The sequence below is a fragment of the Halichoerus grypus genome, chromosome 5, assembly GCF_964656455.1.
Source record: "Halichoerus grypus chromosome 5, mHalGry1.hap1.1, whole genome shotgun sequence".
Classification (NCBI taxonomy): Eukaryota; Metazoa; Chordata; class Mammalia; order Carnivora; family Phocidae; genus Halichoerus; species Halichoerus grypus.
The window spans coordinates 171,304,991-171,375,736 of record NC_135716.1 but is presented as its reverse complement, the minus strand read 5'-3'; positions in this window follow the sequence as shown (position 1 = coordinate 171,375,736).

Here is a 70,746-nt window from a genome sequence, read left to right as displayed (position 1 = left end):
GAGGGAGAGGGAGAAGAAGACTCCCCGCTGAGCAAGGAGCCCAATGCGGGGCTCCATCCCAGGACCTCAAGACCGTGACCTGAGCCGAAGGCAGACACTTAAATGACTGAGCCACCCAGGCGCCCCAATGCTCATTTCTGTTTATTGCACAACAGTCCGTTAAATGGATGTACCACAGTTTGCTCATCCATTCACCTTTGGAGGGACTTCTTGGTTGCTTCCAGTTTTTGGCAATTATGAGTAAAGCTGCTATAAACGTCTGTGTGCAGGTTTTTGTGCTGACAAAAGTTTTCAACTCATTTGGGTAAAAATACCTAGGAGCCCGATTGCTGGATTGTATGATAAACTCCGTTTAGCCTTGTAAGAAACTGCCAGACTGTCTTTCAAAGTAGCTGTACAATTTTATTGTACATCCACCCCATCCACCAGCAATGAATGTGGCTCCACACCCTTACCAGAGTTTGATGTTGGCAGTGTTTCGGGTCTTAGCCGTTCTAATAGGTGTGTGGTGGTGTGTTGTTGTTTTACTTGGCAATTCCCTAATGACTTATGGTGTTGAGCCTCTCTTCGTACGTATGTTTGCCATCTGGATGTCTTCTTTTTGGTGAAGTTTCTCTTCAGATCTTTTGCCCATCTTTTAAATTGGATTTTTTGTTTTCTTATTACTGAGTTTTAGGAGTTCTTTGTATGTTTTGGGTACAAGTCCTTTATCAGATATTTACAAATATTTTCTCCTAATCCATGGCTTGTCTTTTTATTCTCTTGACAGTGTGTCTTTCATAGAGCAGAAGTTTTTAATCTTAATGAAGTCCAGCTGATCAAGTTTTTCGTTCAGGGATCATGCTTTTGGTGTTATATCTAAAAACTCATGGCCAAACCCAAGGTCACCCAGATTTTCTCCTATGTTGTCTTCCAGAAGTATTTTAGTTTTGCATTTTGCATTCGGTTTTGCATTATAGATCTGTGATTCAGTCTAAGTTAATTTTTTTGAAAAGTATAAGATCTATATCCAAATTATTTATTTATTTATTTATTTATTTATTTATTTATTTTGCATGTGGTTGTTCAGTTGTTCCAGCACCATTTGTTGAAAACACTATCTTTTCTCTCCACTTAATTGGCTTTGCTACTTTGTTGAAGATCAGTTAATTATATTTGTGTGGGTCCACGTTTTTGGCTTTCTCTTCTGTTCCAGTGATCTATTTGCTTATTGTTTTGCCAATATCACTGTCTTCAAAATTGGCTACCAATGGGATGATCCACAGCTGACCCTTAGGGTTTAGGCTACACGTGTGTCTTATGTGTTGGTTCTCACCAGTTTGTGTTCTGACAGCAGGACACATGAGCCACAGGAGTGGGGACAGCGGGAGCGGGGACAGATATCTTTAACCCATGTACCCTCCAGTGCTGAAACCAAGGCTCTCACTCCATACCAATTGCCAGCTCCACCCCCAGTGTGTAGCAGTCTTCCAGGAGTGGCTGTTGTCTATCTCCTCCAAGGGATTTAAAACCATTGCTGTGGGGGCGCCTGGGTGGCTCAGTCGTTAAGCGTCTGCCTTTGGCTCAGGTCATGATCCCAGAGTCCTGGGATCGAGCCCCGCATCGGGCTCCCTGCTCGGCGGGAAGCCTGCTTCTCCCTCTCCCACTCCCCCTGCTTGTATTCCCTCTCTCGCTGTGTCTCTCTCTGTCAAATAAATAAATAAAATCTCAAAATTGGGCCTTTATAGTAAGTCTTAAAGTCAGGTAGTGTCAGACTTCTTTGTTCTTCTTATTCAGTACTATGTTGGCTATTCTGGATCTTTTGCCTTTCTATATAAATTTTAGAATCAGTTTGTTGATATCTACATGTAACTTTCTTGAATTTTAATTGGAATTACATTGAATCAATAGATGATCTTGGGAAAAAAATGACATTTTAACAATAGTGGGTATTCTTATTCATGAACATAGACTATCTCTCCAAGATTTTATTTAGATCTTTGATTTCTTTCATCAGACTTTTGCCGTTTTCCTCCTCATACAGATCTTGTATATTTTTTGTTTAGATTTATACCCAAGCATTACATTTTTTGGTGCTAATGGAAATGGTATTGCATTTCTAATTTCAAATACTTTCTAAGGGGGTTGTTTATTGCTGATGTATAGGAGAGCAAGTGACTTTTGTATATTGACTTTGACTCCTAAAACCTTGCTATAACCCATTGACATAATAGTGCCAGGAGTTTTTTGTTGTTGTTGTTGATTCTTTGAGATTTTCAACATAGACAATCATGTCATCTGCAAATAAAGATAGTTTTATTTCTTCTTTCCCAATCTACATACCTTTTCTTTCCTTTTCTTATCTTATTGCATTAGCTAGAGCTTCCAGTATGATGTTGAAAAGGAGTTGTGAGAGGGAACATCCTTGTTACCTTCTTAGGGGGAAAGCATCTAGTTTCTCACCATTAAGTATGGTGTTAGTTGTAGGTATATGGTAGTTCTTCATCAAGCTGAGGGAGTTTCCTTCAATTCCTAGTTTGCTGAGAGTTTTTTGTTCTTTTAAATCATGAATTGATGTTGGATTTTGCCAAATGCTTTTTCTGCCCCTGTAGGGTTTTGAGAAGGTTAAATGAGCTAATGCCTCTGGAGCACCCAGCACATGGGCTAGCATGTGAGAGGTGCTCAATATACATTGTAATTGTAGGGTGATCTGGCACATGAAACAGACAGACTCCAGACCCAAATTGCCTGGGTTCAAATCCTGACTCCACCACTCATCAGCTGTATGACCTCAAATAAGTTACTTAATCTCTCTGTGCCTCAGTTGCTTCCTCTGTAAGAGGGGGTAATAATAGTGTCTCCTTCATAGAAGTGCTTAAAGATTAAATCAATGAGTATTGTAAAATGCTTATTATAAAAGCACCTGGCAAATGATAAATACTGTACAAGTATAGTCCTCTCCTTTTTATTGCAGCCAGATTTCTATACATCAGAGAGGCAGTTGAGAACAGATGGTCAGATGGCCTGGATTTGAGTCCCAGCTTTGTCATTTACTAGGTGTATGACATTGGATAAGTGACAAACTCTTTATGCCTCAATGTTTTTCATTTGTAAAATAGTAACAGTGCCTACTTCATGGAGTTACCAGATGGATTACATGTGTTATATATGTTATATATGTAAAATAGTTAACAGTGCCTACTTCATGGAGTTACCGGATGGATTAAATGTGTTATATATGTTATATATATATGCCTGGCCCAAACCTGTTAATTATTACTATTATTTCCAAGGCCAACTTTTCAAGGCCCAGTCTCTAGCTAGATTGCTCAGAGACTGTGGTGGATGAAGCACATTGACCCAGGATGCATGGTCTGGGGATACAGACTACAGCTGGTGGATAATCTAACCATTAGGGTGGTCTTAGGGTCTGCCCAGGAGGTAGTGAGCTCTCCATCACTGGCGGTGTTCAAGCAGAGGCTAGGAGTTTTGCTAGATTATCTGGAAGTTTCTGTCTAGGCTGAGAATCTGGTAAGTCTTAGTCTGGCTGAGAGAGGAGAGAGCTCAAGGTTCTGAGAATGTGCCTCAGGATATTGGTTGGGGTCAGCTCTGACACCTTTCCCCAGCTTTCATTAGAACCATTCCATTTATATCTGTTTTATATTTTGAGACTTCAGTGACATTTTTTTTGGGGGGGTGATATGGGAGTTCTGCCACTTGGAACCATTTGAAAGTCTTATAGTCAAGCCTGTTGACTGAGGCTCCAAGAGAGGAAGTTATTTACCAACGTCATGCAGCAAGTCAGGGGGGAATAACTGGTCCCAGAATCTGGGATTCCTGATTCCTAGTCAGTGCTCACCGTATCCCAACCTCCTGACTCTTCTTGTTACTGCCACTGTCAGCCCCTGATGGGTGATCTGCCCTGAGCTCTCATTTTGATTGATGACATTGGCCCTGGCTTTGCTTGAGTTCAGTCCCCTGGAGTGGAATCAGCACAGGCTGCTCTCCAAAGCTTTAGGCCAAGGCTTTAAACTAAGCCTCCTACCCTGCCCTGGCTTGCCTGGACTGTGGGCTGCTGCAACATACCCATGGTGATGGCAGGAGGCTACCCCATCCACTAAGGTTGTATTCGTTCATTTATTCACCCAACAAACAAATAGTTACCGAGTTCCTACTATATGCAGGGCATAGTGTTAAGTTCTGGGACTATGGTGTTGTGTAAAATAGACAAGTCCCTGCCCTCATGCATCCCTACAGTCTAGTAGGGAAGGCAGACAAATAATAGTTAATTCCACTTGAATATTGGTTTAGTTAGGGCAGGCTGACTGTTGGAACAAACAACCATAAAATGTCAGTGGCTTAATACAACATGGGATTCCCGGCCAGGTGACTCTCTTCAGCTGCTCTCATTCAAGCAGTGACTCAGGGACCCAGGCTCCTTCCATCTTGTGGCTCTGCCCTCCTGCAGCTCCTCAGCATCCTTTCCATTCATCTGGAAGATGGAGAAATAGAGCCAGCATGCAGGATCATGTGGGAGGTCAAGGCCCGGTCTTCTGCCTTCTTCTCATTGGTCAGAGCTCGGTCACATGGCCCTGACTAACTCCAAAGGAGGCTGGGAAATGTAGTCTAGGTATGTGCCCAGGAAGAAAGGGGAATGTGGTTTGTTGAACACATGGCAGTTTGTGCCATAAGTGTGATCACTTTTATGTTAGGGGTAAGCTGGAGCACCTCAGGAAGGATCCTCAGGGTGGGTGACATCTGACCTGAGATCTGGAGGATGAATAGGAGTTGGCCAGAAGAAGAGGAGGGAGAAAAGTTTTCCTGGTACAGAGAAAGATGAGCATGGTGTGTTTGGGGAACTAAAAGATAGCTAGTCTGGCTAGAGCTGAGTATGGGAGTTGAAGGAGGCAGTGAGTGATGAGGCTGGACGGTGAGACCCAGACATGGATGACTATGGGGTCAGGACAGTGGGAGCCAGGAGAGGGGAATGAGACAGTCAGAGCGGTGACTTAGATAGATCTCTCTTTCTTCTGGGTAGAAGCTGCACTGGAAGGGCAAAAGGCTGAAGGTGGGCAGTTGTAGGGGGGTCTAGGTGGTGCATGATGTGGCTGGACCAGGGCAACGGCTGTGGTATGGGAAGGAGGGGATGCTGAATATTTAGCAGCAAAAATTGACAGCACCTGGTGACCCATCGGATGAAAGGGCCATGTGGAAGGATCGAGGACAGTGCTTAGGTCACACAGTAATTATTGGGCTAGTTCAACCAGAGGGGTTAGCCAAATCTGGTTTGTTATCTGTTTTGTCAATGAAAAGTTTTATCAGAATACGGTTCTGTCCATTTACTTATGTATTGTCTGTGGCTGGTTCTACACTATGATGGCAGTTAAGTAGTTGTGACAGAGACTGAATGACCCCCAAAGCCTAAAATATTTATTATCCAGCCCTTTATGGTTAAGTTTGCAGACTCCTGAGCCAAGTAGTTGCTCAATGCAGTAAATAAAAAGAAAAAAAAAAAGTCAGTTAAAACAGTATCATTGTTTTCATTCATTCATTCATTCATTCATTCAGCTTCTATTTCCTGGCTCCTCTTTGAGGGTGTCCTGCCCACCTGTGTCCAAATAGCTGGTCTGTGAAGTTGGCGTGGTTGCTGTGGGCAGCAGTATGAGCCTGCGGCGGAGTCTGCAGCACATCTGGACGCTGCTGCACTGCTGGCCCAGGTGTGGGGCCTGCCTGAGCCAGGCTGCCTTCTGGGGCTCGGCCGTTCAGCCTGGTGGGTCTTCTGGGGTAATCCCATTTACACAGAGCTTTTCTCAGGCATGGTGTCCCTTGAGCTCAGCATTACCACAACTCCATTGTGCAGAGCGAGATACCGAGGCATGGAGATGGGAGAAGCTCAAGGCCAAGGGAAGAAGTAGGCAGACCTCTTCTCGGTTGGAGCTGAAGATCTAGCAGGGATGACTTGTGGGCTTATTTGCTGTTCCCCCAAAGACCCAGGGAGCAGGGCAGGAGTGGCTGCTGGACCCGAGACCCCAGACCTACCAGCCCCCTGGCACCTCCTCTGCCGTGGTCCCCACCGGGGGTTACAGATGTGAGCTGGACAGTGTGGGAATGCAGCTTTGCAGCAGAGTAATTAGTTTATTCCTGAGGTCAGCAGTATAAATAGTAGAAAAATGTATTTCCTGTTCCAAGCCAAATAAGCAAGTGGCAGCCAGTTGGCTGGGTGCCACCGATGGGATTTCAGCCATGCGTGTGCCTTGCCTTTGGCCACGAGTTTGGGCGGGAGAGCAGAGGAGGAATGTTCCTTCGCAGGCCCGATCCTGCCGGTGACTGGTGACTTACTGGGAAGGCTCCGGTGGCCCGCCATCTACCCAGGTGGTGCCAGGTCTCTGCTGTGATCATGGGGCCCGGCCCGGGTGGGAGGACATCCCAAGGGGCAGCACCAGCTCTGTGCCCGTGACCACGCCATGTGCCTGGCACGTGGCTGACGATCAGGAGATGTTACTGAATGAAGCAATGAATGGGAACGTGCCCAACCTTTGAATGGAAGGGAAGTGGATGTGGGAGCAGAGGTCACGTGGATGGCAGAGGAGACAGAACCATTGTCTCCTTCCCAGGGATTGTGGAAGAAATCAGAAGTTGAAGTCTGGGGTCATTCCATTTGGTGCTGAGATAACCAGATGGTGGGCTCCCCCTTATGGAAAGTGCTCACTGTCCACATGGATTTTTTTTTTTTTTAGGTATTTGGATGCTTTTTCTGTAATATGTATATCTGTAACCCCTCTGCTTTTTGTTCATTTACTTTTTCATTCATTCATTTTTGCAGAGGTATTGCATGGTGTTTAAGAAGTGAGGGAGACAAGGAGGAAGATGCCCATGTCTTTGCTCATGTCAAGCCCACACTGTGATCTCTCTGACCACCCTCCCTTTGCTTGGCTGCCTCTTGCTCATCATTCAAGCTGTAGCATATAGGTCGCGTCTACTAAAAGGCTCCTTGACTGCCCAGACTGGCCCCCTTCTCTGTGCCTCCCGGCCCTCTGGGTGGCCCCTGGCAGCCTCCATCACTCTGGTAGGTTCCTGTTTACTCGTCTGGATCCTTGAGGGAAGGGTGTCTCTGATTCTCCACTGTGTCCCTGGAGTGGGGTCTGACTTAAGGTAGAAGCTCAATAAATAGCTGTGATATTAGGGAAGGAAAGACAGATCTCACACTCTCAATCCGTAGCTTTATCCCTCCTTAAAATCCTTTCTAATGACATAAATACCACCATTTCTTCATTATAGGGATAGACTTTTCTCATCATCCTGAATATGGCTCACCAAGGTTTTTTTCTAAAGGGCACTCACCTCTATAGGCAAATCTTTCTTAATCCTCTTCCTCCTTCACATTTTTCACCCAGTGAGTGAAAAGCACAGAGAGAGTGAGCAACTCACCTAGGCTCACAATGCAAAACAGGAGTGCAGTTGGAAGCTGGGTGGGTCCCTGGGAGTCATTCTTGTTGTGATAGCTGGCAATCTGGGGAGCCCCTGCAGAGGAGTGAGGCGTGGTGGGTGGGCACTCTGAATCCTGCCTGGGGGTGGGGGCTCTGGGGACTCTTGTCTATGGTGACATTATCCTTCTGTTGCCTGGCATGTGGGGCCCCAGGGAGTCTGTTGCCACTGACTCCCTGGGGCCCCACTTCCCACTTGTGAACAGCTCAAGCCAAGGAGGGGACCCAGGCCTAAGCAGAGATGTTCTGAAAAGTTTGTGGAGCCACCTGAGCCCCGGGTGAGGGATCCTTCCCCTGCCTTGTTCGTCTGCTGCCCAGGCAGCACTTCACTCCCCCTGTAACCGGTAGGCTGCCTCTCTTGCTCAGCCCCTTCCAGAATCCGACCCGGAACCCCCAGTGACTTCCCACAGTCCTCCCACCATGGCACTTGGACAGCGTTCCCTTCTAGAATCCTCTCTCTGGCATCCACCCAGCATTTTGTCCTGGGTTGGAGAACCTACAAACGTTCATTCGCACTGGCTTGGTGAGGGAAGGCTCACTACCATTCCCATGTGTGGGGTCCCCACCAGGCTTTCTCCCATGACCATTAAAATGAGGGCAAATATCAGTTTGCCTCTTCTGTTTCTTTTATTCACAAGATATATGGTTCTCTTCGCACCTGAGTAGGTCTGTGGCGACTGAAATATAGAGTAATTGAAACCACCCTCAGTTTTGTCTCCCTGATGTCTCCTTCCCATCTCCGTCTGGCTTGGGACCACGTGCTGCGGAGGAATCGAGCTGCTATAAATTATGGTTGGGGCCTGGACGGAGGCAAAAGCAAACAGGGACCGCAGGCGGTGCTCACTGCAGCACCCTGGTCCCAGGCCTGTCCAGTCTGGTCAGGAGGGCTTGGGAGGGGGGGCAGGCTCCTGCACCCTCCTTCCCCACCTCTCTCTTCTTGGTGGCGGCCGCAGCAGTGAACCCAGGGTGCGTGGCTCTGAGCCAGGCGTGGGGCCCGGCCAGGTGCGCTTGTCCGCTGGCTTTGGGAGCCCTGGAGGGCAGCGATTTCCCCGTGGCCACCTCGGTCTCTCGTCAGCTGCAGCAACAGACATATCCCCCCCGCCCCCCAGCCCCGAGCCCCAGACCCGTCCCCGCGCCAGGGTGCCCCTCACTTTCAGACCAGGGGAAGTGCTGAGCTGAGCCCACGGCCAGGGGCGACACAGACACAGTCCCCGCTGTCTGGCATCTCCTGATCCAGGAGGAATTCGCCCGGAGAGCAGGGCTCAGGCAGCTGGTGTGCTGTGTTCTTAGCTGTAACCGAGACGCAGCTGGTTGGCACGGGCTGGGGCCCTCCGATTGGGCCGCTGTGTTTGGAAGCTCCAAATCCTCGGCTCTCCTCGAACAACGAGGAATTCAGGACGCTGATCCCGCTGAGGATGAAAAGGCCACGGGCTCCCAGACACCTCCCCCCCCCAGGGGTGTTTGGCTGAAACTGTCACTGGACCTGGAGACACAGCGGCTGGGTGGGGCGGGGAGGGAGGGGGTGCAGGGGGCACATCTCCGGCCGGCGTAGCCCCGGGGGGTGGGCAGATCTGGGAGAGGGCAACAGCTACAGAGCGCCTACTACCGGCCAGGCAGCCTTAGCTGGATGTTATGCCTTCCTAATCTCACTTAATCCTTGGAGCTTCCTTTCGAAGTAGGTTTTATTAACTTGCTTTCCACGGAGGAAACTGAGGCCAGGAGGGGCTGTGGCTGGCCTGAAGGCTCTGGGGTGGTAGGGAACTGTCTAGGGGCCAGCCCAGTCTCCCTGCAAGAATTTCCTTTAACACAGACTTGATATGCATCCCCCCCCCCCGCCGCCCCCCGGCACTACCTCCCCAGGATCTCCAAGGATTGTGACAAATTGAAAATCCTATTAGAGTTAAATTAATGGGCTTTTCTTGTGGGGCAGCGGGCTGGAACGGCGGCAGAGGGCTGAGAGCATTCACTGCCGAGGGTGCGGGCAGAGGGCCGTGGTGGGCCCGCTGTCCAGAGCCCCCCTCCTGTCCTCTATTAACCAGTTCTTCTCTCCGGCTGAGCGGCCTTTTATCTGGGAAGGGGCAAAGGCGCTTTGAACCTTGGAATGAAATTCTGCTGGGGCCCGGGACAAAGGACGGGGCCCAGAGACTGCTACCGCCTCCTCCCCTGCCCGACCTGGAAACATCTGAGGGCTCTGGGGCCAGGGGTGGTGGTCTCAGGTCCATGACCCCAAGGGCAGGGGGCATGTGCCCGGCAGGGATGGAGAGAGCTTTGTGCTTTTCCAGGCTGTGAGAAGGCTCAGCGGGTGAGTCCCGGAGCGTTGGGGCTGCCGGGAGCTGGCATCCAGGGGATTCTGGAGAATTCTCGCCGCCCCCCCGCCCCCACCTGCACTGCTTCTCCAGAACTTCAGGTGCGCCCTAGTCCTTATTCGTGTGTTGAGCTCCAAGTGTGGCCGGGCACCTACACGGGGGACAGCTGTGGACCAGACAGACTCTGTCCCGTCTCACTAGGGGGGAAGTCAATAAATCATACACGTCCGGTTTGGATCAGTGTGATGAAGGAAGATGGAGCCGGTCAGGGAGTGAGTGATGAGAACAGTCCGGAAGGGCCCCCCGAGGAGGTGGACACGTTTGTAGGACAGTGAGCCATGCAGGCGGGCAGGCGGGCAGGAGTCGGTTCTGGGCAGAGGGGGCAGCAGGTGCAAAAGCTTCAAGGCCAGAGCATGGCTGGGGAGCTTGAGGAAGCACAAGGAGCCGAAGTGGCCAGAGTGAAGGTGATGGGGCAACAGGAGAGAGGCGATCAGGAGGCAGGCCTTCCCTTCAGATCTCAGCGGTCAGGACGGGCGGGAAGCTTCATCTGAATTCCCCTTTCAGCAGCAACAGTGGCAGGGCGAGGGAGGGAACTCAGGGTTACACGGCCAGATGGTGGCACGACTGGGACCAGAAATGGCTTTTACTACTACTCCACAGCCCAAATGGAATGGTAACAATGAAAACTATAATGAGTGTGATTTATTGAGTGTGTACTCACCCCTGGCTCTTTGCTAAGCCACTTTTGTATACTTTGGCCCGTATATTGTTTATTTTACATGTATTAACCTTGGGAAACTATGATACACCCATTGACCGGATGCTGCAGCTGAGGATCGAAGAAGTGGGTGGCTTGCCGAGGCCAGCGGGGTGGATTGGGGCCAGCCTTCCTGATTTCAGACCACCGCTTGTGTCATCCCAGGCTCCTGCAATGTCTCACCTGAGATGGTACTGCAGAGGCCCTGGGGGGCATTCATATGGCCACAGTTTCCATGTCCCTGACCAGGCCGTGAACTCCTGGAGGGCAGAATGTGGGTTGCCCTCATCTCTGACCCTGGTCCCCAGCACCAACCCCTTTGCTGGCTGCTGGAATGAAGTGTTGGGGCTCGGATGGGATGGCCGCCTCGCAGAGCCCAGCGCACACCGATCTGACCTCTCTGGTCTCCCTTCTAGCACTGCTTCTGGCTGGTGCTGCCCCCTCTTGTCTGCGGGAGTGGGAGCTGCAGGGGACGGCGAGGGCCAGAGCTGCGTTCTCCTGTCCATCTCTGCGATGCCCAGAGCCAAGCCCGGGGCCTGGCTCACACTCAGTGCCCAGTGTTGGTTCGAATGATGGGGTCATGAGTTGTGTGAGTCCTGGGAGGGGTTAGGTGTGGAGTGAGAAAGGAGGGATGGAGGGGAACAGAGAAACCAGCAGGGAGGACCAGAGAGAGAGGGCCCCAAGCTGCAGGTGGGACTCACACCAAGACGGAGGGAATGCAGACGACAACCGTCGGTGATGGAGGCAGGAAAGGTGAAGGAGGCAGAGAGGCAGGGAGACAGGAAGGCAGGCAGCAGCCATTGCTGTCTGGGGGACGGGGTTTCTGGACAGGGGGTCTGCACGCTGGCCTATTCAGTGGGACCTGGGCGTGGACAGGATGTGGGTCAGAATGGGCAGGTTGGGAAGAACACTGAGCAAGCAGTGAAGGGGGCTTGTCTGTAGAAGAGGGCGGGTGGGCTGGAGGGCCAGAGAGCCAGGAGTTTGAGCTTCATGGTCACCAGTCCCTATACCTCATCTTCCCAGTTTGTGAGGGCCTCTGGGTGGGGAGTGTGGCCCCAGGCCTCTGGTTCCCCCGCAGATCGAGTGCTAGGCTGAATGTAGGGTGGTGGTGACAGGGTTGAGGACACAAAAGGCCTAGGAACCATTTTGATCCCTTCTGACCATGGCCCCGATGTACAACATGGCCACTAGGGTCAGAGGAATCGTGTCCCCATTGCCTGATGCCCTCATTCCACCTCCTTTCTCTACCCTGTTGTTACTTCTCGGGTTCCAAACTTCACATTTCTCATGTGGGCCCTTACAAGTGTCCCCAGGGACATCCTGCAGCCTGCAGCATTCCCCAATCCAGTCTCTACTCTGCAGATAGAAGGATCTTCCTAAAGCACAATCTGACCGTATCACCTCCCTGCCTAAAACCTTTAATGACTCCCTAGTACGCACAGGTCCTTTGTGGCCTGGCCCTGCCTCCCTGCAGCCCCAGTCAGACCTTTGTCCCTCTCCAACCTTCACTCTGGCTACACCAAATTGCAGTTCAACTTTGTCTTAGCTTGTCTTTCCTTCCACAGGATGGCCTTTGCTTACCGTGTGCACTGAGGAACTTCTAGCTGCACTTTAAAACGGGGTTCCAGTGTGTCTCTCTCCAGGAAGGCTTCTCCCACCCATATTCCCGAGGCTGGCCTCAGCACCTGCCTGGGTTCCGCAGCCATCTATCCTCCCCCGTGTGGCACTTAGCAGCCTACTTGGTAATCACGGTGGCACATGTCCCTTCCCGTGGTGGCTGCAGAGCCTGGGGAGGCCAGGCCGCAGGTTATTTACTGTGTATCTACAAAGCCCAGTACAAGGGGGTGTGTGAATGAAGGAGGACTGGTGGGCCGTGGAGTCAGGCAGGGACTTCTGGGCCTGCCCGGGAGGCCTGGGGGCCTGGAGCTCCCACGCTGGGCACCAGGATGGGGCGAGACAGGAACTCGGCTGTCCCCTGGTGAGGTTATTTTGGTCGTGGCAAATAAACCCTTTTGGAAAATGTGACCGGCTTTTGATCCTCGTGTCTTCACTCCTGACGCTCTCCTTTCCTTTCAGCGCGTAACGAAGGCAGTGGCCTCCGTTAATAAAGAATAATTATGGGCTGGATTAGAGAGATTATCGGGAACAGGTGGAGCCCCTCGCCCCACCCATTCTGCCCGGTGGCGGCGGCGGCGGTAAGGATGAGCTCACACTTTTCCCCTCTCCTGGGAGGTTGTGCCACCGGGGGCCCAGCCATGGCTGCTAATCCTTTGTGGGGGGGCTGGTGGTGTGGGTAAGAATGCTCCTGCCTGTCATTTCCCACGAGTTCCAGGTGAGATTCCAGGGGACTAGAGGAAAAGAGTGTCTGCGGCAAGGCAGGGGGCCCAACCTACCTTTCTGTCCCCTACTCAAGAAAGCAGGAGGACAGAGGGTGAGAGCAGGCTGGAGGGGAAGGCCCCTGCCAGGGCGGCAGCCTGTGCAGGTTCTTGTCCCGGCTTGGTCCCTGGCACCGGCCTGGTGACTTGGGCCATGGCTCCTATTGCTGGTCTTGGCTTCCCCATCTGTCTGATTAGGCTGTCGGACTCCACCAGCCCTTCTCAAGCTGGGCTCTCCAGAAATCAATCCTGGTTTTTTAATATATGAGAACTCAGGGAGTAAATGTCCATGATGCCCTTCTTAAAGATGAACTTGGCAAGGAAACACGATGGCAGAAGGACTGCAGACTGATGAGGAATTGAATTCATCTGCCTCCAAGTCTAAGACTAAAACCAAGGTGAGGGTCATGATTATGGAACAGAGTGAAACATGGAGAATCAAATGAGACTGTGTTGAAATTATGTAACAGACGAATACTGGGAGGGAAAGGGGGAAAAGAAGGTGCAAAGTAACACAAATATCCAGATTTCCTCATCTTTTGTAACCAGAGGGCAGAAGACATAATTTAAATATGAAAAATAAGGCGATAGATATAATTACATTACAGATAAGAAGGTCAACATTAAGAAATGTAAAACAATAAATTTGGGTCAGGGAGGGGAAGAGAAAGGAATAAAAATAAACTAATTCTATCATTACTCCTAATAATGGTCACTGTTCACAATTTAATATAAGAAATTGACAAGAGGTAAGTTTCCCCTACTCTCTCTTAAACATCTCTCATATCAAAAAGGAAATGAGAACAGATTACAGAAGTCCAGAAAGCTGAGATAATTATAGTAAGAGAAAAGTTCTTAGCTCTAAATACTTTTATTAATAAATTACAAGGATTGGAAGTTCTATAAATTAAGTACCCAACCTAAGAAGTTTGGAATATGGCAATAAAATAAAGCTAAAGAAATCACAAGGAAAAATTTATAAAGATAGAAGTGGATGTGAATGAAGTAGAAGTCAGGAAAATACTAGAACTAATAAAGATTATGTTTTCAAAAGCCAAGTAAAATAGATGTTAGGTAATCTAATCCAGAAAAAAAGGAAAAAGCATAAATTCATAAAATAAGAAATGGTTACTGGGGAATAACCCCAATTTCAGAGGAAATCAACAGAATAAGCAAATATACTTAAGAACTTGGATGAAATGGATAATTCTTTTTATTTATTTATTTTTTTGTTTATTTGACAGAGCAGGGGGAGGGGCAGAGGGAGAGGGAGAGAGAATCTCAAGCAGACCTTGCCAAGTGTGGAGCCTGACATGGGGCTCGATCTCAAGACCCTGAGATCATGACCTGAGCCAAAACCAAGAGTTGGATGCTCACTGACTGAGCCACCCAGGCGCCCCTGAAATGCATAATTCTTAAAGAAAATATAAGCTATAAAAATGTACCTAGAAGTACATTTAGGTACAAAAATCTAAACGGACCAATAATCATAGAAGAAACAGGGATACTTACTCCCCCAAAAATCACTAGGCCCAGATGGTTTCACAAGGGCCAACATTTAAGGAACTACTTAAGTGATTTAAGTCATTGTTTAAATTTCTCTGGGGCTCATTTCCTTCATCTATGAAGAGCTCTTGTAAATCAATAATGAAGGGCTGACAACTCAATAAAAAATAGGTGAAGTGTATGAACAGACCATTCACAGAGAAGGAAAGCCATGGTCTTAGAGAAGACCATGAAAAGACGGTCAACCCTACTCAAAATGAGAAACCTACATAATAAAACTATAGTGTGATGTCATTTTTCACTCATCAGAGGAAAATTATGAAATTGGATAAATCACTGGCTTAGCGAGTGTACAGAGAAACCAGAGTGCTCATAAAATGCTGGTAGAAATGCAAATTGTGTCACCAACCCCCCCTCCCCCCAGAAAGCAACTTGGCAATGTCTTTGCCTCTGACCCAGCGATCTGCTAGGAGCGTTTCTCAGAAATAAACTCAACGCATGTGTGTGAATGACATTTCAGTGACCTATTGTTTCTGATAGCAAGAGGTAGGAAGCAGCCTACAAGCCTACCAGGAGGAGAGGGGTTATATCATTCTGCTCCAGTGGAACCTTACGCAGCCATTGACAAGAAAGGAGGCAGCTCTCCGTTCCAAGAGGGATATAGCTGAAATCAATTAGGTATGATATGCGATTAGCTGTATAAGAAAGAACGTGTGTACTTATTTGCTGGTATATGTCTAGAATAAATCCGGACACACACACCAAAAGCTAGTGGGAGCAGCTTCTGTGGAGCCGTGAACTGGACAGCTGGGGACAGCAGCTGGAGGGAAGCTGACCCTCTTGTGTTTGCCTTGTTATACCTTTTGAATTTGGTCCCATGTGCAAGCGGAACTTTTTAAAAAACTGGAATACTGGGCTCCTGGGTGGCTCAGTCGGTTAAGTGTCTGCCTTCGGCTCAGGTCATGATCCCAGGGTCCTGGGATTGAGCCCTGCATTGGGCTCCCTGCTTAGTGGGGAGTCTGCTTCTCCTCTCTGCCATTCCCTCCGCTTGCACTCTCTCTTGCTCACTCTCTTTCTCTCAGGTAAATGAATAAAATCTTTAAAAAATTAAAATAAATTAAAAAATTAAAACTGCAATACTTAAATTTAAAAATGAGTAGGACTTAGCTGGCTAGGAAGGGAATAGGGGAATAAATGTATGCAAAGCTGCTTGAACTTACTAGAATCAGGGAAATAAAAATTAAAGCATTATTTTTTCTTGTTTTGGCAAAATGAAAATGATTCTTCATCTTCAGAGGGGAGTTTAGGCTTTACCTCAAGAACACTAGGAGCGCTGCCCAGGCTGGGAGCAGGGGAGTGGTGGTTGAGTTTGAGGGGCTGAGGCTAGAGGCAGGGATGCTGGGAGGAGGCCGTGTGGTCCTCCAGGGAAGACTCAGGCACTGGACCAGACAGGGGCAGTGGGGAGGAGGTGACTGAAAAGATTTGGGGACGTGGAGCTCTCAGCTGAGTGGCGGAGAGGAGTGGGGGAGGGGGAGCCGGCCGGGGCAAGGTGCCCTGGTGTAGGTTGAGGTTGACCAGCAGGCCTGAGCCTGACTGCTGACTCAGGGGATGGGCCACCATCTCTCCTGCTGCTGGACAGCTCTTCCAACCCACCAAAGTGCTTTTGCTCACTGTCTTTGTTCAATCAGGCTATCCTTGTGATGAGGTTCCCATCGTTTAGATGAGCAAACTGAGGCCTCTCCGCCTGCTCTATACCTCACTTTTTGTCCTCTCTGTCCCTGACAGCTTTGGACTGGAAACTAGAGCAGGTGTTCCCCAGAGCCCAAAGCAGACATGTGTGTGTCCTGTGAGTTACCAGGGCCCCTGGGGAATCTCCAAGGATGCTCCCCCCAGAGCTGACAAAATCCTACTAGTGGCATCTTGACCGGAGCAGTCAGAGGTCGGCATGGGCTCGGTTGGCTTCTCTCCTCTAGACTCATAAGGCTGAAATCAAGGTGTCAGCTGGGTGGGGCTTCTATCTAGAGGCTCTTGAGAAAATCGATTTTTGTGCTCATTCAGGTTTTTGGCTGAATTCAGTTTTTGCAAGAATTCTTGCAGCTGTAGGACTGAGACCCTCATCTTCTTGCTGGCTATGGATGGGGGTCACTCTTAGCTCCTAGGAGTCACTCATGGGGGGTCCCCCTCCAACTCAGCACCAGAAGAGTTTGCTTCCTGGGTTAGTCCCTCTTATGACTCAAATGGCTCTGACTTCTGCCTAGCAGCTGGAGCAAACTCAGCTTTTAAAGGGTTCATCTGATTAGATTTGGCTATTTGGGTCATCTCCCTTTTGCTATAGGATGGAACATAATCATGGGCGTGATATTTCACCGTATCTCCAGGCTCTACCTCCACTCAAAGGGGGGTGGATTATGCAAGGGTTATTGGGGATCATTCTTAGAATCCTGCCTACCACTTGGATGTGTACACCCATCCATGTGTAATAGGGATAAGAATGCATGGTTAGTAAACAGGTACTAAGTTCCAGATGCTTCTATATGGATAGCATTACTTGATCCCCGCAAGCATGTGTGGTAGTTATTGTCACTCTTATGATCCTCAGTTTACAGATGAAAAGATGGAGGTTCATAAAAGATAAGTAACTTGCTCAGGGTGACCCAGCTAGAAGGAGGTGGGCCATAAACTTGAAGCCAGATCTGTTTGATTCCAAAGCCAGTGCCCTGGTGTGTCTCGCGCACGTTGACAGGGAACCATGCGCACACACGCAGTGACACACACCTGTGCATGTGTACATTTGTGCATCAATACACATGTCCATGTGCATTCATGCACACTCAGAGGGTCCACACATAGATAGACAGACACCCCCCCCCACGCCTGCCTGGTTCCCTGGGGCCCAGAGTTAATGAAGATGCACGGGGAGCCCACGCAGAGTGGCCATGGGCAGAGATGAAAGGCAAGGTGTGCCTGACAGCTCTCCAGGGATCCAGTTACCCATGGCTGTGGCTTCTCAACCGGGTGATTAATTGCCCGGCACTGCCTCAGCCCGGTCAGCTCCCAAGGCCTCCTGCCCTCTTATTAAAAACATCCCTTGATGTCATCCCACCAGGGAGATCAATGGCGGCCGAGGAGAGTGGGGCTGCCTGGGAATGGGGGTTTCAGTGGCCTCTCCCCAGGGCCACCTGGCTCCCTTGGTGCTCAGCTCCCTGGGAGCTGGCTGGGGCTGATGTTCCCAAAGAGGCCTCCTGAGCTTGGGTCCTGCCTGGCTATGGGTCATGGTCAGTGTGACTGGGCAGCCGGGCTGGTAACCAAGGTCAGAGGAGACCAGAGAACTTGGGCCTGTGTTTGGAGCTTTGGGAAGCTAAGAAGAAGAGTCTGGAGTCCTCTTTCTTGCTCCAGCCCTCTTCTGGGTGTTCTGGCCTGAGACCTTCTTGGTTTTGAACCTGGACTAGCTGTGTGACACTGACTTCCCAGTCTCTGGGTCCTCCTGTGTAAAATGGGGGGAAAGGACTTCTCTTGCAGGTCCTTTGCTTCTCAAAACTCCTTCTCCTTTTGGCTGGGGTGGCCCAGCACGCTCCCGTTTCCCTCCTACCTCTCTGGTCACGCCTTCTGCCTTCTTTACTTACTTGTGGCCAGGTGTGGCAATGAGCGTAGGTTCTGGAGCCGGACCAGAGGGACTCAGAACCCGGAGTCATCATTTACAGCCTAGTGACCCTCCCAGTTTGGTGTGACAGTGTTCAGTGTTGAGAGAGGATCGTGGCAGTTTTCATGTTTATGGATTAAAGTTTTTTTCCTTGGTGATTGTTTTTGGAGAATTTCACAAATAGCCCATGGGATAGAAAGAGATCCATCCACCGGAGCGTGGCAAACTGGTGTCCTTCAAGCTTCCTGGATCTTCCTCTTTCTCCCTCTTTTCTGAATATTCGCTCATTTTGTATGCTGGTCCCGCACAGCTTTGGAGCTACTTTGGGGTGCATAGGGACACACACACACACACACACACACATGCTCATTCATGTACAAGAACATCAGCACACATGGGATCCTATTAGACTGGGGACGCACAGCGTCTCATTTAGTGGTGTGCTACAGTGTTTAACAACAGGCTCTCCGGGTCAAGAAAGGCCTGCTTTGGCGTTTGTCAATTTCCATGGTGTAAATTCTTCCCCATTGTCAATTTCAAGCTACCAGCAGGAAGTTGCTGACTGTGGAGTTGAGGAAAGATGTGGTCAGCTCTGGGAAAGAGTCCCACTGGGCTCCAAGACACTACACCCGTATTCAGCAGTCTCCTTCCTGCCAGACATGGTGACCAGCATGTGGTGAGTGCTTAAGCAGTGTGTGTCAGAATGCATTGTGTGCCTCTGTGAGGGCCACCCGGTCCGGCTGGCCCACCGCAGACCTGACCACCACCTCCCCGACACTGGCGCACCCTCAGAGTCAGATGTACCCTTGCCAGCTCATGTTCACTGGCATGCTCCACAAACACACTCTTGCACACATCTTGCTCACGACAACGTGTACACACAGAAGTCACACATACACCTGAAGAGTGTCACACACAGCTTGACTCGTGCATGGTTGCATTTTCCTTGCATACATTTTTTAATGGGCACCCGTGCTTGCCCTTGACTGGAGCTCTTGCGCATACTTTCAATCACACACACACACACACACACACACACATGTTTACACCCAGGTGTCTCGGTCACTGGTATGCATGTCCTGGCGCACACATATGCAGATCACGTCTCTGAGCAAGCAGGTGTGGGGGTGTGAATGCAGATGCCCTGCTCACAGAACAAGCATGGCTGAAACTCAGCCTTTCTTACCTTCGTGCATACACACCACAGCACACTCATGGCTCACTCGCCACCCTGCCCTCCCTCTGTCCCCCGCATCCCCTGCAGGCATCTCACCCACCCCACCATAAGCAGGGAAGCTGGCCAGGCTGGGTTGGTGGGTGTGGTGTTTGGGAGTTAGAGAGGAATTCCAGGCAGGCCCCTTGTGCTCCCCTGGCCAACGTTAAGTGCCTTCAGACTGAAAAGAACCGTCCAGAGAGGCTTTTCCGGCTAGAGATTAATGTCACTGAAAAATGTGGGTCCCGAGCGATTAATGCAGCCTTCCCTGCCACACATTATGTGAGTGCACTAAAGCGAGAGGGGGCTCATTTTTGGCGTGTTTTTAACCTGCTTGGCTCAGAGTGAAAGAAGAAAAGAAGAGCCTGGGGCCCGGGAACCTGAGGGTGGGGGCCTCATGGGCAGTGAGAGCCCCAGAGGCCAGGTAGGGTAAGGCTGGGTCAACCAAGTCCAGAGCCTTGGGGGTCCCACCATAAGACATGGAGGCGAGATGCTGATGGACCCCACTCTCGGACGCCGAGCTCCAGGTGGCGTAGCTGTGGAGGTGTGCGAAGGCTCCTGGCGGCGTGGCCTCGGACGAGGGAGCGATCTCCACAAGCAGTCTCCCAGTACAGTCGGAAGGACCTGATGCAAACACCCGATCTGCGCAGTGACCTTGGGCAAGTGACTCCACCCCTTGGGGACTTACTTTCTCCATCTGCAAAATGGCAGTGACACAGTGTCTTCCTTACAGGGCTGTGGTGGGGCTTCAGTGAAATCAGGCACATAGTAAGCATTTGATCAAATAGCGGCGTAAGGAAGTGCTGGGGGCAGCGGCTGCGCAGATGAACGCGTGTGTGCGTGTGCGTGTGCGTGTGTGTGTGTGTGTGTGTGAGAGATTGATGCTTTAAAGCAGATGAACCTGGACTTGAGCCTCATTATGTGAACTTTGAGCAAATGATTTGTCTCCCTGAGCCTCAGTTTCTTCACCTGAAAGATGGCGTTAAATAGTACCCTAGTCTCCAGGTTATTGTGAGGATAAAGATGATCGTATATATAAATATATATAGAAAGTGCTTGCACAGTGCCCAGCACCACCCAGCGCCCCTAAAGCATGATAGCAATAGTAAGTAGCCACAGTGCGGCCAGGGTGAGGACTCTGTTTACAGTAATGACCTCCTTCCGCAGCTTGGCAGATGTGCTTGGAGTCAACTGGTTGAAATTCACATTGTATCCTGTTTTGTCAGTCTCGTAGAGCTGGATGAAGAGGGTGGGTGACCCAGGAAGACCAATAGGGTGAGGGGTGCAGGAAGGGCATGGGAGCCACCTTGCCAACGCACTGGCAAGGTGGGGGGAAGAGTAACCCATTAAGATGCCCTGGAGCCTCTGGGGATGGGCCAGGGGAGACAGTGGGGGTGGGGGTGCTGCCAAGACATCATCCATGATGCCAGGCACCGAAGCAGGTGCTCGGTGTCCTTCCCTCATCTGTCACCCTGAAATCCTGGAGGGTTGATCTTACCTGCTGGGGAAACCGAGGCACAGAGTAGGCAAGCAACCTGCCTCAAGTCACACAGCCAGGAAATGGTCAAGAAACAGGTTCTTTTGGAGTGCATGGCTCCCTGGCTGGGCAGGGATGACCAGGATTCAGAATGCCACCAGGAACACACTGAAGACTGTGTTCCTCGCATATTTAAAAACACAAAATGGATCATGTTATTCCTTGGCTCAAAACTCTGCAGTCGCTGCCGCTGCTCTCAGGATAGAGCCCAAGCCCCTGAACTGACACCGTTGGGGTCTGGGCCCTGTCACTCTTCCAGCCCCAGGTGGCCCTACAATTGATGACTCTCATTGTCTGAATTCAGCCACTAGGGCTCTCCTGGACGCCAGGCTCGCCTCCCCGGGCTTCATGCCCCCAGAGCCTGGCATCAGGTGCCCTCCCTTCCTTGGCAAGACCAGGGGCCCTGGGTTAAGCTGTCATGGTCATTGAAGGGATTCTCCCAACATGAAGCGATAACTGAGTTGTTTGCGTTTGTCTTCTCTGTCAGGAGGTTAGCCCTGTGAGGGCGCTTTTGCAACCATCGGTGGCATCTGTGTCGTGCCGGGCATGGCATCGGAGGGGGCGAACTGAGTGGGGGATGGTCAGGCTGGCACGTGGGCATGAGCAGAGTCCCGAGGGGGGCACGGGACTCACATACTGGGGGTCTCAGCTCCACGGCAGGTGAGATGACCGGAAGCACGATAATGGGTGGAGTCCGTGAGCATCTCAGTCTGCGCCCCTGCCCCTGGAGAAGGAGGGGGAGGCGACGAGGTTTCTGTAAGATTGGCCTGACTTATTTGGAACCTTCTAAAAGCCCTTGGCTTGGTTTCACACCAAGAATTATAAAACAAGTGCCACAAGGGAATGGAATTCAGGGATAACGGGACTTCTCTGGATGGAATTCAGTCTCCTGAACGGCCCCAAAGTGGGCACTGCTGTCATCTGTTTTTCACGGAGGAACTTGGGGCTCAGAGAGGCTCTTGACCAAGTCGACACCAGAAGCTGGCTCTCCCAGGTGCTGACTGAGCAGGGGGAGGTAGGCAGGGGATAGGGAGGGGGAATGTTGGCTTCCTTCCCCGGGAATGAGGAGACTGAACTCGGTGCAGAAAGGAGTTGTTGCCTGTTACGGTGGCTTTAAGATATGCTCATACATTCTTTGGTATTTCTCCTTTCAAGAGGTGTTTAATTCTGCTCTCCCTGAGTGTGGGCACCGCGGCAACCTGCTCGCCCTGTTCCACGGCACTCGCTCTGGAGGAAGCCAGCTGCCATGTCGTGAGGATACTCAAGGCGTCCCGTGGGGACTGAGGCCTCCCGCCAACAGCCACGTGAGTGCGCCATTTTGGAAGCAGATCTCCTGGCGCCAGTCGAGCCTTCAGGTGAGTGCAGCCCTCCCGGACACCTAGACTGATAGCTAGCGAGAGACGCTCAGCCAGAATCACTCAGCTAAACTGCTTTTGAATTTCCGACCCATAGAAACTGAGATAAGAGATGTTTACTGTTCCTTCCAGCTGCTCGGTTGGGGGGTAATTTGTTATGCAGCAACTGCTAATTCGTACACTTATTTTGGTGGTAGTTGCTCCACCGCCCATCAGTAGCAGACGATGGTATATTTGCACGATAGAATACTATACAGTAATGTGAAGGAGGGAACCATCACCACGGGCGACACTGTGGATGACTTTCGCAGACACGACGAGTGAAAGAAGTCAGGCCAAAGAGAGCACGTACTCTGTGACCCCATTCAGACAAAGTACAAAAACAGGCAATGCTAATCTACAGTGAAAGAAGTCAAGATAATGGTTACTGTCGGGCAGGGGTGGGTGCAGTGACCTGGAGGGGGTTTGAAGATTGGGTTTCTTGGGGGCTGCTTAGATTTCTCCATCTGGGTGCTGCTTACATGGAGGTATTCAGCTTTTGAAATCCGATCAAACTGTACTTTCGTGGCTATACATGTTTTTGTATATTAGACCACAGTAAAAAGTTAAAAAAAAAAAAAGCTACCAGTTTGGAATGGGACATGTGCAGGGCGCAGGGTAAACCAGGCGCATCAGGAGTCCTATCTGACTGTATGGTGTGTACTGGGGGGGAGGCGGCAGGCCTGGCAACCTCCCAGCAGCCAGAGCAGCGAAGGCCAGCATTCGGGATGCAGGGTTGTGGGGGGGAGGGAGTGGGGTGTCTGTGGTGGGAACTCCCACTCCCCAGGGTCTTACCTCCATGGTCCTCTGTGCTGATGGACAGGAGGGGACAAAGGCTCAGCCCCCAGCCGGGGTTGGGGTCAGCTGAGGGGGCTTCCCAGGGCACCAGTGAGGGCAGGGGGAGCCCTGCTTGGCTTTGTGCCTGAGGGATTTGCCATAATCCCAGGCCTTCCCTGTAGCCTGTCTAATACCCACCCGTGGGGCTGAGCCTTTTCAAGATCTGACTTTGGCCTGAAAGGCTCCGGGAGGGGCCCACATTCCTGCCCGCAGCCTCCCTGCTCCTAGGAGGGAACTCATCAGGATCACCCCTCCCCAGATAGTGCTCCTCACCCTTGGAGAAAAAAGACTTGATGGCTTTCACAGGTTCAGGAAAAATTAAAATGGCCATGAGAGAATCCATATTGATTGGCCTGCTTCCTCGAAGGAAACGTCGTCTCTGCGCACTGGGTTCTGGGCCTTGTTGTGCCATCAAAGAAATGGCTGAAGGTATGCTGGAGAGAATGGAGACCTGCCTGGGGGCCATGGCCTTCAGGGTCCCTTCTGCTTTAAGCTCATCAACCACTGATAAGCTGCAGCCTTTCTGTTCCTAAAACTCACCAAGTAGATTCCTGCCTCAGGGCCTTTGCACAGGCTTTCCCTCTGCTTGGACTGTTTCTCCCCTGATCCTCACATGGCTGTTCTTGCTTGTTACTCAGGCCTCAGCTCAAATGGCACCTCCCCCAAGAGACCTTCCCCTAGGCCCCATAGTCACACTGTCATATCACCCTTCGACTTGGTCTCATTTGTTGCCTTTCCTTGGTCTGTCTCCTCCCACTGGGATGGGAGAGCCCTGAGAGCCCAATTGTCTGCTGCACTCCTGGCAATTCCTACTTCCAGAATAATGCCCAATGCACTGTGGGTTCTCAGTGCATATGTGCTGAGTGAGTGAGTGGACATGAAAAGGGTGATTAATTAAGGAAGAGTGAAGGAGAAAACCTGGCGGGGTGGTGATCCTGCTCAATTTGAGTATCAGGTAATCTCCCTTAACGCTAAAATCTCCCCCATGAAATCAATAGTATTACCCCCTTTTTATAGGTGAGGAGACCAGGGGTGTAGAGGTTTGATCATCTGGCCAAGGCCCTGCAGCTTTTAAGTGGTAGTCTACCCCAGCCGGGGGTGTTGGCTTCTGGCACAAAGGATAAGCATGCAGGATACGAATCCTTGCTGGCCTTGGATTTCACTGTTAGTCGTACACTGCACTGAAATTCCTCGTGCCTAAATCTTGCTCTTAGACATGCATTCCTTTTGCTTAAGATTGTCCTCTTGGGGCGCCTGGGTGGCTCAGTCGTTAAGCGTCTGCCTTCGGCTCAGGTCGTGATCCCAGGGTCCTGGGATCGAGTCCCACATCGGGCTCCCTGCTTGGCGGGAAGCCTGCTTCTCCCTCTCTCACTCCCCCTGCTCATGTTCCCTCTCTTGCTGTGTCTCTCTCTCTGTCAAATAAATAAATAAAATATATATTAAAAAAAAAGATTGTCCTCTCAATAATTCCTTGCTCTTCACCTTTTCTCTTAGTAGTAAGAGGATTTTGTGCCAATGGTTGTCATAGACACAAAACATGGTGTTTTCTCTATAGAGAAGGAACATCAGAGGCTCTAACCTGCCTGTTTTATAAGTGGAGATACTGAGGCCCCAAAAGCAGGAATAACTTCCTCAAAATCACCCAGTAGGTGCTCAGCAAGTGCTTATTGATTGAATTGACACAAGCACATTATTCTAGACCGAGGGAACAAGGCTAGTGTGCCCAGACCCAGGTAATACTGCCTTGACCGTCAGTTCGTGCGTGCCGCTTGGTGGTGTCCAAGAGCACATCCGCTTACACGGCTGCAGTTTCCATTTTATAAGAGGGAAAGTGAGGTCCAGAGAGGTGTCTTGTCCAAGGTCACACAGCAAGTTAAAAAAGGCAGTGTTGGGATTTGAATTTAGCCCTAGTATAACCTCCGGGGCTTTTTCTGGAAATCTGGCAGAGAGTTTGGCGTTTCCTGTGTTCCTTCCCAGTGGCCTCTGGGCTGGTCCATGGGGACATCAGTCCCAGGGCTGGCCCTGAGCTAGTTCAGCCAGGGCACCTGTGGCCTCACCCTGCTGCTCCAGAGAAGGTTTCTGGCGGCTGCAACTCCTGGTTTGTGTAGGGCTCGGGTTGCCCGCGGGGCATCTGGGTCCCCGCCTGCCTAGTGGCTGCCCTCCTCCTCCTCTCCCTGTTTCAGGCAGGCGGGGACCGTGTGCTGGGGCTTGCCAGGGCGTCCGCGTGCAGGTACACTCCTCCCTGGAATCTCAGGTACACTCCTCCCTGGAATCTTCCGTGGTGGGGAGTGAGGGGCAGGCACTGACTAATTCTATACAAATTGGCTAATATTCCAAAGAATGCCATTCTGTAAGAAAGCAAATATTTAAATACTCAAGGCAGGCCCTCTCCGCCTCTGCACCCCGGCCCTTGCCACCTGCCAAATGCTGGCAGAGCCTCTGGGAGGCGTCTTGGGGCCGCACACCTGGCGGCCTCTCACAGAGCTCTGTACCCCCCTAGACGGGGGCAGGGGGCTGCCAGATATGCCTCCTCCTGAAGCAGGACCCCAATGGGGCAGGATGCCCCATTGGGCAGGGCTTATCCAGAAGGGGAGGCGAAGCTTGGTGAGCCAGGACTGGGTATTAAACACCATGGCTCTCTGGGCCTCACTTTTCCCATGGGTAACAGAGAGTGTGCCAGGGACCCAATAAGTCATTCCCCAATCTTGCTGGGCCCCATCTCAAACCTACTGAAGCAGAATCTGAGGGTCCAAGGCCCAGGACAATGCGTTTTAACCAAGCCTCGAGGGGAGCACGATGCAGCTGGTCCAGCGCCCTCTGCCTCTTCCGGGCTCACTGAGGGTGGTACTCACGAGCTTCTGTCAGCTCTAGGTGGGGGGGAAGGGCACGTGTGCCAAGGGAGCAGCCTGAGCAAGGCCAGGGAACCCAGTGGCCCTCCGGGAAGGTGGTGGGAGCAAGGGTGGGGTGGGCTGGGGAAAGGAGGGCGGGGCAGCTACCTGTGGGCAAATGGTGGAGGGCCTTACCCTGTCTTCCTCGGGGCTCAGGACACCCTCATGGGGGTCCAGCTCGAGGCCTGAGAGGCTTTCTTCATCTCAGCCTCACTCTTGGGCCACCTGACTCCTTTCCTCTCTGAACTCTAGGGCACCAACTCTCTCCCTCTCTCTTAGCAATACATTTTGCTTTGCTTTACGAATTGCGTAGTAAAGGACAACGGCGGGCCTTCCCTTGGTTGAGTGCTGTGTGTCAGGCCCTGCACTGGCTACTTCTCTTGCATGATCTTACTTTCTTTCCACAGGAGCCCCATGAGATGGGTTCTGTTATTGCCACCTGACAGAAAGGTAAACCGAGGCACAGAGCGGTTATGTAGCTTGCCCAGGAGTGCTCAGTGAAGCTGTGTAGCGTCGGGGTTCGATTCTGGGTCTTCCAACCCCATGGCCTGGACTCGGACCCCCCATCTCCACGGTCTTTGATGAGTCCCCCCAGGGAGGGATTATGCTGCTCTTCCCTCTGGGCCCTCAGTGCCCAGCACGTGGGTCACCCTGCCCAGTACCAACCACATGGGTCTGCTGTGAATGTGACGTAATCATCCCCATTTACAGATGAAGAAACTGAGGCACAGAAAATCAAATGACTTGTCCAAAGTCCTAGAACAGGCAAGCGGCAGAAATGGTTGTTACGTTGGGTCTCTCAGAAGTAGACCCCCGAGTCAAGGATTTGAGTGAAAACAGTTTACCTGGGAGGTGGCTTCCAGAAGTATAGGTAGACAAGTTGGGAAGTGAGAGAGGAAGGGAAAGAAGCCAACAGAGGGCATGTCAAAAAGCAGGTAGGCGCTGTGGGCAGTTGGGTTTCGGTCCCACTGAGGACCTCTGGGAGAGTGTAGAGCATGCCTCAGTTGTCCCTCCGAGGAGCGAGGGGGTGAGGGGCTGGGTTGCTTGTTCCCTTACTCCCATCGGTCTGGCCGAAGGCTGTTCCAGGCCCTTCTGGCCCAGCAGGTTCCTGTGGCTGGGGAGGCAGGGTCACAGGTGTTGAGAAACTCACAGGGTGGTGAGTTCCTGAAGGGCCACAGGTGGGGCAGCGGCAGCCCTTGCTGCAGAAATGTTCATAACTTGGCTTTTCAGAATCGAAATCCATCTGATCATCTGTCTGTCCAGCCATCCTTGCATCCATGCATCTCTCTCCATTTATCATCCTTCTGTCCGTCGTTCATGCATCATAAACCTGAGCCCTCTTGGGTGCTACACACAGTCCTAGGCCCTGGCGGTCCAGAGACGACCGCCTTCCAAAGTCACTCCCTTTCTCCAAAGGGGCTGCATTTCTGGTAGTTGCTCTGCCGTGACCAGTTTTCGTGGGACAGGCAGGGCAGGCTGGCTCCCGTGGCCATCGGCACCCTCCTTTCCCATGCCGGGCTCAGGACCCTCCAGCTCTGGGGCAGCTCCCAGAGATAGTCTGAGCCTCTGTCAGAGTCATGGTGGACTCACAGATTGGCTGCTGGTAACCCTAGAGCCCCTTCTCCCCTGTCCCAGTGCTAGCGGGGGCTCTGTGGCTGGCTCTCCCACCAGGCCACCTGCTGGGAACATGGGCCTGGTTCGGGCTGAGGACACCCATTGGGTCTTTGCTGGGCAGCCTTGAGAAGCTGAGCAGGGCTACGGTGTCGCAGGCACTGGGTTCCCTCTCTGTTATCTTGGTGCTCGGAGAAGCCGCTTGCTTAGACAAAGTTTGTCCCGGGCTCACATCCTGTTGAGGAGGTAGAGACAGAAAGCCATCCCTGAGCGCCGACTTGGGGACCAGGCCCGCTGCATGGTGGGTTTCCCTGAACCCTGGTGTCAGTGCTAAGAGATGGACATCCTCACCTCCTGTACACTCAAGGAAACTGAGGTTCAGAGAGGGGAATTGTCCTGCCTGAGGCCACACAGCTGGAACGTGTGAATGTTAGTGTGGGAAGGAGCCCAGGCCCCCTTGACTTGAGTCCGTTTCTTTCTAGTTACTCTATCCCTGGCACAGCTGTTCCAGGCCCTGGCTTCACTGAGAATTGCCCCCCAACCCCCCATCCTTCAATACCATCATCATCGTCACCTCTGTCTAGGTGGCTCTTTGCCTCCCAAGGGACCGCAGTTCAAGAGCCCTTGCCACGTGTACATGATGGAGGATCCAGGAAGCATGTGTAGCCCCCAAAGGCCACAGACTGTCACCTGACAGATGGAACACAAATTTGGAGTAGGACAGACCTGGGTTCTGGTCTCAGCTTTGCTCTTTCCTTGCTGTGTGACCCTGGGTAAGTTACCTCACCTTTCTGAGCGGCTCAGTTTCCTCATCAGTAGATGGGGAGGAATATATACCTGTCCTGCCGGGAGGCTAGAACAAAAGTGGAAATGGGACAAAATGTGCAAAGGGCCACATGCCTTGTGCCTGGCTCATAGATGCTCCCCGAATAAGCAGAGAGGAATAAAAAGCCTCAAATTACGTGTGTGCATTTTGGGGCATGGAGGCGCTGATTATAAGCCAGGGGTATTTAATCAGGAAGGTGGTCTCTTCCCTGCCTGGAGAGATTCATATGAGCCCAGTCTGGTGGCTTTTAGAATCTGGGGCACAGATTTCTTTCTCCAAGTGAAACCGTACATCAGATTTCAACATAGAGAGCAGCTAACGGTAGACTTGGTCCCAGAAGAGCTCAATGGCTATTTTATCTCTTGGGCCCCCACTTGCTCCTCATTGGCAGACCCTAAGGCATCTGTGAGGACCCCCAAGGCCCCAAGCAGCACAGTGTGAGAGCTTCTGGGGTCCCAGTCCTTGGAAGGAAGTATGGGAAGGAGAGACAGCTTAGTGGCCATTAGAAGGGGCTCTCCAGGCCTGACTCTGAATGCGGGAGCCAGTGAGTGTTTTATGCACGTAGGGCTGGGCCTGTGGCAGGGGGGCAGCTGTCCCCCCGCTCATTCCTGCTCCCTGCAGTCCTTTCCTCCCCCTCTCATGGGCTGTCTTTACTCAGCCAGCTTCCTGCTGTCCCCCAGGGGCTGGGGGCACTCTTGGGTCATCTCTGGGTTTTGTAATGATGACATAGAAACTGCCAGGTGGTGTCAGGGAGTGACGCATTGCTCAGGTCTGAGGCCCTGTCAGGCAGAAAGTCCCTTCACCCACCTCTGGTTCTTTCTCCAACTGTAGCCCCCTGGAGCTCCCACCCCGTCTAAATTTTCCACCACCACACCCACAGGCAAGGCCCAGAGAAGGAATGAGAACTGCCCAAGGTTGCACAGCACCTCAATCCATGGCTGGGTTTGGGGGCAAAAGCCTAGGTCTGTGTTGGCAAAAGGAGGCCTGGCTGCTGCGTGGGAGTCCCAAACAAACTTGGTCCCAAGTCTCGAGGATCTTTGGGGCAAGGGTTTAATAATGTGGGCACCAGGGATCACATTTGCAGGGGGTACATCTGTTGATTCCACAGTCACCGAGTCCTGTTGTCTTCGAGCCCCTATGCTCAGGGTTGAGGACTCAGCAATGGGACATTTCTATCGTCGGGGAGACTGCTGGGTGGAGGGGGGCACAGAGCCTGGGTCAGGGCTGGACTTCCAGCTGCCTTGCTGCCGGGCCGTGTGACCTCCGTGCCTCGGTGTGTTGGGATAGGGCCTCCTAGGGTCCCCGTGAGGCTGTGGACCTGGGTGAAGTCCCCACACGGTGCTGCGCCTAGCTCTCTATAGAAGCTGGCTGCTATGATTCTTACTGTGGTTGTGATTATCCTCTGCCGTGGGCTGGACCCTTTGGATATGACCTGTGTGTTCCACCAGGACTCTGAGAGGTGGCTTACAGAGGGGGAAGCCGAGGCTGGGAGGTACCACGTTCGAGGTCACACATCCAGGAAGTGATCGGGCCGGGGTCGAAGCCAGCTGTGTGTGCTGCACCCCGCTGGCTTCCCAGTGCCACCCCCTACCTCAGCAGAGACCGAGGAGGGCAGATCTACCCTTGCTGGGCAGCCCTGGGTCCACTGGGTGTGCCTCTCCCCTCAGCGTTGGCCAGGGTCCCCAGCAGCCCCCATGATGGATGGGTCTGGGGATGTTTTCTTCCAGGGCGGCTGCCAAGGCCAAGGCCCTGCCAGGGTCTTCTCTGGCTTTTGTCCCCCTCCCCCATCACTTTCCCCAGGGGGCCGTGCTGTGACTGACTGCCTGGGCCTGCCTGCCCCTCCTTCCTCATAGCTTACATTCCTCCAGAAGCTTCTCCCCCAGGCTGGTGCGCAGGTCAGCACAGCCCTCCCCTCCTGCTCTGCTGTCAGGTCTCGGCAGTGGGTCCCAGGGCTCCACTGGCTTCTCAGTCCCATCCAGGGTCTGCAGGGCTCTCCTGGTCTATCCCAGGGGCCTCCCCCAGCTTCTTATGTTCAGTGCTTAACCCAGAAGAATGGAGGCCCAATGCTTGGGTCAAAGGCGTAAGAGGGGAAAATGCAAATGCAAATGCAAAATGCAATGCGTTCTTCAAAGCAAGCCAGGAAGGCGTCTGCCTACCTGATCTCTGTGGAAAGCAGTTCCTGGGCACGGTCCATCCCCACCCAGGACGATCACCATTCAACAGGTAGACTTTGCCAAGCCTTAGTTTTCTCATCTGAAAAATGGGTCCACAAACATCTACCTCACAGAGTCATGAAATTCTATGAACCTTACCTGGTGTCTTCACAGAGAATTGTATTATTGAGGAAACGGTGGGAGTTTGCCAAGAGGACAGGGATGCTGGAAAGGCCTTCCAAGCAGAGGGAAGGGCTCAGGCAGAAGCAGAGCAGAGGGACACACAAAATCAGGGACGGAGCTGGAGGCAGCTTGCACTGGCCCCCTCGAGCTGCTTGTTCAATGCTCAGGACTTCGCAAACTGGTCGTTAGGCCTAGCCGTCACTAAAGATTAAATTATATAAACTTAAATTGAACGAATCACATTACCGAGAAAAGTAAACTTCGAAGCTCATGACTTCCTAGCTGTTTAATGGTTATCTGTCCTCTGAAGTTGATTTGCTTTTGTCTGTGTGGTAGAAATATCGTATGATGGTGCGCTCCTTCCCTGCTCCTCCCGGCCTCGTGTTCGGGGGGTCGCGCTGGTAGCTTGGAGAACGTTCAGCAAGAAGTTCCGTGAGCCCGGTGTGAACCGGTGGCATCAGCCTCTGCGCGCTCCGTATCTCAGCCTCATCCTGGGAGGTGGGCCCTGTTCGCATCCAGGGAGCTGGGTCATCTGCTCGGTGCCAGGACAGCGGCAGAACGGAAGGGATCCTGGTACGACGGGCGTCTGGTGAGGGGTGGTTGGGGATGTTCCAGGTCCTGACCCTGCCCTCGGCCCCTTCTCCCCACAAAGGAGGCTGGACTCCACATTTGAAGAGGTGGCGGCTGAAGCAGCCTAGGATTCCCTCTGACCCAGCTCTGCCTCTGGCCTCACAGCTGGGAGATGCGGGGGCCAGGAAGCCTGAGAGCATGGGGATGGCTGCGCCGGGCGCTCCCCATGGGACTGCCCTCCGAGTGCCACCTGCCTGCCTGCCATGACCCTGGTCGGCTCTTGGCCTCCCTGGCTCAGACGGTGCCAGTCTGGGCTCCGGCGCTGGCCCGGGAGGGAGCCACCTCTGAGGAGTGCCTGCCAGGCGGCATTTCGCAACCATCCTGGGCTGCAGCTTGGCTGGTTTGTAAGTACGTGTGTTTTTGGCACCCTCTCCCCATTAGGCAGTATAATTGCCCTGCACCATTCAAGGCTGACAGGTCCCTAATGGGGCTCGGCCGATGGGATGCCCAGCCCAGGGGCTCCCCCGGTGGGGGAGTGGCTCCCTTCCTGAGGTTCTGGGACGGGGGCACTGACCCTTAGGGAGCCGCTACTGTGTACAGGAGACTCTCTACTCTGAGAGGTGGTACAGGGTAGTGGGCTGTGAGTTCACTCAGAGCTGTGTGGCCTGGGCTGGTGGCTTTACCCTTCTGAGCTTCGGGGTCTTCATCAGGGCACAGTAGCAGCCCTTTCTCTTGTTTCAGGAAGGAAGGAATGAGGGCCATCTGTGCAAAGTTTGGGAAGGAGCGTGCAGGCACCTAGAGAGCATTTCTCCTTCCCATTTTACAGATGAGGAAACTGAGGCACAGAGGGGCGAAGCCACAGCCTGAGGTCTTGCGGCCCCTTGGCCAGGGATTTTTCTCTATGCTAGATTTCAGACACCCTCTTCACAGCTGTGGGGCTGAAAAGTGTTTTGGAGGAGAAACCGAGGGGATCGTCGTTCTTTATAATCAATCAGCAGTTAATAAGCCCCTTCTCCAAGCTCTTTAAATGGCTTCCAGTCCCTGCGGAAGCCAGCGCAGAGAGGTTAGGAGCCATGCCCCTGGTTACACAGCGGGGAAGGGCTAGTCCTGAGGTGAAGGGTAGTACAGCCCCAAACCAGGGCTCGACAGGCCCAGATTCTGGCTTCGCTGAGGGATTTGGGGCAGGTGACATCTCCTCTCTGGGCCTCAGTTTCCCTTGGAGCTCACTGTGTGCCAGGCAAAGATTAAAAGAGGGTCTGCTAGAGGGAATGGTGGGATTTGGGGGCCTGGTTGGGTCAGGGTGTGTGTCTTTTGACCCCACAGACCCCATCACACACACGCACGCTCAGCTTCGTGTAGCTCTGGGCAGGCCCCTCTTGCACACAGGGCACATGCCTGCCATCACAGGGTCACTTGAGTGCACGCGCGCACACACACACACACACGCAACCCGTGAATAGGCATGGGCCTCAGTCCCACGTGGGCCCCTGCACACACGCATGCTCATGAGTGATCATACATGTACCTGGGCATACACATAGGCTTCCCCGACCTCAGCAACGTACACCCCCGGGTGAATGTCGATTTGCCCCCTCCTTCACCCTCTCATTCCCCAAAAGACTTCCAGGGAAACCAATTAAGAGAGAAAGGACACATCAGAGAGGTATAGAGAGAGAAGAGGCCTCTGGGATGTCTTTGTATTGCAAGCAAGGGTTCAGTTTAGTCTCTGAGTACCCTAACGGCCAAGGTGAAAAGGGACGAGTGGGCTTTTTACCCTACTTCCATCGGAGGATTGCCACAGGGACCAAGCAACGTCTTGTGTATGGAAGCACTTTGCAGACTGTGAGACGTCCGTTAAGATGGGGTGAGAGGCACAGTTACTAACCGTGTCTGATCTCATGGCTGGGACCCAGCCTCCGGCCTTAGCTCCATATGCTGGACCTGAAGGCCTCCCCAATCCCTGGTCATTCCTTGCTCCGTGATGGATGCGCAAGTGGTGCCAGGCCTTCGTTCAAGCTCTTCCCTCCGCCAGAACACCTGGGTCCCTGCCACTCAGAGTGTTGCCTCCTCCCAGACCATGCCGGGCCGGGGCTGGGCCCTCCTCTAGGCTTCTGTGATTCCACCACATACCCCACTGGATTAAATCCTCCATTTACTTGCACCCTCCCTTGCCAGACCCCCTGAGGGTGGGGTGGGGGCCCTGTTTTTGGCATCCCCAGTGCCTGGCACAGAGTTGGTGCCTAGGAAGGGTTTGCTGAATGAATACATGTTGGTAATGAGCCCAGAGGCTGTCCTCTGGTCTCTACCTGTCCCCATTGGGTCAGAGCGCTTGGGGTTCTGGGCATTGCATCCCCAGGAGCCCTGGCTCTGCGGGGCCTGCCCTTGCCCACCCAGGAGGGTAGGTCCTGACCCCAGATGTTTCCTACCTCCCTGAGCTGTCTAGGCAGGGAGGGAGCTGGAGCCTTGAACTTTCTGGGGTTTTGGCTGTAGGTGGGTGGTCAGGGCCAGATCAGGGCAGGAGATGGCTGCCCACCAGCCCCCTCTGTTCAGTCATTCATCTGTTCATTCATTTGGTTGCTGAATTCTTGACCTGCATTTTGCTATTTACTCTTGTCGATGTCTCAAGCACCCTCCTGAGGAAGGAGCTGTTTTACCTCCATTGTATAGATGTGTAAGCCGAGACCCAAAGGGCCAGTGCTCTCCCAGTTTGTAAGCGATGTGGTGGGCCTGGAGAGTTGTGTCTGTCCTCCGAATGCTCATAGCCTGACGGGCGGTCAAGAGGGAGAGGCCAACGGGGAGGAGGCAGCTGGGCAGGCCCTGGGGGGTGATGGCAATTCGGGGAGGAGGGGACACTAGTGAGTATGGGGGTCCCAAGGCATCTTTGAGAGCGCACCTCACTCCACGCTCACTGGTCCCTGGTACAGCGGCACCCCGGGTGCTCAGGGTACCCCATCTCCTACGCACACCGCAGCCTCACACCTTCACACATTCTCACACTTGGTATCCTGCACTCACAACTTACACCCCAGAGGGTGCACACTTCTGACCCCTCCACTTCTTTCCTCCAGGCCCTGCCGCACCAGATACACTCTCACCCTCAAGCCGGCACACCCATCCTCACCCACATGTTCACACACACCCCTGTGCCCACACCCGGAGGAGACACACTCTCTAGATACACACACAGCCCGTGTCCCCTCCTGAGTCACACACCCAGGACCCCCCTCCCTGGTGGCCACCACCTGAAGGGCCCTGGGCAACTCAGGCACCAGGCTGGCTCCCGTCGGGTGGGGCAGGTGTTTCCAGCTGCTTGGGCTTGGCCCAGGCTTGGGGACACAGCCCTGGCCCGGGGTGTGGGGCTGGGCAGCAGCTGTGTGGGCCGAGCCAGGATGCTCACACCTGGGCTGGTCTGTCTGGGGCTGGTGCCAGCCTATCAGAGGACAGCCCTTGCCTGGCGGGGGACACCAGCTTCACAATCCTGGAGTGCTGGGGAAGCCCGAGGAGGGGCAGGGTGGGCGGGCCCAGGCCAGGCCTGTCTCTCTAATTTCAAATCCTAGTTTTCCTGTGTGATCTCGGGTGGCACGTTCTGAACCTCAGCTTACCGCTTTGTAAAATGGGTATGAGGACGACCTTCCCTGCATGGTCAGTGGGAGAATAAAATAAGACATTGTGAAATCCAGGGCTTGGCTTTCCGGCTGAGTCCACGCCATGTTCCTTTTCTCCCTCAGCTGGATGCTGACTCCCTCTTCTGACCTCACCTGTGCTTTTAAAAAACAGCTTTATAGAGCTATAATTCACATGCCAATCAATTCACTTATTTAAAGCACATGATTTTTTGTTTAAAGATTTATTTATTTATTTATTTATTTATTTATTTATTTATTTATTTGAGAGAGAGAGGCAGAGTGCATGAGCAGGAGAGGGAGAGAGAATCCCAAGCAGACTCCCCACTGAGCAGGGAGCATGACGTGGGACTCAATCCCACGATCCTGGGATCACGACCTGAGCCGAAATCAAGAGTCAGACGCTTCGCTGACTGAGGCACCCAGGGGCCCCTAAAGCTCACAATTTAATGGCTTTCACTATATTCACAAAAATTGCCACCATCACCACAGTCAGGTTCAGGACATTCTCATCACCGTAAAGAGAAACCTCGTCTCCTTCCACTGCCTTAACACTCAGCCCCTCGTTCCAGCCCAGAGCACCTACTAATTTACTTTCTGTCTCTATCGATGTGCCTATGCTGGACAGTTTGTGTGAGTGAGATTATATGATATGTGCTCGTATGTGACTAGCATCTTTCACTGAGCATAACATTTTCCAGATTCATCCATGTTGTAGCACGTGTCAGTGCTTCTCATGGGTACAATGGGAACATAGCACATTTTGTTTATCTGCGCATCTGCTGATGGACATCTGGGTTGTTTCTATGTTTTGGCCATCGTGAATGTGTGTTATGAATATTTGGGCCTTACTTTCCACTTGCTTCTGCCTGACTTGATCATTTTAGCCTCTGACCTCTGAGCCAAGCCAAGAGGCAGGAAGGCCAGTGTTGGAGGATGGTTAGGTAAGCAGGGGATCCATATGCCAACAGGATTCTGGAGGCTGGGAGGTGGAAGAGGTAGCTGGCTGAAGGGGTGGGGACCTCCTCACCTGTTACCACTTGCATCCATACCTCCCTTCCCTGTCCTCTCTCCTCCCACCTGCTTGATAGTGGCAGTCAGAGGCACCATTATGCCAAGAACTTTGCACACCGAATAGCAATGCATCCTAAAACAAACAAATAAAAGCAAACTGTGAGGTGGATACTATAGCACACCCAGTTTACAGATGAAGCTGAGGCTCAGGGAGTTGAAGTGACTTCTTGAAGTCATGCAAATGCTGGGGCAGAATCTGAACCCAGACTTGTCTGGTCCTTGGAGAATGGGACATGAGTCCCTCCAACCTGCCCTTCCTCCCACTGTGGGTCTCAGTTCTGCCCCAATGCCATGATTCAATTCAATCCAATCCAATCCAGTCCATTCCAATCCAATTCAATCCAATCCAATCCAATCCAATCCAATCCAATCCAATCCAGTTTCTCTGTGCCCAGGCATGTGCCAGGCCAGAGCTAAGGAAGGTAAGGGGAGATGCTGTGGCAGGACCTCAGAGAGATTTATTATGTGCCAACCCTGGCTTGGGCTCCAGGATCCAGGTCTGAACAAGACATCATCCCTGGAAGCTGGAAGTCAAGTTGGGGGAGGGGTGCAGGCCAAGGCGGGTTTGGTGCAGAAGGCCTGGTGGCAGGGGCATGGATGCGTGGCACCCTGACCCTGTTGGGGCGAGGAAGTAAAGGCAAGCTTTCTGGGACGGCCGTACTTCAGCTGGGTCTGGACAGCTCCTGGGGAAGGTGTTCCTAGCAGAGGGAACAGCATGGTGGAGACATGGAAGAGAGAAAGAGGAAAAAAAGAAGAGTGGCTTGGCCTCCTGGAGTGGTTCTGTGGGTAGAACCCCGGGGGGTGAGAGGAGGTGCCGATGGGTGATATTTAGAGATGGAGGGGCTGGACCCTGAAGGCCTGGGTCCAGAAGGCATGCAGGGTAAAGAGGTGTGGACCTTCTATGGGCCGTGGAGAGACACTGAGGAGTCTAGAAGGGAGAGTAACATGCACTTGAGAAGCTGCTCTGGGACAGAAGAGTGGAGAGCTGAGGCAGGGGTGGGGTGAGCAGTGGGGGTTCCTGGCGGGGGTGGGGTAGGTCAGGGGTGGCTGTGGCAGGAGAGGGGTTGACATGGGCCTGGAGTGAGGACAGAAGTGGGTCAAGGATTTGAAAAAACCCAGGGGGTGAATCCACAGGATTGGACATATAGGAGCCCAGAATCCTCGGGCCTGGGAAGATCCCAGGGTTTGCAGGCCGATTTTAGCCAGGGAACCCTCTGTTCAGGTGAGCTCTTCCGCAGAAACCCAATATCTCATGCGACCACGAGGGTGAATCTGCAGACCCGGCTGAGCCCAAACAGCAGAGCCCAGGCCTCGGAGATGGGAGGCACATCCGTGGGTGCCAGCTGGGAGCATGGACGAGAACCTTCCGGGTGGGTTGAAAATGTTCCACATCTTCATCATGGTGGTTACCTGCCCATAGAGACTTGTCAAAACTCATCAAACTGTCCATTTAAGACCTGTGTGCTTTCCCAGGTGGAAATCACAGCTTGTAAAGCGAAGAGAGTGAGTTCAGTGGCTGGGAACTGGTGGAAGAGAAAGCGCCGGGATGGGCAAGGGTGGGAGTGGACTCCGCGCCCTTGGGCTGCCTGATGCACACCTCTCACCCCACAGCCCAGGGGGGCCCAGCTCTGCCAGAAAGGCCTGAAGCTTCAGGCCCGGTACCCTTCCCCATGGCTCCCAGGGTGCCCCCTTGCCCCCAGCAGCACCCACCTGCCCTGCTCAGGCTGCTGCCCTGCAAGAGGAACCCCAGGCCATCCCTCTTGCAAATCCTGAATTAATGAATCCCAGGAATCTGCTGCCTGTGAACAGCCACTTCTTTGGGGTTTTGGTGAGAACGACAGGGATTAGGGCCTGGCAGGCGGGGCACCTCTTCCCGGGGGGCTCGGTTTTCACCCCAGGAGAAATCTGAACTGCCCCCCCCCGCCCCCACTCTTGCATCCCCTTTGCATCAATCCCTTGTTCGGACAAGAGGCATTATCTATCTAATCCCTACCCGCCCTGGCTGGCTCCCCCGGGGGTGGGGGCAGGAGTGGGTGGGGCCCACGCTGCCTCCCTCCGGGCTGCTCCTGGCCCTGGGTGCCCAGGGGTGTCCCCTACTCACTCCTTCTGGCCAAGGGGGCTGGACCATGGGGAGAGGTGGGAGTGGGCTCCGAGTACCTGGCCAGGCCTGCACTTCCCTGAGCACACAGGAGCACACACTTCCTGGGGTTGGTGGAGTGGGCTGACATAAAGAGAACGGGTAGGTGACTAGCATCTCTGTCCCTGCCCCTCTGCTCATACTTAGTTCTGAAGGGGTCAGCGGTACAAAGGGCCGGATTGGTGACACCAGCTTGGCTAAGACACGCGGGGGCCGGGCTCAGACACACCGACTCTCGTTCCAGACTCCCCCACTCACTGCTGTGACTTTGGGCAGTTTTCTTTTCTCTAAAATGGGAATAAGGAGAGTGTTTTCCTCAAAAGGAAGGGGGGCATAAATGCAAAATAGAGCTCTTGGAGTAAATGCAAATAAACAGTGGCGGTTTTGTCTTACTAATTAAACAGTCACGCTGGACAGAGGCTGCCTCCCTGCAAACCTCCCGATGGCCACCCCTCAGGCAGGCGCCTATCCGGATGTCCTCATATGTGCACAGCAGAGGTGCCCCGGCCCCCAGAGATCCCCTAACATCGCACCGTGGGGGAGGGGGCCCACTCCCTGGTCACTTGAAGACTATGGTGTCTCCTTGCTGGCCGTGATCACCTGTGTGTGGGTGTTAAGCGTGGCAGGACGTGAGGCAGACGGGGGTCAGGGAGGAAGGGGTTCAAGACCCCAGATACCCTCAGCAAGCGGCACAGTTTTGCCACGGGCTGTTCCCAGCTGTGGCCCCAGGGATGATGGGCCCCCTGGACGCCGTGGGATGAGACCAAAGGGCCAGGTGGCTGCGACCTCCGTATCCGGCCCCCTCAGATGGCCAGGGTGGCTGGGGTGGGCCGATGTGGGGGAAGATGCCGAGCTGGGCCTTGCAAGGACTCCTTAGCTTCGGGGAGTTCGGAAGGGATGATGCAGGATTGTCCTCATTGAAAGCTCATGGTCCACCCTCCACTGCTGCTAGTGTGGGGGGGCCTGCCCTGCAGCTCTGGAAGCCCCTGGACGTTCTCGGATCCTTCTGTGGGAGTCCCGACTCCAGCCACAGGCTGGAAGCTCCCCTCCTCTCTAGCCTTCTTCAGCCAGAGACCTGATGACAGTGCCTGGAGCCTGGCCCCCTGCTTCTGTGCTCCGGACAAGCCAGCCACGGAGGTTTGGTCCCAGGTGTTCCTCCTCCTGCTGTGTGACCTCAGCATCCTGGCCCTCCAGGGGTGGGTGGCACCCAATTGCTGAGGTCCCCTTGGGCTTGGCTGTGTGAGAAGGGCTCCATGATTTGAGCTCTTTTTTATCCATCCAGGTCCCCTGCTCTGGGGCGTGGAGCCCAGGAGAGAGGACACTCGCTGGGCAGATGCTGAGCAGAGAGAGTCAGGAGGCCTCTTGGGGCCTCAGTTCCCTACCTGTGAAAAGAGGAAGCTGGGCCCTCAAAGCCAGGGAGCTAGGCTCACCAGGGGTTGGGGTGTGGGAAGGGAAGGGAGGGAAGGTTGCGGCTGGGCGGGGCAGGGCGGGAGTGGCCCTCACCTGGGGAGGGGGCGGTTCACAGAAGAGCCATGAGGGCCGGCCCAGGCGTCTGCTCTAGGGATGGGGATTTGGCATCAGAGTGAGGCTTTATTATGTTTCCTTTTTAATTACGATGGTCTTGGCTCCTACAAGAGCAGCTTTTGTTGGGGCAGCTTAGGAGAGGGAGGGAGGCAGGGCTGGCCAGCCTGGGGCTGGAGGGGCTCCATGGGGAGGGGCAGCACTCAGAGCCCCCTCTCGGTTCCCTGGGAAGGGGGTTGCGAGCCATGAGAGAGAGGACAGCTCTGGTTCGGGGGTTGGATGTGGGCGAGGAAGCTGAGTTTGAGCCAGACACTTGTCCCTGCTCCGCTTCTTTGCCAAGCTCCAGATTCTGACACGCAACATTGCAGATTCTTGACCACCCTATCCCTTCGATGGCCCTTGGGAATCTCAAGTTCAATATCCACTCCCCCTAAACTGACTCATATTCTGGGTTCTCCATCTCAGCGAACTCATTCATTCAGCAAGTATTTATTGACCGCCTACTGTGTGCCAGAACCTACTTAGGTGCTTGGGGTACATCAGTGAACAAACAGACATAAATGTCCCGTCCTTGTGGTGCTGACCGGCTGGTGCTTTTCTATTCATGCATTTGTCCTCGCAGCTTCCAGGAAGGTGGGATTTTGCTGTGAGCCTGCCCAGTACTCACGACAAAGCTTGGTACACAGAAAGCTCTTAGGAAATGTTTCCTTACTGAAGAGGGAAAGACCCATCTGGAAGGCAGGTGGAGCCGAGGGCCGAGGGTGCTTGGGGCTAAAGAAAGGTGTGGATGGAGTCTCACAGGCTGGTAACATCGGGGCTGGGGAAGAGATGGCTAACTTGCCTTCGTGCGTCTGGTATGATGCTGGGTCACTTGTCCCCAAATGCATGTTATTTTGTGTTTCGAAAAAGCAGATAAGAAAATCTTCAAATAGGGCACCTGGGTGGCTCAGTCGGTTAAGTGTCGGCCTTCGGCTCAGGTCAGGATCCTATGGGATTGAGCTCCGCATCGGGCTCCCTGCTCAGTGGGGAGCCTGCTTCTCCTTCTCCGTCTGCCCCTCCTCTCCGCTCTTGCTCTCTCTCTCTCAAATAAATAAATAAAATCTTTTTTTTTAAAAAAGGAAAATCTTCAAACAAAAAAGAGGTTAAATAAGCCAAAACGTTAACAACAACAAAAACCCCCAGTATGAGATTTTTAAAAATTGCATTTGTCTTTTTTCTCCCTAAAAAATAAAGCACGTAAATTTTGGACTCAGACAGTCACTTCTACTGTTTCCCAGAAGTGTGACCTTGGGCAAGTCACTTTGCTTCCCCGAGTCTGAATTTCCCCATCTGTAACCTTGCAGGGTTGAATGGGGCAGCGACTGTGCATTTGGGGTGTTATGACCGCACTCACGGCCCAGGAGTAGTGCCGATGAGGCCTGTGGAGGGAAGAAGCTCTTCACCATGGGACCTTCACAGATCCCACCCCCCACAGACACCTGCACCCCTGCAGCTCTGGGGTCTCAGCCCTGTCATGCAGGGGTGTCCTCGAGGCTAGTGGCCTTCACACTGTGGCCCCCTGCTCACTTCCCAGGCCCCAGGTGAGAAGTCACCTGGGACTCCAACGACTTCCTGGGCCTTAGGGACAGTCAGGACTCCTGGGCTTTCTAGTCCTTTGGACCTGGACCTCTCCAGCCTCCTTCTAGCTGGGTTCTCTGAATAGCAGGGCCCAGGCACTGCTGAGTCTCAGGGAAATGGGAAGCCAGCTCAGGCTTGCAACAGAAGAAGTTACCCCTACAGTGCTGGTTTGGGGGAAGGGGGAAGGTTCCACTGGTCCCACCCAGAATTCCCACCTCCCTGGTCCAGGGTGGGGATCTCTGTTCAGATCCTCAGAACATCTTTCTTGGACCATTCTAAATAAAATAGCACCACCCCTGCTCCTCCCGGCTCCCCAGTTCCCATTGGCATGTTGTTGCCTGGGCTACACACATGGGCTCTGGAACCTGCCTGCCTGGGCCGGAGTTTGCTGATCATGGACTGTGGACTTCTTGAAGACGGGGCCTTTGGTCTGTTCACTGCTATCTCACAGCTCCAAGCACTTTCCCCATGTTACAGACGGGGAAACCGAGGCTCAGAGAGGACAACTGGCTCTCTGGAGACCACACAGCAGATCCATGGCAGCAAAAGAACTTTTAAATCATGTTCTCTCGGGAGTGCCCCCACCTCCATTTCTCCTGCTGCCGGTAGTCAAACAGCCCCTCCGCCCCCTTCCCCTCGCCCTAGACAACGTGCCCATCACTCAGGTCTCCAGAAAATGCTGGTCCTCCAGAGGGAAGCTGTGATTTAAGACTGGGCCCAAGCGCTGATGCGAGAGAGGGGAGCAGGTGGAGGCCATGTGGGGGGGGGCGCTTCCCGTCCTGCCAGGCGCCCCATCTGGACAGGGAGGCTGCAACCTGATCTGTGGGCCGGAGAGCTGGGCTATTTTGGGGGTGGCACCGGAGGCCCAGGCATCATGACTGGGGGAAGGGGTGTCTCCTGCCCCTGCTGCAGGCTTAGGAGGTAGGCCCTGGGCCCCGCGCATGGACAGAGAAACCACACGCCTGGGTCCTTGTCCCAACTCTGCCACCATCTTGCTGTGTGACCTTGGGCAAATCGCTCTCTCTCTCTGGGCTTCATATTATTTGGAGATCTCACGTCCTATCCAGCTCTGGGCTTCCATCATCTTGCCAACGAAGAAGGAAAGCTTCATGCTCTAAGGTTCTAGGGACAAAGGGGGGTGGTTCAAATATTTTAAGATTAAAGGAAGAATTCTAACTTTCTAAGACTAAGAGTAAAAAGAGAGATTCAAACATTCTGGGTTTTAGGGAGGGACGATTAGGTAGCGGAAACTCGAGAAAGGGAGCTCCCTAGGTCTCTGGTAGGAGTGTTCTTGGGGTTGTTACTGTCACTACGTGGTCCAGAAGGCGTGTTTGCCTCCAGGGCACAGCCCGTGGGAGCGGAGAGCCCCGGGGAGTGGCGGGGGGCGGGGAATAGGAGGGTTAGCAGAGGCCAGCTGGTTTCTGGAACTCACAACTGGCACAGGTGGGCCCTAAGGGCTGGCCCATCCTGGCGCTGAGCGGCGGCCGGGAGAGCGGCTCATACCCTGCCCGCTCTGGCTTTTCTGCCAGGACCCACCCAGCGGCTGCTGAGCTGCTGTTTTGGGGTCGTGTCTGCCAGAGGCACAGAATGAGGGTTAATGTGTACATGGGAGCCCCTGAGGATGGCTGGGCTCCTGCCCCTCCCTTGTAGCCTTCCGGGGGAGGGGGTGCTGGCTGCCTTCCTGGGGTGGCTTGGACCCTAGGGTGGGCACACAATCTCTCACTGAACATTGTGGAGCCAAGGCTTCTGGGAGGAAGGCGAGAGTGGGTCTGGCCTGGGCGAGGTCTGGGGTGGTGGCATGTGGGAGAAGCTCCGAGGTTGCCCACCCGACCCATGTCCCATGCCCCTGGCACATGACCTGCATGACCCTTCTGGAACCCCTGCTTCTTCATCTGTAAGAGGGGGACGACACTGCTGCATTAAATGAGCTTCACAGTGGACAGTGGCTTGCAGACCCGACGTTCATGGGAGCGTGCAGCGGAGAGATGGGGGAGACCGACAGGGAGGGGAGGAGGGACTTGTCAGCTGAGGCGCCTCAGAACCGAGACCCCCAGGGCCTCCCACGGTGGCAGGGCCAGGCCTCAGCCCTCCTGTCTTGTGCCCTGGGACTCGGTTCGGGGGGTGCCCACAGCTGCCTTTCCCTTTCTTCCAGAGTTTTTAAGAATGAAAAATCCCCACTTACCCATCCCTGAGAAGCTGACTGTGGGCCTGGGTGTAAGAAGCCGACTGAAGATACGATTCTTGGTCCTGAGGTGTGGGACAGACCCACCAGGAGAAACACACTTGCATTTCTTCCAGCGACACCGAGACCCGGAGAAGTGGGAGGTGATGCAGGGGACTGCTGAGCCCAGCATGTCCTGGGGCCACATTATTTCAGGTATGTGTATACACAGGAGTGCTATTTTAACTTACTGTGTATCATTCTTTTTTTTCTTTTCTTTTTTTTTTTTTTTGAGAGGGGGAGGTGTGGAAGGGGCAGAGGGAGAGGGAGAGAGAACCTTAAACAAGCTCCGCCCAGCGCAGAGCCCGACGCGGGGCTCGATCTCGTGACCCTGAGATCAGGACCTGGGCTGAAACCAAGGGTTGGATGCTCAACCTGCTGAGCCACGCAGGCGCCCCTGACTGCTTATCATTCTTATCCTGTCACCTATCTATCGTTTCTTTAAATGTAATCTATTGGGCTTCACAAAGGGTTTGATGCAGCTGTAAGGAATATTTATAATGCGAATGAATGATATAAAACAATCAGAAGTTTCTACAGCGAGTGTGAGCTTTTGAAACCTCTGGATTGGGCCTCCTGGCACTGTGAGAAATGCAAGAACTGTGAGCAAGTCACTCCACCTTTCTAAGCCCCAGTGTCCACGTCTGGAAGTGGGGGAGAGTTGTTCCTGCCTCGTGATGTGGGGATTAGAGGAGGTCCCATTTGCAAAGGGCCTGGTTTGGCACTGGGCTTGGGGATGATGTCCCAGCTGAGGGCAAGGGTCCTCGGAGACGCTTCCTGCAGTTCCTACTTGACTCGTGTGGGAAGTGAGCCATCCAGATAGGCTTCCCCGAGGAGGTGTGGCCTTTGAAGTTGTGCTAAGTGAGGGTCCAGGTGGGAGCCCAGGGAAACAGGATCGGGACGAGGAGCCGAGGCGGTGGGCTCCTGAGTGAGGAGCTCTGGGGAAGTCGAGGAGTTCCTGGTCCTGCTCTGGGCAGGGGACGGGGGGGCGGGGGACTGGGAGGATGGGCTTGCCCGTCTGTCCAAAAGCAGGAGCAGATGGAGGGGTGACACGTGCATGATCCCCACAGGTATGAAAACTGTGGCCCACAGCGGGCTCTCAGGCAGCTAGTCACCCTCTTGCCTCACAGAGAGGGGGCGGGCGGAGTCTTGGCCTCACAGTCTCTAGCTTGTGGTGTGTTGGGCTTCATGATAGCAAAATTGAAAGAAAAAAAACCCAACTAAATAAAAATAAAAAACCATAGTTTTGAAAAGAAGGCCATGCAAGTCAGAGGGCCAAAGTGACCAGCCTGGGGTGGCATGGCCAGGGCCGGAGCAGGACGGAGCTGGAGTCGGAATCCGGCGCTTCCCACCTCTGCACCCACCATCCTTCTCCTCCTCGGGGCGCTGCCCGCCCAGCGCCCCCTCCCTGGCACTCTCGGCTTTTATTGGGTCCTTAACGGGCTTGGAGACCTGGCACCTGCCACCTTTTCTGTTCTAATTAAAGGCGGATGCTCTGGGGGGTGGACGGGGGGGGCATGTGGGGGGCTCTGGCTCGTGGCCACCCTGGGCGACACATTCCTGGCTCCTGACTCACAGAGAAATGTCTTCGTGTCTCCTCGGCACTTTTGGACCCTGCAGCTGTGGCCACATTCCTCCCCCGCTCCTCCGCCCTCCAGCCGGAGCTGCTGCTAATCGCACAGACCCATCCCAGGCTGTGGAGACTGAGGCCCCAGGGGGTGGGTGCAGCTTTCCCAGCTGTGCAGGGCAGAGTCAGGGAGAGGAGAGACCCTCTCGCTAGGGTGTGCTTTTGCCCTCACCTTGGCTTAGGGCAGTGACTCTCAACCGGGTGTATGGTGGGTACAACGTCTGGAGGCATTTGGGGTCGTTGCAACTGTGTGTGTGTGTGTGTGTGTGTGTGTGCTATTCTGTGGGCACCTAGATGGTAGAAGCCAGCTGCTAAACTTCCTACGATGAACAGGATACCCCCCACAAGTGCATTATCTGGCCCCAAATGTCAGTGACCCCAAAGCTGAGAAACCTAAGCTAGGGCTAGAGCCGGGGTTTGGTGCCCCATTCTACACGGTCTCCTTAAATCCCGGACTGGGTCCTGGAGACCCTGAAATGGCCCCATGTCAAATCCTGGTGCTCAGGAGCCCCTTCCCCCACCCCGGTCCCGCATGAGAGACAGACAAGGGCCCAGCTCCTTCCAGATCCTAGAGCAAGGGAACCGAGAGAGGAGCCAGCAGGCGTCTTCCGCTTGAAGAATGGACCTGTGATGTTGAGGAAGGTGTGGGAAGGGCAAGTCGTGTCTTCTTGGGGCCTGGATTTCATGCTCTGGCCAGTGCAGAGCTGAAACCGAACTCTCAGGGCCCTTGGGGCTCCCACGAGCTGGGCTTCTAGACTGGATTTCTGCACAGTGTGGTGGGGGGCCTGACACACCAACGCGAGGGTGGGGCAAGCCAGGCTGCTCTGGCCTGTCGCCTGGTTTTCTAAGAACATGTCACCAGTACTACCCATGTCCGTTCGTTTACATATTGTCCGTGGCTCCCTCTATGGTTGCATCAGGGCGACACTGTCTGGCCCTCGAGCCCTGAAGGTATTTTCTCTCTGGCCCCTGACAGGAAAGGTGCGCTGATAGATGGATTTCAGGCGTAAGTCAGTGGCCAGTTGGGGACTGGGAGGAAGGACATTTATCGGGGGGGGGGTGTGGAGGTGGGAAGGGCATATCTTAAAGGCAGTTGCTTCTAGTGCACGGCAGGTCAGGATCTCAAACTCAGAGTCCTCCCTACAGCCTCAGTTTCCCCATGCGTAAGTGGCAATCAGCGTACAGGCCTCACAGGGCTGTGCTGAGGCCCGGCATGATGGTGAGTGAGGAGAGAAAGTCTCGTGCCCGGGCCGGCAGCCTGAGCCGGGCTATTTATGGGTTTCCGCCGGGAGGGGGGCCCCAGGCTGCGGGGCCGTGTCTGACCTGAATTCTTACACTTACAGGAAATTAGAGCCCTTGGAAGCAGGTGCGCTGGTGATCCCAATGCTCGGGTGGCCGAGAGGGTGATGTAGCTGAGGCAACAGGCTGGGGGGTGGTGTGGAATGGCTGACTGATGGAGGAGGGGCCCGTCCAGAGGGGACAGGGCTCCCATCCCACCTTCCTACAGTCATGAGGGGAAAATAGAATGACTACTACCAGGCACTGGGTTCTTGCTCTGTGCCTTGCTTGTGTTTGCTTAGTTAATCCTCACAACATGCCCATGAGGTGTGATTATTACTTCCATTTTACAGATGGGGAAACTGAGGCTCTGGAAGGTTTACTCACTTACCTGTGAGCATAAAGCAGGTGTTAGAGTCAGGATTCGAACCCAGGAAAGACTGTATAATTCTAATTCTCATGTCCTGTTATCAATACCAGCTGTCTTTGGGCAATGAGGAGGTCTCCAAGGAAATTCCAGAATGTTCTGTGGGTTTTGGCAGTTTCCTGCTGAGGTGGCAGTGGGCACATAGCGGTGTGGGGCAGAGTCAGGTGTGTGGATGGTTGGCATCTTGGGGACTAGTCGTGTGCTTCAGTGAGTGCTGGGGGTGGTCCAGGGACTGCCAAGTGTCCGCAGGTCGGGGCGGGAGCCTGGGAGGGATGGAGTGATGGGGTCTGACCTGAGGCCAGGTGGGCCGCAGGTGCCCTGGGTCGTCCACCTGTCTGAAGTGAGAATGAGAAGGCAGATGCGAGAGACTGAGTGTGTCCAGGGTGTGTGTGACACTGGCTTTGACTCAAAAGAGTATGTGGGGATGTGAATACATGTGTGACACTGTGGACGTGAGAGAGGTGAGTGTGATTGTTTGAACATCTGGGGGTTCACAGGGGCAGGATCAGGCCTGGTGTGGCCAAAAACGTATTCAGTTTTGGGGACTTCCTTTGTGAAAAATAACACAAAATTATGAATACTAAAGGCTGTAAAATGAGAAAAGAAACCACAACAAATTACAATAGTTTTTAAAGCTGACAGATACCATAAACATTACCAAATCCAGAAAATATCGTAATATTTTTATTAATTAACATCCTGGCTTTCCCTACCTCTTTTTTGGCTTTGACCATCATCTGAACACATTGCTGGGCCCTCGCAGGGTCTTGGAGGGAGCCCATAGCTTAAGCCTTGGGATGTGTGAGTCTGTGTGGGCAACGTGTGTGTGTGTGTGTGTGTGTGTGTGTGTGTGTGTGTAAGGGTGCGGCCAAGGGTGAGGTTGTGTTTCACAAAAGAGTGAGAGATGGAGAGCGAGGTTTTCGTAGCAGAATGGATCAATGCCTATTTGTTGACTGAGTGAAAGAGGCTCATGTATGTGGGTAAATGTGTACGTAGGATACAAATGTGTGTTTAAGCATGTGTGTGCCCATGTGTGAATGTGGGGGGGGGTGGTAGTGTCTGTGAAGAAAGTGTGTGTATCTGTGTGAAATTCATTGGGTGTCTTTTCTTTGGCATTCCAGTTTTGGGGAACCTCTCCCTGTCTGTACTCTACCTCTACCCTCTTCCCCACCCCAGGGGCAGATGGGCACAGACACGCTGTGGCATTTGGTCCAGGCCTTTCGGGGACAGGCTTGGTGTGCGGAATTCACAGTTCCTTCCCCTGCCCCGCCTCCTTTCCTCCCACTGATGAAATGTTGGTAATTCAATCCACGGAGATACTCGGTGTCCCGGGGAGAGGTTGGCATGGGCTGTGCATGCATGTGTGTGTGAGAGAGGAGAGAGTGTGAGAGTGAGAATGTGAGTGTATGAGTGTGTCAGAGAGCATGAGGAAGTATGTGAGAGTGTGAGAGTGTGTGTGTGCATGAGAGAGTGTCTGAGAGAGTGTGTGCGAGACTGTGTGTATGTGTGAGTGTGTGGATGTGAGAGAGTGTGTGAGAGAGTGTGGGCATGTGAGAGTGTGTGTATATGAGAGTGTGTGAGAGTGTGTGAAAGTATGTGAGAGTGTGTGTGAGTGTGAGACTGTATGTGTGAGAGTATGTGAGTGTGAGAGTGAGAGAGTGTGTGTGAGACAGAGTATGTCCGTGAGAGAGAGAGAGAGAGAGAGTTCCACAGCATCTGAGCCACCCAAAGAGCATGCTGTTCATATCCTTCCTTGTACAAATGGAGAAACTGAGGCTCGAGGGTAGGGTAGGGATGCATCTGAACAAATTAGTGGGACCAGATTGGGACCAGAATTCAGATCTCCTGCGGCAATGGTTCCAATTCGACTAATTCTGAGCACTTGCTGGGGGCCAGTTGAAGGGGTGAAGTGTGGTTGGCTGGAAAGAACCATCCCTGACCTGGAGGTGCTTCTAGAGAAGTGAGAGAGTATATGAGGGCGTCGTGGGAAAGGGGTGATATTTGTGCATGGCAGGGCAGCAGCGAGAAGCAGATAGGGCTGCATCCCGGGGCTCCACACTCCCGGCCCGGGAGCTTGGTTTGCTCATGAGGGGTACTGGGAGGGCTTAGAGGGGTGGGGCCGGTAGGATGGGGCAGCTGCAGGTTCATGTTTCAGAAAGAGACCTTGGCTTCTGTGGGGTGAGGGAGGGGTTGGCCACCAAGGAGGCTAGTACCCCATCTGGGCAAGAGTCGTGGGTTGGATGGGATGGGGAGACAGGGTTGCCAAGTGGAGGCGACCCCAGCTCTGGCCTTTCTCACTACTCACCCCCTTCCTCATCAGCTTCCCCCTAACAAACAGGTCTTAACCCAACCATACCCAAGAGAGGCCCTGCACGTGAGCTGCTCTCCCCTCAAGTAGCTTCCTTCCCATCTAGTGGGGAGATGGGCACGTCAGAGCAAAGCCGGCAAGGGGCAGGACTGGGCTGAAGTCAAAAACAGACTCTTGGGAGCTAAGCTGCCCGGGTTCAAATGCTGATCCAAGTGGCTATGTTCCTTAGTCTCTCTGGGCCTCGGATTCCTCATCAGTGGGATGACAGCAGGGACAACCGTAGAGAACTGTCACAAAGATTAAGTGAATTCAAGCGTCAATGCCTAGCATAGTAAAGCTACGTGTGTGATAGCTGTTATTCTAATTATAGGAATCACATCCAAATGGAGAGATTTCTTCTCCCTGAGCAACCTGGGAGGGCCTCTTGCAGAAGGCAGCAGCCTGGTGCAATGAGAAGGCTGGCCTGGGGTGAGACCAGGATCGGGACCACAGCCTGGTTCCTTGGCCTGTGTGCCTTGGGTGAGTCATGGGTCTCTATGAGCCTTGGTTTCCTCCCTGTGAGGAAGGCGAGTGCAGTAACGACAGTCACCCAGTCCTGAGCTCCTCGGAGACTTCAAACACGAGGCCAGTGCTTGGGGCCTTATTCAATCCTCTTATCCACCCCTTAGGGAGGCGGGACTATTTCAGATAAAGAGACAGAGGCTCAGGAGGTGAGATTGCTTGCCTGACCTCACACAGTTCAGAAGGGCAGAGCTGGGACTGACTTCAGGTGATTTGAGCCATTAACTGGTTCCTGGCACATATTTGTTGTGGATAAATAGCTGTTATTAGCAATGAATAGTGAGCAGTATCGGAGCTGGTTTGGACAAGAGGAGCAGGTTTTCCACGGGGAGCAGAGGGGAGAGGGGACCCCAGTGGAGGGCTCGGCTTGAGCAAAAGCAGGGTGGTGGGCTTTTACTTATTCCCCCAGGGAACAGAGCTACTTGCAGCCAGGGGTCTTTGGGGAAGACCTAGACCTGGGGGTCAAGGTGGAGTAGAAATTTCAAACCCGTGGTAGGCGTTGTTCAAGTTCTACTCCACAGAAGGCGAAGCCCAAGGGCCTGTGAGAGTGGCCTCTGGCCCCCAGACTCAGTCTGCCCCCTCCTGGGCCTGCTCTGGGCTCTGGGACCTCCCAACTCCACTCTGCATTGCCTGGCTCCTTGCTCTCTGGCTTCTGGTTGGGTCCAGCCAGCGGGAGGGTAGGAGCAGAAAGGGGGACCTGCTCCCTCTCTGCTGAGTCTCCATGGGCTGGCCTAATTCCTCTACAGCTCTCGACACAGCGTGCTGCCTGGGCATGGGGTGCTGGTAGTTCCCCCCTGTTGCCAGTCCCTGGGCACCACACCATCCCTTGGTGGTTTCCCGGAACTCCACCTACTGCTCTGAAACCCCTTTTCTGTTATCCCTTTTGCATGAGTCTGTTTTCTGCTGGGACCCTGATGTGTCTCCCCCAGCCCTGTCCCCAGCCTTTCCCTCACTCTCTCCTCTGGCTTGGGCTCCTGCCCTCCTCTTAGCTGGCCTGAGGAATGTCACTTTCAAGTTCTCAGTGGGGCGTGAAGCTCATGGGAGGAGAGTCATTTCAACAAACACCAAACTCAACAACCACAACTTCAAATAAATAAGTCTGGCAGGTGGGGTGGCTGCTCAGCCCCAGAAGCTTTGGGGAAGAGTTTTGCTCCCATCTGACCAGTCTGACACTGTTCTGGTGTCCGCAACTCTCTGTGAGGTCTTCTGGGCTCACCCTGTGCCTGGGTCCCACCGAGAAGTGACCTGACCCCCTCATGCAGGACTGGGAGCTCAACCCTCTGCAGCTTCTCCTGAGGGTACATTAAAGGGGCTTCTTTCCTGAAGTCAAGAAGTTCTTCCCACATCCAACCACCTTGTCTCCAGCTTTGTGTCTGTGTCTCCTAGTTCAGCACTTTCATGGGCATCTTCTTAGCCAACCCCAGCCACCCTCAACCAGTTCCAAGGTACAAGAACACGCTGCAGCTGGGGACAGACTGTGGGGGGCAAGGGCAGAGGCAGGGGGCCCAGCAAGGATGCTATTCATATAGCCAGGCAGGAGAGGATGTTGGCCTGGATCAGGGGGTAGCCGAGCAGGTGGAGAGAACCAGTTGGATTCGAGAAATTCTCCCATGTTACCAACCAGACCCCATGCAGGAAACACCATATAATTCTTTGGGCAAACCAAGGCTCCTGAATTTGGTTCTGAAAATTTGTATCCTGTCCCTGTGAGGCAGCCTATCCACTATGCCCTTTGGGAAGTTGGATGAAAGAAAGTCAGACATTTGGTGTATATTTGTTGCTTTTTTAAAAACTCTGTGTGGTCCATGTGCTAAACGACCACCATCCCCCTGGTGCTTCCAGCTTAGAGTGTTGTGGGTCACTAGGTGAGAATCCTTCTCCCCCCACCTCATTTTTTCCTAATAAAAATACCTGCTGTTTGCGTGCCTTCCTCCCTGCAGGATCTTGCGAGCCCAGACAGTGCCTGGCTTAGAGTCGGTAATAAGTGGACACGTTATCTCCTTGAAACTTCCACTCACCCTGAAAGGTTACCGTGTTCTTAGAGCCGCGTTTCCTGGGAGGACCCAGAGGCACAGCAGCATGAGGACCCGTGCTCAGGGTCACAACGCTGGGTGGCAGCAGAGTTGGGTTTTGAACCCAGCCCTGCCTCTGTCCCTGCACCCTCCCTCCCACCCCCTTCCTCCTTCCCCTCTCCACCTGGTCCCTTCCTCCCAAGCAGGGCTGAGCCAGATACAAGACTGGGGTTCCAAAGACCTTCCTCCTTCCTTGGTCCAGAGATAAATATTTGTTTCTCCCAGTGTAAATACCCCTCCGTGTTTAATGAGGCAATCCCAGGGCCATTTCCTGGCACGGCTCGGTGCCTGGAAGCCTCTTTCACTCTGGGAGGAGCAGGCCTAGTAGGAGAGCTGCTAACGAGGGACTCTTTTTTTTGGGATCTCGCCGCAATCCTTTCATTTACAGATGAGGAAACTGTAGCTCAGAGGGGACAACTGATCCATCCCTGGTCACACAGACAGAATTCGGCCCCACACAGCCTGGCTCATGTCTCCAGGCTATGCCCACAGCTCCTGGACGCTTCCCTGGTCCTCCACCCACTGCACGGTGAGCCAAGATGGGCAGGCAGCTGGAGAGCATCGAGACTGCTTCCCCTCCCTTGGCATCTCCAGTCAATGTGGCACTCGCGGCCCCTCGGGCACGGACCCCCTCCTGCCATCCCCACTTTAAGTGATACTTTAATAAATTATGCTTTTATGTTATTACACGTGGAGCTATAAAAGCAGAGAGTGTGCAGCGGGGCTGAGGTAAGGCGCCCGCGACTTTGCAATTTCCTGGTCTGGCCTGGCTCTGCTCCGCGCCGTGAATTTTTCATTAATGTGCGCAGGTGACGCCACGGGGGCAGACGCAGGCCAGGTATGTTCTCGCGGCGGCGCGGCCCCCTCCCGGAACTTGCTGGGTTGGACTGGGGACGGTGGAGGGTTCACACCACGGCGATTAGACATCACCTCGCTTGGGGGCTCAGGATAAGTGCTTGATTCAAATGGCAAGTGATAAGCACGCCGTGTCCGTGGGGAAGGGCAGGGTGTCCGCTGGCCAAGCGCCTGGCCCCTGCCAGACCCTGGGCCCAGTGTTTGACACGCATTACCTCATTGTGCCCTAAAAAAGCTGTGAGCTCAGCATTATGAGCCCCATTGGACGGACGAGGCCAGTGAGGCTCGCTGAGAAGCGGCGGGCCCAGGCTTGCACCCGGTCGCTTTGATTCCAGAGCCCGTGTTTGTAACTACTAGGCTCTTCCTCCTCTTTATTTCTCTCTCTCTCCTCTTCTCCCCACATCTCTGGTCCCTTTCCACGTGGTCATAGTTACAGTGGCAATGGGCGCATTGAACAGAGGGAAGAACCCACCTGGAATCTGTGGGGAAGGAAGCCCCTCGGACCCTACACCTCTGCCCCTGTGACTCCTTCCTGGCATGTCTTTCCTTCTTCCCACTGGGTTCAGGGACTCAGGCCTCGTGCTCCGTAACCCCCAGCCTGCCTCTCCACACCCTGCTCCTCTGTCTGGGTGCCCACTGATCGGTGACCTGTTCACTGGAATCTGAGGCCTGAGTCTAAGCATATGGCATGCGTCAGTCTTCCCACCTGTGGAATGGGGCTAAGGTGTTAGGGGAGCGCTGTGGAAATGGGTGCAAAGCAACCCGTCGAGGCTTGTATGGTTCTCGAATGATTCTAGAAGATTCCAGAATGAGAGAGGCAACAAGAAAGCAGGCACCCTGGACTGGTACCTGGACGACTTGGGTGTGTTCTTCTGTAAAGCGGGCCCCAGAAATCTGTGTGGGGGTCAAATGAGAACTTCTCTGCTTCCCTGTGCACGTGCCCGGTCGAGGCCAGATTTCTTCAGCTCTTTTGGGAAATGATCCCAGGAACTGAAGACAAAACCAAACTTGAAATAAACACTCAGGGCCCAAATACCCCACAGTTCTGGGCGAGTGAATATCCTCTCAAGCCGGCTGGCTTCCACGCCATGTCCAAGCACATACACGAAGCAGCAGGGGTGGCTTGGGCCTCTTCCGCAGAATTAGGGAGATTAGCTGAAAGCCAGAGCCCAGCAGATGTCCCCTCTCTGGACTCGGTGACTCACTTGCCTCCCTGGTTGAGAAATGGATCCAGCCGGGCCTGAGCCATGCTGGCTGGTGGGGAACGAGACACAGGGCAGAGGTCAGGGTAAACACCCGCGGTCAAGGCGGGAGGTCGGGTTGAGGGTGGGGACAAGAAAGAGGACAGAACATTTCCACTCAGCGGAAGGAAGAGCTCTTGATGGCCTGAACTGCCCTAGAGCCAGAAGGGCTGCCTAGAGAGGCGGGGAGGGCCCAGGCCCAGAGATGGGCAGGTGGGGTCCCGAGGACCCGCTGAAGGCAGGGAGGATTCCAGTCAGCATTGGGAGGATCCCAGGCAGGATGCCTGTTCGGGTCCCTCCCGCAAGGGGCTCTACTAAAGAGACGGGCCCACTTTACCTGTAAAGGGCCAGGTGGAAAATATTTTAGGCTCTGCAGGTCATACGGTCATGGTTACAACTACTCAGTTCTGCTGTTGTAGAATGAAAGCCACCACACACAAGACATAAAAAAGAATGAGATAAAAAAAATGTGTTCCAATAAAACTTTATTTACAAGTGGGTCAGATTTGGCTGGTGAGCTGTAGTTTGCCAACCTTATAGAGCCTGTGGTTTGAGGCTCCTGGGTGGGGGCTCCGGTGTCCCTCTGGGAAGCCCACTGACCTGTTCTCGTGTACTTGACCCTGCTGGGGTTTCTTTCATTTCCTCTCCTTTCCGCCCCATCCATTCACTTGCTCATCTTTCTAGTCACCCGTTTACTTCGCTGTTTCCACAAGTTTCTAGCTGATGCTCTAGCTCTAGCTCACTGACTTGTTTGTTCACTAACACACTCACCTCAGAATTCATCCAGTTACTCACTCACTCATTCATCTGTTCCTCTTCTGGAAGCTCAGCGTCCTGACAGTTATCATATGGAAATGCTCAAGGAGCTGAGATTGTTTTATCTGGGGAGACCCTGGAAAACACAGGGATTTGATTATTGTCTTTTAGGTTCTGTCAGGTTTAGATGAATAAGATCCCGAGCCGTTATTCCCTTATTAATTAGTCCTGCATGGTTTCCATACTCAAAACCTCCTCTGCCTGAGCTTTGGCACTGGGTCCCTGAGCCTGTGTACCGTGCACAGCAAACACATCATCCTTGTCCTCCAGGAGCCTTGCTTCTAGCCTAGACACAGACTGCCAGTGGGTGGGTTGTTCCCGGTGGGGACCATAGCATGGCAAAGAGCAAGAGGGGAGGCAGAGTGAAGTATGTCCCAGAAATGGAAGTTCAGTCCGTTTGGAGCGTTGCGTGTGTGTCTCTGGGCATCCATTCCCTCATACCCTATTATGGTTCTGACCTCCTAGGGCTGTCACAAAAGTTTTGGGGCCTTTGGCTTAGTGCTTGAGCTTAGCACTAGCTGGTTATTATTGAGGGCTAGCAAATACCAGTCTTTAATAATTGTTATTCATTAATAATAATTATTTTTAGATGGGTTTAAAAAAATGAACCAATGGGTGGGGATTGTGTGGGTGGCCTAGTAGGGGGGCCTGAGGGCAGAAGATGGAGTCAGGGGCTGGTCAGGGTGGCTGTGAGCTCAGCCAGAATATAATAGGAGGGAAAAAGCAATATTAGTGGTTAACACTTACCGGCCACTTAGGATCTGTGCTATTTGGGGCAATTTCCTGAACTCTTTGACCTTCAGGGTTTTCTTCTGTAAGAAGTGGATGATAGTAGGGACCATATCTCAGGTGGCCATGTGGATTAAATGAGAATAATGCACTTTAAGGGCTTATCCTCTATAAATAGTAACTAATATCTTTATTATTAAACCGAGTACCCACCAGTGTCCTACAGGCCTCGCACACTGGGATCCTCACAACCATTGCTTTGCTTCCCACTTGGCAGCAGAGGAGACCAAGGCTCAGGGAAGCAGAGTGCTGTGCCCCGAGTCACACAGCTGGCTGGGGCTCTAGCGGGATTAGGAGCAAGTGGGCATAGAGCACCACAGGGACCAACCACCGACCCGTCCTATCTCCAGTCTCAGGCCTCATTCCTGGCAAGTTTCAAGTCCCTCCCGCCACTCCCAGGGAGTGTCTTTCCCATGCACTCCAGCCTGCCCCTCCTGTCCCCCCCCCCACCCCCACCCCTCCCCCCCCCCCCCCCCCGCCCACGGGCTCCTGCTGTCCTGAGTCTGGAAAGTTCCCCAGGCCTGGGAGAGATAAGAGGTGCCTTGCCCAGGCCCCAGGGCAGTGCCCGCCTGCGGCCCCTTTGATCGCAGACCAGATGGTTCTGCCAGCCCAGCTGCTAGAGAGGCTGTGGCAGTGATAGGGAAGGCCCAGGGAGGGGCCGGGCCTGGTATCGGCCACCTGGAGCGGGTACCTCCTGCCGTCCCCATAGCAACGGGCGCCCATCCCGGCAAACAGGAAGCTGCTCTGGTCCTGATGGTGGGATACTCAGGCATGGGGGAGACCCGGGCCTTTTAATCTTCTAGAGGAAGTGGTCCAGGAGGTGGGGCCTGGCTTGGCATCTCTGTCTTCCTGTCTCCCTGATGAGCGTAGGGGTGGGGCACAGCAGGGACGACCCCCCCAAACCCACACAGTTGCCCAAGTCCTGACTGAGAAGTGTGCGTGCGAAGAACCTCCCCGTGCCGCCTGGGCTCACCAGTCTAAGCAGATGTGCAGACCCCTTTCCCAGGCGGCATCCATGCTGGATCTTTCCAGGCTCTGGTCTCCTGCTGCCTGACGACATTGGGTCCAGGCACCAGGTCTGACCTGGTGCTGAGGGCTTCACAGCATCCCTCCAGCCCTCTGCCCCTGCTGAGGCGGTCATGGGAGCCGATTGCCTCGGGGTCTTTGCTCTTGGCTGGGCAGCTTTGAGCGAGCTCACATTTGCTTACCTGTAAAATGAGGGTGCAGACTCTTCGTCTTAGAGCTGGTGTGAGGGGCCCCAGAAATAATCTAGGGACTGTGTCTAGGACAAGAATAATGCAACTTAAGATGTAACAGCCCCCACTCTGGAGCCCTAACCCTAGAGAAGCACCGACACCCATATTGCCCTCAGCCAGGTGGTGCTGGGGATGAGGGGCTGGCAGGATTGAGGGGTGTCCCCTGTCAGGTGCCAGGCCCTGGGCCGGCTGCCTTCTCTGCTGTCACTCATTTCATTCTCCCAACAGCCTTGAGAGGCAGGAACATGGTCCCCGTTATACCAGCAGGGAAACTGAGGCTAGGGACTTCACTCTCTGAGTTCTCATTGTGACTCGGGCTCTTGGACACGCTCTGTGAGTCCTGGGAATTCAGGCTGGAGGTTCTCCCCAGCTCCCGGAGAACAACGCAGGGACTCGGAGGGAAATCATTCCACTGGTGGCCCTGTGCTGTTCCAGTTTTCTCTACTGGTAAGGCCAGCTCAAGGGCATGGGACCGAACCTCGGGGTATTCCCTTCAGTCTACAACACGGAGCTTCCGGAATGTGCCGGGATCTCTGCTGGGTGATAGGGGTCCAGAGAGGAGCAGGGTGCTGCTCTGCTTTGGAGAATGGAACCCCGGGGCGTGCGGACAGGGTGATGTGGGTGCCCATGTTGGCGTTAATGGTGCTGGCACAATAATGGGCGAGACAGTGGCGGTCCCCGCGAGAGCGACAGTCGTCTCGGGGACGGGCGCCTGCAGCCACGGTGCTGGCAACAGGGGGACACGGTGAGCAAGGAGCTCCAGGCCTCTCTCTCTCTCCCTTCTGCTCCTGTCTGGCCACTCCCTCAACCCCGAGGGCAGCACCTGGCTCACACCTGGCCAGGACAGCTCCCTCGAGCACCACGCTCTCCCTTTGGGGTCAGGGTCACCTCTCAGCCCTTCACCGGCCTCAGGGAGCCCGGGCTGATAAGGAGGGCAGACCAGAGAGGGTGGGTGACTTGCCCGAGGTCACAGCAAGGCAGTGAGTGACCTAGGATTCTAGCAGCTGGTCCAGACCTCTGCAGGCCCTCCCCATCCCTTTCTCCCATCCTGAGAGCGAATGTCCGGGGCCGGTGCTCTGAGCCAGGCCCGCGCTGGGATCTGCAGCGGGTCCGGATGCATCATCGTGCTTTCTGCCCTCAGAGTCCCCCTCCAGCGGGAGAGGCAAGCACCTAAACAGACAAGGATAACAGAGAGATGAGGACAGGCAGAGGGTGTCAGACACCTGACCGAGGCCTTGAAGGATGTGGAGGAGTTTGCCAGGTGGGGAAGTGAGGGGAGTACACTTGAGGCGGGAGGCTCTGTTGGTACAAAGGCCCGGAGGCTTGAAATCTGGTGTTTTCAGAGAACCGAGGCTGTGGGGGTGGGGCAGGGCTGGGGCTCTTGGTTGCAGAACAAGCAACTTAGAGGCTGCCCCATTTTGAAGGGGACCCCCTCTTCTCCCTCCCCTCCCGGCAAGCCCCTCCTGGGAGTCACAGTCTCACTCCTCCCCCCAAATAATTGGAATTGTTTGAAAATGCCCAGCAAGAATTCAGCTGAGCAGGTTATACTGGTCAGGGGAAGGGGAAGGAGCCACAGCTGAGTGGGGACTGGGAGGGGGGGACTCGGTGGGACTTCCTGGGAGAAGGTGAGGGGTCCCACCCTCAGGCAGGGGCTGGTGCCCCTGTGAGCACTGATCCAGGAGCAGATTACAAGGGAGACTTTGAAAAAGAGCTGGTGGTTTCATGCCCCACTCAGTGAGGTCACCTGGAGAAGCCTCTTTCCCTGCCTGGGAAGGGGTGTAGAGCACGGGTAGGGTGGAGGGGGTGGAGGGGTGTGGGGCCAGAACAGAGTGCTGCTAAGGGCCTCTGTGTGGATATGCATGTGTGTAAGGATGGATATATGTGTATATGTATATTTGGGGATGCATTTGTGTGTGTGTGTGTGTGTGTGTGGTCTGACCCATCCATCTCTGAATGCTTGACCACAGCGGTGTATCTATCTCACGTCTGTTCCTATGCATGTCCATTTCCTCCTCTTTTCTCTTTCTCTCCCCAGCCTACTTTCGTCAGCCTCCACTCTGCTACTATTCCTTTCCTTTCCTTTCCTTCTTTCCTTCCTTCCTGCCTGCCTGCAAAGAATTTATTGAGGGTCTGCCATGTGCCAGGCATTGTTCTCGGCTCCGAGCATGAATAGGAGATGAGCAGAGATTCCTGATCTCACAGGAGTACATGTCCTCCTGGGATGAGAGAGATATTAAACAAATATGCAAATTAGTAACATGCCGGGTGGTGACAAGTGCTAGGGAAATAGTTAAACAGGGTGAGGGGAGAGGGACCACGGGGCTGGGAGGGTTATTTTAAGTGGCTGGGCACGAGGGCCTCGCTGGTAGGACATTTGAGGGGCAAGAGACCCGAGGCGTGAGAGGCAGGGAGACCTGTGGGCATCTGGAGGAATGATGTCCCAGGCGCGGGTGTAGCAAGTGCAAAGGCCCTGAGGTGGGAGTGTGCTTAGGGTATTCCAGGGACAGGAGAGAAGCCAGTATGACTGGAGCAGAGGGAATGGGAGGAGAGGAGTCAGCAAAGTCACAGGGCCATAGGATCGTGTGTAGGGAGCTTTGTCTTTTGCTCTGAGTAACAGGGGGGCCATGGCAGGACTTGAAGCAGGATCACTCGGGACTAAGGGGGAGGCAGGGAGACCAGTGAGGAGGCTGATGCGTGAAGGTGGTGGTGGTTGTGCCTTGGCGAGGGGCGAGTAGCAGGGCGGCGGGGGTGTGTAGTCAGGGAAACTCCATTTCAGAGATGTGGAGTTCGACATAATTATTAGACCTCAGGGGATTTGACAGCCCACACCTGGAGCTGGAGGGACAAATGTCAGAGCCATTAGTGTTTGGAGAGCATCTGGAGCCAGGCTTACGTGCATTTGCTCGGGTGTGTCCATGCGTGTGCACACCCTGATGTGGCCAGAGGACCTAAGCAATGGAGCCCCAGTCACACGCCGTGCCCCAGGGGAGGCATGAGGAGTAAGGTGAAGGCAGGCAGGAGTGAGCCGCGGGAGCACTTCTGGAGGTCGATTGAGGGCACGTGGGTGTTCGTGTCAGACAGACCTGGGGTTGCATCTTAGTGTGATCTCGGACAACCGAGGTCAACCTCAACCACTCTGAGTGGTGCCATCTCATCTGCAAAGTAGAAATACTAACAGTCCCTCCCTCGCAGGGCGGCTGTGGGCCCCGAATGAGACGGTGCAGGGACCAAACTTAGACGAGGCAGGGTCCCCGTTGTTACGGTTCTGATCAACCCCGAGATGTGGGGAGAGCCCTTTTGAAAGGTTCACTTCCTTCCTCTGGGTAAGGTTTAGGAGAGTGGCATTTCGGATATGCCTGGCTCCTCTACAGTTATCGATGAGGAATCTGAGGCTCAGAGAGGTTCGGTGAGTTGCCCAAGGCCACACAGACATGGTCAAGCTGTGTTCCCCACGTGGCTTCAGGCTGCTACTGCCCAGGAAGCTACAGGTGAGTAGAAGTCAGGAAGCTCTGCCTGGGAGAGTGAAGACTGGCTGGTGTCCCCTCGTGTCATTTCCCCCTTCTCCCTTCAGCAGTGTCCTGGGTGTTCATTCCAATCCAGTTGCCCTAGGAGAATGTCAGCTTCTAGGGACAAGTGGTGGGGGGATGATCCGCGTAGTGCAGGCCCCAAGTGCACTGCCCTCTGAGATGGCCATCATTTGGGCAGGGAGGGTGAGAGCAGGTGTGCGCAGCCCCCTGCTCTGGTGTGTGTGCATGGCCTGGCCATGGCGGTATGTGCACGCGGGGTTGGCAGGGTGGGAAGGGCAGGTCAGACCTGTGTGGGAGAGAGCCTGAGCCCGGCAGAGGGGCTGGGCCCCGGCTGGAAGGAGCGGCGCTGGGCTGGGACCTCCCGGGAGTCCTTGAACCAGGTCGAAGCTGCTATGGGAAGGCTTCCTGGTGCGTGGAGAGAGGGAGGGAGGCACAGGCTGGTGATTTAGCCACTGCTCCTCTTTTTGATCTCCTTGCTTCCCTGGAGAGACTCCCTCCCCCACACCTGGGGGCTGCAGCGGGAGGCCTGGCCGGGGGGAGCTCCAGGCCGGCCTGGGCCAGCAGGGTTTGGTAACCCTGGGATGCAGGAAGCTTCTTTCTCCCACATGGCCTGTCTGGCCCCTGCTGCGCTGTCCATGTCCCCGAGTGGCTGGGCTCCCTGTGCCATAGGTGCGGTGAGGGCTTCCTGTCCTGTGTGGCAGGGTCCAGGACGCTGCTGGGGCTCTGGGCCCACACTCACCTCCCTGCCCATGGTTCTGCCTCCGCTCCTCTAGGTCAGCTCTCCTGTTTCTCTGTCCTTCTCTTTCTGCCTCAGCCCACAGGCTTCTCCTTCCTTTCTCCTGGCCTGATATGCCCAGACCCTGCTCTAGATGTTTTAAGGACCTGGGCACCCCCCCGCCCCACAATTTCAACTTGTGTCTGCTTCCAAGAGGTGAAGAAGTCCAGCTTTCAGACAGGATCTGGGCATGGCCTGCAGGCTGGTCACCGGTGGGCAGGTGCAGAGGGAACAAGGAGGGTAGAGCCAGCCAGAGCTGGGTTCGAATCCTGACTGTACCCCCTGGCTGTGTGACCACAGGCGAGTGAGCTGTTGGGCTGGGGGGGCCTTTTGGCAGATCCTGGAAGTACGCTAGAGGGATGATGCCCGGCACATCTGCGAGGAGGCTGGGGGCTCTGGGGCCGGTGCGGGGCAGCCCTCAGGATGTCCAGGTGGGAGTGGGGGATCGAGGAAGGCAGCCAGGGAGAGGGGGGCGTCCTTGGCACTGTGAGGGAAGCCCTGGGCAGACCTGGGGCAGAGCCGGGACAGGTGCCTTCCTCGGGGCCCAAGTGACCTGTTCCACCTGCCCTCTCAGTGGGGGACCGTGGTGGCCAGAGCCCAGAGTCCTGTGATGGGCGGTGGGGCTGAGCACAGGGCTGGGAGACCTCAATTCCTGCCCCTAGTATGTCTTTCAGGGCTGGGCAGGGGCAGGGCAGGCAATCCAGGGGAGCCGGGAGCAGCAGGGCAGGGATGGAGGGGGCACGGGGACGAGGGGGTGTGGCTGTGTCCAGGGGCCCCTGTCTGTCCAACCCCAGTCCAGGGGCGCCCCCTGACTGCGAGCCTGGTGGACATCGCTCTCACCCCTCCGCACCCACGGCCCCTTCTGTCCAGGCCTTCTTATTCTTCAAGGCTTAATGTTCACATATCTTTAAATTCATCCCTTTCTTCTTTTCTGGTTTCAGGTTTTTGTGACTTGCTGAGGAAGGGTTTCCCTACCCAAGATCATGAAAATATTTCCCCTTTGGGCCTACACATCTCTTCTTGAGGTTTGGCTTCTCTTCCTTCTGTCCCATGGATCGGTCTGTTCCTGACCCCATACCCCACAGTTATTGTATGTTCACCTGTTGTCCATCACTGCCCATGAGAATTAGAGGCTTCCTGGGGACAGATATTCTTGCCTGTTCTGTTCCACGCTGTGGCCCTGGCGCTCAGCAGGTGCCTGGAGCATGGGAGGGATGCGGTACCCACGACTCCCAAGGCTGAGAGGGTGTTTCGCCAAGATACTCTTCCCCTCCTCGGCCCCCACCCCTATCTCCTGCCCCCTCCCTGCACGGTTCCCACTGTCTGGGGGCCTCTGCTCGCCTGCCTGGTGTCCCTTCTTGTCCTTGTCCCCACAGCCCACCCACTCCACTAATCTCCGTCCTACCCAACCGGGGACGAATCCATTCAAGCAAGGACAACAGACTCCCCTCCTCCCACACAACCAGGCAGCCCTCTGAAGGCCTCAACAAGGGCAAGTGGGTGCTGGCCAGGAGGCTGGCTGGACACCCCGTCTGAAGAGATACGGTTTTATGCCTCATGGTTCACACGTCATTGGCCCCCATGATTGCTCATGAGCTCAATTGTATGTAAGTAGCCATTAATTTCTACTGTAATTGGTGGAGAGGAGCAGCAGGGTTTCCATTAAGGGATAAGAAAGTTCCAACCTCAAGCTGCTAATCAATAAAATGAGAGCATAATGATACACCGCAGAGCTCCATAAACTCACTCATCGCTAACAAGATGACACAATTCCCGAGGCGGCCTCAGGGGCCACGGTCTTGCTTGCTGTTCTGTGGCTGGACAAGTTCAGGCTGATAACGGTAATCCCGGGAGGAGCAGTGGGAGGGGAGAGGCGGGGCGCGCTGGGAGGCAGGCCCCACAGGACTTGGGCTGTTTGGATGTGGATTTGAGGGGGAGGGAGGCATAGAGGCTGCCGGCTCCCAAGAGTCTGGCCTGCACAGCTGGGGAAGGGTGACAGGCCCAGCAACCGTGCAGAGAGGCAAAGACGAGGCTGCTCTGTGCACCGCGGGTCACCTCCCTGAGCCCCGGTTTCCTCATCTGTCAGAGGGGTATCAGAATCTCTGCCCCCACAGCACCTCCGAGAGTGTGGGCGTTGTGAACATTGAGAAGTTCATCACACCCTCTATGGAACCTGCACAATTCTCATAAATTCTGTCTGACCGAGTCAGCGTGGCCTGACCCTGAGGCCCCGGGCACTGAAGTGGGCACTCAGTCACGTGGTCGTGGGTGTGTGATTTGGCTTTTATGAGAAATGGCTGGGGAATGTTTTTGGCAATGCAGTTGGGTGTCCCTAGAGGGCCGGGACCCTAGTGGGAGACCCCCACTGGACTGGTGGACCCCGGGTGCCTTTAGACCAGCACCTTCTAAACCAGCCTGGGGAAAAGCAGCCCTCACAAAGGACAGCCTTGGACAAGCAGGGGTTAATGGGGTCAATGGAAGGAACGGACTATTGGTCCAGCCTTCAGGACCTCACTGATTCATTCAGTTATTCATTTGCTCATTCCCTCCCTCCCTCGGCTGTTTATTCACGCCGTGGGGGAGGACTAGTGAAAAACAAGAACATGGACAAAGAAACCTCGAATCAACTGCCTGCTATGAAGAAAACCAACAGGGGGCTGAGACGGCTAATGACAAGGTCCCTGCTTGTCAGGAAAGCCTTTCGGAGGAGGTGGCCATCCAGCTGAGCCCAGACAGCGGAGGGGCGGGAGTTCTGGGAAGAGGGAAGAGCACTGGCCAAGGCCCTGAGGTGGGAAAAGCTCAGTGTGTTTGAGAAATGACGTGGCTGGAGCGAAGTGCTGCAGGGTGGGCAGAGGGGTGAGGTGAGGCTGGGGGGGCGGGGGGAGCCAAATCTGCAGGAGTGGGGAGACTGCAGCATGAGGAGGATGGAGGTGAGCTGGATGGCTCTGCAGTGATGGGGAGGGCCCAGGGCCAGCACCTTTCTTGGATCCCGGGTAGAGCAGGACAAGTCCACCTGGGGATTTGGGGACCTCTCCCAGCCCCCAGGCCTCCAGACAGGACTCTCTAGCTTGGGAAACAGCAGGGCCTGGGTGAGGTGAGATGCCCCTGGGGCCAGCTCCAATCTGCCCTTCCCGAATGCCATTCCAAACCGTCCTGGTGAAACCAGAGCCTCAAGATCCCGTTAGGGCAGCTGGAGTGGCAGTGGAAGGATCGAGACCAGCGTGGAGATTGCTTATGCCCAGGAGGCGAACACTCCTCCCCTCCCAGGCAAAGGTACCCTCGGGAAAAGTAAGGAAGAAATCCCACCTCAAATCCACAACCAAAATATTTCATAAGAGCCCCCTCCCTCTTCCCCCTCTCTTTTTGTCAAGTAAAGGATACACACGGCCTTTCTACTTGTAACATGGCCAAGAATAATTTGTGGCAGGAAAGTTTGAGCATTTGTAAAAATAAAATAAAAATGTAAAAAGAGGCAGAGAGAGAGAGCGCGAGTGCGCACTTGAGTGTACATTCGTGTGAAACTAAACAGAGGGAAAGTTATTTAGGTGGTAAAATGTCTCTGCGTTTCCCTCCCTCCCCCTGGGCCCTGACACTCGGCCCCCCTCCCCAAGTGTTGAAATTGAGATTGCTCGGGTATTTGTTTTGTTAATCTCCTGCCAGGCCCAAGGGGCTGCAGGCTGGGTTTCTTCTCGTTCACGCAGGGCTCTGGCTGCCAAACGAGTCCCCCCCCCCCTCACCTAGCCCAGGGCCCGGGATCTGTGCACCTGTTCCCAGCCTGTCTGGAACACTGGTGGGGCCGGGGGAGAAAAACTGTGTGCCCTCCTAAGAGAGTGTAGCTTTACCCCATCTGGGACCCCGCCCCCCCAGCTCCTTGAGGGTACTAAACATGAGGATTCCCCTCCCCATAGCCTCCTGGGGCCATGGATGTCTGGCCTGCTCCCCTGGGTGCCGCTGAGGCCTCATGGGAGGGCCAGACTCCAGGTGGGCTCTGGTGCAGTAATTCAGGGAAGCAGGTAGAAGAGTTACGCAGACCTGGGTTCGAGTCCCGACTCAGTCATTTTCTCAGTGGAGGAATGGCTTCACCACTGTGTGTCTGAGTTTGTCACCTATGAAGTAGGAACAATGACAGTCGCTATCCTGCAGCATTGTTGGGACCATTGGAGGAGGGAGCACAGGGAAGGAGGACACTGACCTGCGCACAGTAGCTGCTCAATAAACGTGGTGGGCTTTCAGCAGCACTGGAGGCTTCTAGAAAATGGCATTTTGCTCCTGCATGGCTAAGTTTCTCCCTGTAAAATGGGTGTAACGTCTCTGTCCACCTCACAGGGTTGTTTAGGAGGGTGAAGTAACATTAAATGAACAAAGCCCTTAGGCTCGTGTCAGGCACTCGGTAAGTGCTCATTAAATATGAGCTGTGGCGTTATCGTGGACTTGCTCGGCTCTGTCGTAAAATTGTACTTTGATCCCATAAAGGAGGAAGGAAGCAAGTGTGCACCAGGCCCTTTCCACTGGCCGTGCTCTGTGCTCGGAGCCTTTCCGTGGGTGATCTTGCTGTATGTCCATCACGCTTTCTACAGAGATCTTACTCAGCCCGTTTTTCAGGTGAAGACGCTGAGGCTTGGGGGACTCACAGGTTAATGGCAGAGTTGGGAGTAGAGCCCAGGCTTTTCTGGGGCTGGGTCAGGGGTTTTCTTGACAGGCTGATCTCTCCAGCGGCTGGACCAGCCCAGAAGGAGAGGATGGATGGTCGTGATGATGGTGGCGACAATGATGATGGTGATGGTAACTTCTGAGGGCTTCTGTGGTGGGTGCTGACCGAAGCACGTGCTATGCGTCATCACACTGGGCTCTCCTTACAACCCTGTGAAGCGGGTTTATCGTCCTGACTAGACCATAAGGCAACTGAGGCACAGGAAGGTGGGGACACAGTGTCTTTTGGTCCTGAAACTCCTGGGCAACGTGAGCTTTTGGCCTCCCCGTGCCACCAGTGAAAAAGCCAGCGCCTGTTGCCTGGGACCCGGCAGATGCCCCCCACACAGCCATTCCCGTTCCCTTGTGTCGCTCTCATGAGAACTGAAAAGCCAAACTCAAAGATGGGGAAACTGAGTCCAAGATGGGAGAAGGGGCTTGCCTAAGGGCAGGCAGAGGAAACCAGATCTGATGGTCAGTGGAGGCCCAGATGGCTCTCTGGGGGCTGCAGCTGTGGAGGGGAGGGAGTAAAGAGAGGTGGTCTGGTCCTGGCAGAGCCTGGCTGCTGATTTGAAAGAGATTCAGTTTTGGGGGGGTGCTGTGTAGAACAGTCTGGTAGGGGGAGCACTCAGAGCGCCCCCCATCTGTACTTCACAAGTTGGCCCGCCTCCCCCCTCCCTAAAGCTCAGCCCTCCTCCCTCCCCCCCCTTGCCTCTCCACCACCCTCATCCCTCCCGTGGGTGGGACCCCAGGCCAGGGAGCTGGGACCCGCGCAAGCCCCTCCTCTGCAGGCATCAGTGAAATGGGGGGCGGTGGCACCCATCTCCCCTGGTGGGCCTGGGCCCAGGACAAGCGAGGGAATGTAGGTAAAAGGCTGAAATCCAGGCAGAAACGGGAGTTGTTGTTATTTTTATTAGTAGTACAGCAGATAACTGGTCGGACTGCATTTTTCTCCAGTCGCCCCGGGGCCCTGGAAGAACGGCTTCAGACCATGCTGGAGAAGGCTGAGAATACAAATCAAGAAATCTAGGTTCTACCCCAGCTCTGGCCCAACTCCTGAGCGCTTTGGACAAGGTCGTGTCCTTATCCTCTGGCTCCCTGCCTCGGTGGGACCCTGCAGAGTGACTGAGATGGGTTGTCATTTTCTCTGGAGTTCCGTGGATGTCTTCTCGGCCTTGCAGGGTGTGGGGAGGCCCCCCCTGGAGCAACAGGGAAGGGGACGCCCGGCAGGAAGGGTCCCTGGCAGTCCCTCCCCCACCCTCCCCGCCCCCCCCGCCCCGCCCTGGCATCCGAGCCAGCAGGCTTCCTGGGTCTGACCATGGCAATGAGTGAGTGAGTCCCTCTCTCGACTCCAAACATTTTGGCGGGAAGGAGATTTGGCCCATCCTGAGGCCTACTGTGGTGATGTCCCTCAGCGAGGGGGGACCCCAGTCAGCGGAGGCTGCCAGGCAGAGGTAGCTGGGGCAAGGAGCCCGTGGCCTCTCCAGACCAGGGATCCGGGAGCTGAAGGTGGATGCCTGCAGGGGCTGGGGAGACGGAGGGTGCACATCGCCACCTAGGCCCCGAGGACGGCAACGCAGCCCCAGTCGGGCTCCGGGGCGGCTTTCGCCCACTCCCTCCACACCTGGAACCCCCACTGGGCACCCTGCCCGTGCTGGGGCCTGCGGACAGCGTGTGATGCCCACAAGGCCCACCCCTGTCTTCAGGCTGTTCACGGCATGGACAATGGCCAACCCCCGTAGTGTGACCGTTTGGGCTCTCTGTCCCTGCTTTCTCACTCACCAGCTGACGGTGTGACCCTAGGCCAGAGACTAAACCTCTCTGAGCCCATTTTCTCATCTGGGAAAAGGGGGCCCATCTCTTCCCTGGCAGGCTCACTGAGAGCCTGAAGCAGGATATTGCCGGTGAAGTACCCAGCATGGGGTCTGGTACACAGTGAATTTTCAGTGGCTGGTTGTTCCCTTTCTCTTTCTTCTACAACTGAAGTCAATGGATGCTAGAATAGCACTGGAAAATAAGCGACTTACTACTTGAGGGGAGTCCAGGGAGGCTTCATACTGAAGAGAGGGTATCAGAATAGGGTTTTGAGGAATGAACAGGAGTTTCCTAGGCATTCCAGGGCTCTGTGAAGGCAGGAACCCTATCTGCCTTGGATTGGCCCTGTTTTCCCAATGCCTCGTATACAACAGGAGCTTAATAAATATTTGTTAGATGGGTGGGTGGCATTCCAGGAGGTGGGGACAGCATAAGCAGAGGTGTGGAGGCAGACCTTGGTCTGGCATCACTTGTGGATGAGCCTCCCTGCCTACCAAAGGCCATGGTCCCTGTGAATCCACCTGTCTGTGTTTCCTGCAGGACCGTGGGCACCCCGCGGGTGGGGTCCCTTTGCCCTCACCTTATTGTCACTATGGCTCAGCCATGCCCTCACCCAGAGGACCAGGCTCTGGATTCGAGGCTCACTCGGATGGAAGGCTGCCCCTCTGGATGACTGCCAAGATCCTTATTTGGGGTATGGGTGTGTGTGTGTGTGTGTGTGTGTGTGTGTGTGTGTGTGTGTGTGTTGTGGAGCTGTCTTCCTATTATTTTCCCTACTCTTCCTGGGGACCCAAGGAGAACGTCTAAACTCTATGTCCCACCTTACTAAGCCCTTCCTGATTGGCCTCTGTCCATTTCTGTAGCCCTGTAAACTTTTGTCAGATGATGCTCTGTACTGTGTGGGAAATAAAGCAGGGCAAAGGCAGTTGGGGGGGAGTTGGAGGGGAGGGATTGCTATTTTAGGTGGGGTGGTCAGGGATGGGGCCTCCCAGAGAAGATGACGCTGGAGCAGAGTGTCAATTCCCCTTTCAGGCTCTGGGAGCAAAGCCTGCCAACCTTCCAGGCTGGGCTGGGCATCCTTCTGGTGCCCCATGGCCTTTGTGTACTCCTTCATCTTGGCTTCAGGCCACCTGGCCCAGCCACTGTTAGCCTTATGACCTTGGATAATTTGATAAGCCTTTCTTTGCCTCAGTTTCCTCTTCTGTTAAATGGGGATAAAATAGTATGTGCTGCCAGGCGGGCCATGGGCATTCCATCTGTGCTCATTTACAGAGGGCTCAGAATGGCACCTCGCATGTCATTAATGCTCCAGAAATGGGGCTGTATTCCTTATCAGCACTGTTGCATTTATCCCATTTTATTTCTCTCTTCCTCTAGATGCAATGACCGTTGAGTCTTGTCCAATCCTCTGGAAATGGAAATGGGAGGAACTGCCTCGGGGAGTTTGGGCAAGGCGGGTGAGTGAGGACAGTGCCCTGCAGTCTTTCTAACTGCGGCTGGGAACGGTGACTAATGGAGCCCTCCGTCATGCGCCAGGATGGACGGCGCGTACCCTGGTTCTCCAAACACCCCAGAGGTAGCCCCACCCTGCAGACGAGGAAACCTGGGCCTCAGGAACCGGACACCTGGTTCAGGCTCCAGGGGACTCAGCTGGGATATGAACCCATGTCAGCCTGACTCTACACTCACCTGCCTGGCTGGAGAAACCCCTTCCTGCCCACGTCAGGTGAACGCTGGTTGAGAGCTCCATCCACCAAGGAAGCCAAAGTTTCATTCCATGGATTGGAACTGATCTGAAGGAAGCCATGTGTGGGCAGCCGTGGCCTTTTCCGAAAGAGGGACACATCGATTGTACACTTTATACACCTGTATTCAGCTGTCCTCCTTTAGGATGGAGAGGCGAGGGGGTGGAGTGGGAGGAGAGAAGAGAGGGATGGGTGGCAGGCAATCCCCCACAGGGGACCACTCCACGGGCTGCACTCGGCGGTGTGTGGGGCTGGGCCTGGGAGCACTAGCAGGTCACAGACGGCCTCGGGTCCCCGTGGCCCCCGGGAGTCTCTCACCGAGCTGAAGAGGTTCTGCAGTGAAAAGATGGAATATTCATACTGCTCAGCCTCCAAGCAGGCCAACTATTTCATCTAGTCCCCAAAGAAAGAATAAACCACACGGAAGGGAAAAATCCAGGGGCTGGAGACAATGCGCTGCATCCCACACAGACCAACAGCCTGTGGTTTTCACTGGCCGGGTGCCAACCTTGGCACAGAGATCCTCCAGGTGTGAGACGTGGGAGAAAGAGCACCAGGCTGGAGTCACAAAACCAGGGACTGGCCTTGTATGACCTTGGTCAAGTCCCTTCCCTTTTCTGGGCCTCACGATCCCCTCTGTGAACACAGCAGTGGCAAGAGTAGGTGATCTCCCCTCCAGCTCCGTCGCTGAGTGCGACCAGTCATTTGGTCCCTCGACAGGCATTCTGCCCCAGGCACTGCTCTAGCTGTCGGAGTAACACAAGCAAAGGAGGAGAAGGTCTGCTCTTAGGGAACTTGTTGTTGATGGAGAGACAGTGAACATGCCAACAATGAAGAAAGTAATTTCAGATGGTGAAAAGTGACAACACACAGGGTCGTGTGAGAGAGAGCAAGGGGGCTTCCTTAGGTGGGGAGATCCGAGAAGAGCTCCCTGGGGAGGTGACATTTGAACTGAGACCTGGAGATTGAGATCTGTCATGTGAGAATCTAGCAGAAGAGCATGCAAGGCAGAAGGATGGCAAGTGCAAAGGCCCTGCGGTGAGACTGATGTTGGCATGACTGAGGAACAGAAAGGCCAGAGTGGCTGGGGTAGTGAGCCAGGGGGAGTGCTGTGTGAGACGAAGCAGGGGAGGTGAGCAGGGATGAATGGTTCTCAGCCAGGGGTGGGTGCACCACCTTTCCCATTGAATGCTTTTTGGTTGTCCCAAGGATTGGGGGATGTGCTGCTAGCATGTAGTGCTGGGAGGGATGACAGGTGTCCTGTGACATGGAAGAGTCCCACACAATACTGCTATTTCTTTATCAAGATACAGTAGATCGCACCCCCTGCCTATCAGGACCATTATTATTAAAAACGAAAGCAAAATCAAAAATCAACAAGAGTTGGTAAGGATGTGGAGAAATCAGAGCCCTGCGCACTGCTGGTGGGGGTGTAAGATGGTGCAGCAGCTCTGGAAAACAATATGGCTGTTCCTCAAAAAATTAAAAATAGAACCACCACATGATCCACCAA